We start from the raw sequence: 72,089 nt of genomic DNA on the forward strand, positions 1-72,089 counted from the left end.
TGAGAATTTTCCCACGCTGTCAGTGACGTGCATGAGGTGCGCCGAGTTCATTGGACATGACCTCGGCCCCATCTGGATGCCGTCACAGCCAGACACTGAGTAGCGCAAGCAAGCCTGCGCTTCTCAGTGTCTGCGGCATGGCAAGCTGGATGGTAGCGTTCTGCTGCGGTCCAGCCTGTCATCTCGATGTAGCAGAGCTGAAGCTGTCGTGGGAGTCATGGAAAGGTAAGGATGATGTTGCTTTATTATTTTACTTTTATTGCAGGAGATCATTGGCTTCAGCTGGAATGGGCGTGATGGTAAGTATGGTTTAATTTAGAACAATAAAGAATTGTGTGTTTATTTCAATTAAAGGACTTTTTTCTGGGTGTTGTGTTTTTTTTAAATACTTTACTAGAAATTCATGGTGGTCATGTCTAATATTGGCGTGACCCCATGAATTTCGGGCTTAGGCCTGCTGATAATGCCAAGCTGGTCTTAACCCCTTTATTACCCAGTGAGCCACCGCACCAGGGCCCTGGATGAGTTGGGTACAGCGCCAGAAGATGGCGCTTCTATGAACGCGCCATTTTCCGGGGCGGCTGCGGACTGCAATTTGCAGCGGGTGGGGCCCAGAAAGCTTGGGCCTCCCTGCGCTGCAGATTCCAGCCCCCAGCTGCCTAGTTGTACCTGGCTGGACACAAAAATAGGGCGAAGCCCCACGTACTTTTTTTTTTAAATTCATGAAATTCATGGAATAATTAAGAAAAAAAGGGCTTCTCTATATTGTTGTGTCCGGCCTGGTACAAATAGGCAGCTGGTGGTTGGGAGCAGCCCGTTCCTGCCTGCTGTACCTGACTGGACACAAATATAGGGCGAAGCCCCACATCAATTTTTTTTTCATTATTTCATGAATTTCCTGAAATAATTTAAAAAAAATTGACGTGGGGCTTCGCCCTATATTTCTGTCCAGTCAGGTACAGCAGGCAGGAACGGTCTGCCCCCAACCACCAGCTGCCTATTTGTACCTGGCCAGACACAACAATATAGGGAAGCCCTTTTTTAGAAAAATTATTTCATGAAATAATTTAAAAAAAATTGACGTGGGGCTTCGCACTATATTTGTGTCCAGCCAGGTACAGCAGGCAGGGACGGGCTGCCCCCAACCACCAGCTGCCTATTTGTACCTGGTTGGACACAACAATATAGGGAAGCCCTTTTTTTCTTAATTATTCCATGAATTTCATGAAATAATTTAAAAAAAAAATGCGTGGGGCTTCGCCCTATTTTTGTGCCCAGCCAGGTACAACTAGGCAGCTGGGAGCTGGAATCCGCAGCGCAGGGAGGCCCAAGCTTTCTGGGCCCCACCCGCTGCAAATTGCAGTCCGCAGCCGCCCCAGAAAATGGCCCGTTCATAGAAGCGCCATCTTCTGGCGCTGTACCCAACTCATCCAGGGCCCTGGAGCGGTGGCTCACTGGGTAATAAAGGGGTTAAGGCCAGCTTGGCATTATCAGCTGGCCCTAAGCCCGAAATTCATGGGGTCACGCCAATATTAGACATGACCACCATGAATTTCTAGTAAAGTATTTAAAAAAACACAGCACCTAGAATAAAGTCCTTTAATTGAAATAAACACACAATTCTTTATTGTTCTAAATTAAACCATACTTACCATCACGCCCATTCCAGCTGAAGCCAATGTCTTCTGCAATAAAAGTAAAATAATTAAGCAACCTCATCCTTACCTTTCCATGGTTCCCAGGACAGCTTCAGCTCTGCTACATCGAGATGACAGGCTGGACCGCAGCAGAAAGCTGCCATCCAGCCTGTCATCCCGCGGACACTGAGAAGCGCAGGCATGCTTGTGCTCCTCAGTGTCTCGCTGTGACGGCATAAAGATGAGACAAGTTCATGTCCAATGAACTCGGCTCACCTCATGCACGTCACTGACAGCGTGGGAGAATTCTCCTGCACTCAGCACTTCAGCGTGAGAATTCTACCACGCTGTCAGTGACGTACATGAAGTCAGCTGAGTTCATTGGACATGAATGAGCTCACCTCATGCACGTCACTGACAGCGTGGGAAAATTCTCCTGTACTCAGCGCTACAGCGTGAGAATTTTCCCACGCTGTCAGTGACGTGCATGAGGTGCGCCGAGTTCATTGGACATGACCTCGGCTCATCTGGATGCCGTCACAGCCAGACACTGCAGAGCGCAAGCATGCCTGCGCTTCTCAGTGTCTGCGGGATGACAGGCTGGATGGCAGCGTTCTGCTGCGGTCCAGCCTGTCATCTCGATGTAGCAGAGATGAAGCTGTCGTGGGAACCATGGAAAGGTAAGGATGAGGTTGCTTTATTATTTTTCTTTTATTGCAGGAGATCGTTGGCTTCAGCTGGAATGGGCGTCATGGTAAGTATGGTTTAATTTAGAACAATAAAGGAATGTGTCTTTATTTCAATTAAAGGACTTTATTCTGGGTGTTTGTGTTTTCTTTTAACTTTGACTATGGGGTTAGTAATGGGGGTGTCTTATAGACGCCTCTCCATTACTAACCTGGGCTTGATGTCAGCTGGCATTATAAGCTGACATCAACCCCAACCCTATTACCCCCTGCCACCGCTACAGGGCAGTGGGAAGAGCGAGGCTAAGTGCCAGAGTTGGCACATCCTATGGATGCGCCATTTCTGGGGCGGCTGACGGCTGGTGTTTCTAGCCTGGGAGGGGGACAATATTCATGGAACCCTTCCTGGGCTATTAATATCAGCCCCCAGCTGTCTGCCTAGCCTTTGCTAGCTATTAAAATAGGGGGGACCCCACGTCATTTTTTGGGGGGGTCCCCTATTTTAATAGCTAGTAAAGGCTAGGTATTCCGCTGGGGGCTGATATTAGTAGCCTGGGAAGCTCCGTGGGTATTACCCCCTTCCCAGGCTTCAAACATCTGCCCCAGCCGTCTGCTTAACCTCCGCTAGAGCCTAAAATTATGGGGATCCCCACGCCAATTTTTTTTTAAATAAATCCTTTATTTTAACACTAAATGACAAGTACAGTAATCAACACTGTCACTGTATTTCATATATATGTGACTGACATGTTTCTATCTATCTAATCTACGTGTGATTCTCTATTCCTTCTATTCTAAATTGTCGGGTACAGATGCTGAATTGCCGGCCGGCTTTTTTAAAGAGACGGTGCATGAAAACACTATTATTTTTTTAAATAAATCCTTTACACTAAATGACAAGTACAGTAAGCAACACTGTCACTGTACTTATTATATATGTGACTGACATGTTTCTATCTATCTAATCTATGTGTGATTCTCTATTCCTTCTATTCTAAATTGTCGGGTACAGATGCTGAATTGCCGGCCGGCTTTTTTAAAGAGACAGTGCATGAAAACACTATTATTTTTTTTAATAAATCCTTTATACTAAATGATAAGTACAGTAAGCAACACTGTCACTGTACTTCATATATATGTGACTGACATGTTTCTATCTACCTAATCTATGTGTGATTCTCTATTCCTTCTATTCTAAATTGTTGGGTACAGATGCTGAATTGCCGGCCGGCTTTTTTAAAGAGACAGTGCATGAAAACACTATTATTTTTTTTAATAAATCCTTTACACTAAATGACAAGTACAGTAATCAACACTGTCACTGTACTTCATATATATGTGACTGACATGTTTCTATCTATCTAATCTATGTGTGAAGCTCTATTCTGTCTGTTATAAATTGTCGGGTACAGATGCTGAATTGCCGGCCGGCTTTTTTAAAGAGACGGTGCATGAAAACACTATTATTTTTTTTGATAAATCCTTTACACTAAATGACAAGTACAGTAAGCAACACTGTCACTGTGCTTCTTATATGTGTGACTGACATGTTTCTATCTACCTAATCTATGTGTGAAGCTCTATTCTTTCGGTTCTAAATTGTCGGGTACCGGTGTATGGCGCTGATGAATTGCCGGCTTTTCATGTTTCACTGTTGGCACTGTTCCCATCGATTTGGGCAATCACTGTAATGCCACAACCACCATGGCTGTGGCATTACAGTGAGTGGCAGACAATCCCTGCATGATTGGTGCTCTAAATAGCACCAGACATGCAGGACACTCTTTTGGTGCACGAACAGTTATCGAACATAACCTCGAACAGCCGAATTTTTTGCAAATCGTTCGGGTTCGTCGAACAACTCGAACACCGCCCAAAACAGCTCGAATTTGAGATTGGCGAACAGTTCTAGTCGAACACCGCTCATCTCTAATTAAGAGACAGAAGGATCGGCACAAGCCTCATACACAGAAGATCTATGGCTGGTTCTCCAAGATGTTTGGAACAACCTCCCTGCAGAGTTACTTCCAAAACCGTGTGTACAAGTGACCGAGAATAAGTGCTGAGGCAGCTATGCCCAGATGCTACCAAGGTTCTTCTTAAGGATGCTTTAACATAAATGTAAATGTTAGGTTATGTTCACATCGCATTTGAGCCTATGGTCAGTGGATCCATCAGGGCTTTATGTCTGAATAAGGAGACTCGGGCGTATGCACTGATGGTGCCATTGACTATAATGATGCAGACAGAGTCACAGTGTTGGACATAATTTTTGGATGTATGCGCCTGTCTGAAAAAGGCTCCAAGACTCAGTAGACCACATCTTGGAGTTGGCCTTCAATAGGTATATATGACCACAAATTATGTCAAGCAGAGCGCACAGTGACTCCGTCTGCATCATTACAGTCATTGGCCTCATGAGTGTATTCGCCCAAATCCCATTTTCTAGAGCTTCAAACATAACGTCACACAAAGCCACTGACAGTAGGCTTGATGTGAACATAACCTTACCTGTCATTATACATGTGGTGGCCTGGTGATCGACAACCAACATGAACCGATAGGACAGTTGAAACCGCAGAAGAAGGGATAACTCTAGAGGCCATGTACAACATATTATTATGGGCCGCATATGGTCATGTTATAGGTACATCCATTACCCTTTTACATAAGCTTTACATTTAGGAGATTCACGGGCTGCAAGCCTATGCACTTAGGTTCATGTCTGGCTAATTTAAGATGGAGGCTCAAAGCAGAATACTTATCCGATTCTGTGCCAGCCAAAAAGGAGGGAAATGAGCAGTTCTAAAGGAGAATACTTTGGGCCTTATATACCAAAGTATCTTCTAGTAACCAATCAGAGCACAATTTGTATTCCCTAAATTGCTCTTGCAAAATAAAAGCTGGCATCTGATTGGTTTCTTTAGGTGACAAGGGCTATTTTACTGTTCGTTTTCATTAATAAGACCTCATGTCTTGTCAGTGTTTGCGTGTACCCCACATTTCTACTATAATAAGACACATTACTAGAATATATTCTAGATTGCTTTAATACATTAGGCAGAAACATTACAAGTAAAAAGTAATGCAATAATAAGAGAACATTTACAGTAGAAAAGATTTTTAAGACTCAAATAAATTATTCTATTCAGCTAAATATTACAATCCCTCTAATAGTGAATCAGAAACATTTTACTGAATTTCAAGGAATCTGTAAATCTCCACGATGGCCACGACACAGAAGTGCTCCAGTGTTGGTAATCTGGTGCCGCGTGCCAAATGCCATTCAGATTTGCCAATCCGCAGGCGTTAAACCACCAGCCTGCACCATATTGGTCACTGCAGCTCCTATACTTTATGTCACTGCTACCACATAATGGGTGACACTTGTCATGGTAATTATCCCAAGTGCTGAAATAGCTGCCATGCTGGTTGCTCCCGGGAATGTCTGGAAATCCAAGGAAAGCATCACCTACAATGGAAAATAGAGAAAATGTTCTACGTCTTTCTTTAACAATTTTTTTTATGGTTTTGCACTTTTTATGGATTTGTTCTGAATCCGCTCACCTGCTGTACCCGAATAATTTGCTGCTGACAAATTTATAGAATTTGTTAGCCTCTCCTATGCTAAAGGATCTGTATTCTGCGTAGGCTTCATTCCCATCAAAGTCCCCCAGACTGATGTGCAGTTTGCAGCGTCTTTGTGTCTGGTGGGTCAGGGCATACATGTTCTTGAGTCCAAGCCAATGTTCACCTTTAAGAAGAAAAAAAGTCAATTACATGGAGGAAAGAAATTGTAAACAGTAGTGATACAATAAGTAACTGGCAGCAGCAGAAAATCTCCACTAAAGGGCTGTTTCTAGTAAAAGATCAACTTTTTCCACTTATAAAAAAATAAATTTTATTCCCATAAATAATCCTAAATACAAAATTGATGAAACCCTTTTGTCTCTGCATGAAAACCCTTTAAGTGATTCCCATATAGTTGTTAACGTTTTCCTCCATTCTGATGCCCACTTTACCTTGAAGTCTTCCGAATCCGTTCTCATACTCTATCCATGTTGCATAAAAGTCTAAATGATCTTCTCCATTGTGGTTTTGGATAAGAGTCCAGCCGCCACTTCCAGACATTTCACAGTAAACCTAAACGGGGAGAATAAAGATCATAAATGTAAATCTTAGAATAATGAATCAAAAATGACATTTCAAATTATTTCTACCTTAACGATACATAGAAAATTGTACGTTTACTGAAGATTTCTAAGTTTGTGGCCAATTGACGGTCACCATTTTACCATACTCCAAGGTGGGGTCTAACTCTAGGATGGAAAATTTCCAAATTTGTCCCCCAACCATGTTCTTAGACTAAGAGCCGGAGGAGCATGCACTCCACTCCATAGAAAACCAGGCCATTATGCTGAATGAGTACAAGAAGCTGTTTACAGAGGATCTGTCACCAGGTCAAAAGGGCCAAATTTTTCTCCTATTTTATTCCAATTTTACGCCGAGTATTCAGCTTTTTGTTTAAAAAAAAATCTGCCAAACATATCCAGAGATTTGGTCTTTTTATTTAGTGGTAATTTTTAGGGTCTTTACCAAGGGGACAAAGCTTCATAAATAGACGCCCCAGGGGATCCATGCCCACACCTGCTCGCTGCTTACAATCTACAAGGAAATAGTGGGACACAATAGGTGAGAAGTGCTTGTTATTTCAGGTCCAGCCATTATAATGAATAGGGATGTTCATATAAAGCTGCATGATCCGGTCATCAGCCCGTATGTTCAAGTGCAATAATCAAGTGCAGTTATCATGTGCATGGAGGGTGTGGAGACAGATGAATAGGAGGGAGCAGATTCTGAATAATATTTAGAAGGAGGGAAGGGGGGAGAGTTGGGTTACAGAGTTCAGGTGATAGATTTGTCTAAAGAGATGGGTTTTTAAAGCACGCTTAAAAACGTGGGGGCTAGGAATCAGTCAGATCATCTGGGGTAGTGCATTCCAGAGAACTGGTGCAGCATGAGACAAGTCTTGGAGATGGAGGTGCACTAAAGAAATTTGCTCTTATCTCTTGATCAATAATGTGGATTAAATCTAAAAAAAATCATGAATAGTATGGGGGCAGAGGGATTAAAAAAAGAACAAAAGCACAAAAGATGCCTACTTTTGACATGGTGACAGATCCTCTTAAAAATGCTCTATTTCATCTCTATGTAGAAAGACGATGAAAACTACTCCTGTCGTCCAGACCAAAATGGTCATTTTGGACACCTTTGCTCATAGCAATTGGGGCGGGATCCAAAGGTCTGTAGTAGATTGTAAATGAAAATAATGTCATTTTGGGCTCATCCCTTAAAAAAAAAATTTTTAGAAAAAATTTAAATTAAAATAATAATGAAAATAAAAATATCATTGGATATAGGCGCTGAAATTTTAAGAGTAAAAGTCCTTCTCATTTTAACCTTGAAAAAACAGCCAGGATTATTTTTACCGTCTCACCTGAAAACCAAATTGGGCATTTCTCGGTTTGATCATGTATATTCCACTGGTAGCGGTATGATTCCTTTCCCATATATTAGAGCAGTCATATCCTACCGAAAGTAAGAAATGAAATACAATGTGTTAAAAAAGAGACAAATTATCAACTTATGAAAATACAATAACTGATGTCAATTCATTATATTCTATATACTGTATATATATATTTTTACAATCTCTACACTTGAAAACTAAATTTAAAAAATTTGTAGATTTTGACTATCTTACCTTGAGCCACTGGAGACTGAGGCTGAAAGCAAAAAAAACATTATTATTATTTAAAACATTTTAGAAGCATCACTTACTGTATATAAAAAATATAATTAAAAAATGTATGTTTTTGAATTCACCCAACAGGATAAGACTTGGTTTTAGTGGATTCCCGCAAATCTTTTTGAGGTGATTGCGTTCTTTTAGTCTATTTGCACTACTCTAGTGCCCTAACATTTCACCTATTACAGGACATTTGATACCACCATGAATCATCAGCATCCAATGAAAGTGAGAAGAGCAACAGTGCTCATGATTGACTATTGCTGCCCAATAATACGGGGCTCTTCAGCGACCCAGTTCTCAGGATCATAACGGCCATGTCGGTCGGAGCCCAACGATTGAAGAGCTGTTCCCTATCCTATGAAAATACCTCTTTAAGCATTGCCTCTTCATATATACATGTATATTCATACTACTGATGTATTTTCCTTTGTCCCATTTATAAACCAGTTTTTTAACTAATTTGCTATAATAAAACTTTTCAATTAAAGAGTTATAGCATTTTTATTTACTAAATCTAAAGGATTTAATTTTCTTAAATTCTATATTTCTTAAAAATTACAATTCATTAAATCTTTAAAAAAAAATTAAAATAAAATTGCTTTCAATTTCCTATGATATTTAAAAAAAATCAAGGTACTCACCTGTGATACAGTTAGGAGGCAATAATTGCTTACTAAAAAGAGACACATGAATATGTTTATGGCCGCCATGGTTCTATTCCTAAAAAAGGTAAAAATGCAAGTTAATTTGAATAATGATAAAAATTCTCAAAATATAAGGCACATCAGATTTTTTAGAAATTAGACAATTTGTAAAAAGTGTAACATGCATTACTTAATAGAGAGTTTAGTAAGAAAGACAATTCTACTTGCAATTCTAACTCAAAGAAGCCAAAGTCCAGATCACCTACAACTGAGCCGAGTACAATGAACTTCTCATCACTTCCGTCCCTTTTTATAGCCCAAAGTAGAAGGTGGAGTCAAAAACTTGCCAATCCGGTGGCAGAAACTTCATTATCGCTCTTATTTATCACACAATTAGGACATTAACATTTTAGTTTCTCACTTCTGTAGGCTTTGATATCTCAGTGAATTTAAGGTTTCATTTTGTTTCTAAATGTTATTTTATTTTTATTATATCTAAAAAAAAACTAATCTAAAAAGAGTTTGATAATTACAAATTAAAATATACAATGTATATAATATAGGTTTAACCCCTTCTGGATGTGGCCAGTTTTAGTTTTTTCCTCCCCATCTTCCCAGACCCATAACTTTTTTATTTTCCCGTCCACATAGCCATATGACGGCTTGTCTTTTGCAGGACGAGTTGTAATTTTGAATAACACATTGATTTTACCACATAATGTACTGGAAAACGGGAAAAAAATGTAAGTGCTGTGAAATTGTGAAAAAAACACAATTCTGACATAGTTTTCAGGAAATAGTTTTAACGACGTACATTGTCTGTTAAAAATGATCAATATATATGATTCTACTCATAGGTACAATTACAGTGATACCAAACATGCCCAGGTTTTTCAATATTTTAGTGGTAAAAAAAAAAAAAAGAAGTATGCAGAAAAAAATATGGGGGGGGGGGGGGTTGGGGTGTTGTGTCGTCATTTTCCGAGACCCATAAAGTTTTTATTTCTCAGTCAATGGAGCAATGTGATGGCTTATTTTTTTGCAGGGTGAGATTAAGTTTTTATTGATACCATTTTGGGATAGATTTGACATTTTGATCGCCTGTTACAGCATTTTTTCGAATATTGCAGCTTCATAAAAAACTTAATTTTGGCGTTCTTTAATTTTTTCTGTTTACAGTGTTTACCAATCGGGTTAATTATTTTTATATTTTGATAGATCGGACTTTTTTGGATGTGGCGATACCACATACAGTACAGACCAAAAGTTTGGACACACCTTCTTATTTAAAGATTTTTCTGTATTTTCATAACTATGAAAATCGTACATTCACACTGAAGGCATCAAAACTATGAATTAACACATCTGGAATTATATACTTAATAAAAAAGTGTGAAACAACTGAAAATATGTCTTATATCCTAGGTTCTTCAAAGTAGCCACCTTTTGCTTTGATGACTGCTTTGCACATTCTTGCCATTCTCTTGATGAGCTTCAAGAGGTAGTCACTGGAAATGGTTTTCCAACAATCTTGAAGGAGTTCCCAGAGATGCTTAGCACTTGTTGGCCCTTTTGCCTTCACTGTGCGGTCCAGCTCACCCCAAACCATCTCGATTGGGTTCAGGTCTGGTGACTGTGGAGGCCCGGTCATCTGGCGTAGCACCCCATCACTCTCCTACTTGGTCAAATAGCCCTTACACAGCCTGGAGGTGTGTTTGGGGTCATTGTCCTGTTGAAAAATAAATGATGGTCCAACTAAACGCAAACCGGATGGAATAGCATGCCGCTGCAAGATGCTGTGGTAGCCATACTGGTTCAGTATGCCTTCAGTCTTGAATAAATCCCCAACAGTGTCACCAGCAAAGCACCCCCACACCATCACACCTCCTCCTCCATGCTTCACGGTGGGAACCAGGCATGTAGAGTCCATCCGTTCACCTTTTCTGCGTCGCACAAAGACACGGTGGTTGGAACCAAAGATCTCAAATTTGGACTCATCAGACCAAAGCACAGATTTCTACTGGTCTAATGTCCATTCCTTGTGTTCTTTAGCCCAAACAAGTCTCTTCTGCTTGTTGCCTGTCCTTAGCAGTGGTTTCCTAGCAGCTATTTTACCATAAAGGCCTGCTGCACAAAGTCTCCTCTTAACAGTTGTTGTAGAGATGTGTCTGCTGCTAGAACTCTGTGTGGCATTGACCTGGTCTCTAATCTGAGCTGCTGTTAACCTGTGATTTCTGAGGCTGGTGACTCGGATAAACTTATCCTCAGAAGCAGAGGTGACTCTTGGTCTTCCTTTCCTGGGGCGGTCCTCATGTGAGCCAGTTTCTTTGTAGCGCTTGATGGTTTTTGCAACTGCACTTGGGGACACTTTCAAAGTTTGCCCAATTTTTCGGACTGACTGACCTTCATTTCTTAAAGTAATGATGGCCACTCGTTTTTCTTTACTTAGCTGCTTTTTTATTGCCATAATACAAATTCTAACAGTCTATTCAGTAGGACTATCAGCTGTGTATCCACCAGACTTCTGCACAACACAACTGATGGTCCCAACCCCATTTATAAAACAAGAAATCCCATTTATTAAACCTGACAGGGCACACCTGTGAAGTGAAAACCTTTTCCGGTGACTACCTCTTGAAGCTCATCAAGATAATGCCGAGAGTGTGCAATGCAGTCATGAAAGCAAAAGGTGGCTACTTTGAAGAACCTAGAATATAAGACATATTTTAAGTTGTTTCACAACTTTTTTGTTACGTATATAATTCCACATGTGTTTATTCATAGTTTTGATGCCTTCAGTGTGAATGTACAATTTTCATAGTCAAGAAAATACAGAAAAATCTTTAAATGAGAAGGTGTGTCCAAACTTTTGGTCTGTACTGTATGTTTATTTCTTTTTTAAATGTTTTATTATCTTTATTTTATTGGGTAAAAGTTGTTGATTTGAACTTTTTTTTTTAGATTTTTTAAAATGTATTTTTTTACTTTTCACTGTACTTGTTAGAGCCCTTAAGGGGACTTACACCTGCGATTGTCGGATCGCTTGTGCCATTTACAGCGATACCTCAGGTTGGGTTTCAAGGGCGTTCTGTAATGACAAGCACGGTGGTCTTCAACAGACCCTCAGCTGCCTTTTTCTTTCCAACTTTTTGTCAGCCCTCTACTGTTCAGTAAAATGGTGACCGCAACTGGACAACATTTTGCTGAATTCACATGTAGATAATTGCAAAATATCTGTATTCTCCGGCATGCATATTTTCACAAAATTTGAGTACAATTAAATTTTACAAGAATAAATTCTCTCACCTCTTGTGACATGTTTGAAATTTATTCAACAAATAATTTAATAACAAAAAAATTGAGGACACTTGCCAAATTGACTCATTGTGAAGCAGCTCAAGTTGCATTTCGAGGATTATACTTTTTCTGCATCCAGGAGGGTGCCGGCATAGCAGGTGTAACCATGAGATCAGGAGTGAGGAAACAGCTCCAACCTGGTGCACAACTTGAATAGGTGCAGGGGTTGCAATTGCACCCAGGCCCTGGAACCTAGAGGGTATAAAAATGTCCCTTCGGGCCACATGAAAAGACCATTACTATTAAAGGCTTGCAATAGCTGGAGGCCCCGTTGGTGTTTTTCCATTGGGGCACATGACTTTCAGGTTACGCCACTGGCTCCAACAATGGAGACCATTGCAGAAGAAACTCTGATCTGCAAGGATCAGGACTCATACCTTTTATACGCAGAAAGTGCAGTGTCCATTTCTGACTCCAGTGCTTTTTGGCCATATTTGAGTGAGCCCCTACTGCCATTAAAAAAGCAATTTATTATGCGCTGAGGTCTCCTGTTGCCAAAGCATAATGAGCCAATGTGTCAGGAAGTCAATAAAAACAACAAAAAAATCATACTGAACTAGCCCTTCACCAGTCCCTATCGGCACAGCTCAGTGCCAGCCCCCAGCTACCTTCTTAAGGCACCCACTCTGGAAGTTTTGTCTTCACACTACCCAAGTGCTTTCGGCAGCGGCTTAGCCTTGATGTATGATATGTCAGAACGTGCGCTGAAGTCAAGCTGCCACCAGAAGCGCAGGAAAAAAGGAAAGCAGAGACTGTTGTTAAAATGGTTTTTAACTCCCATCTAATTTATTTAGCATTTTTTTACATTGTCTTTAGTTCTCCAAAAGTTCAATGTTGAGTGTCTAAAACTCCCAAGAACATCTAAATGAAAACATTTTTCTTGTGGATAATAACAGCCCGTCTAGTCTTGTTTTGTGTCCGAAAAAATAAACTTGAAAGTTGAATGAAAGACAATGAGCCTTTCATAATGGGATGAAACTAAAGCAAACACAACACACAATGCAGACTGGAAAAACAACTGTGTGGAATATTCACTGCACATTCTCAACTTTCACCTGGAAAATCTTGATTTAAAAAGTTGTGCATTTAACAAGAGAACATCATACATTACTTATCAAACTATACAATCCATATACCCATTTTGGTTTTTGGTAGAACAAGTTTTTTTTTTTGTTTTGTTTTAAGTCAAATATAAATAAAAATGGTATAACTGAAAACGTCATCTTGTCCCGCAAAAAAAAAAGCTGCCATACAGCTCCATCAGTAGAAAAATAAAAAACACATACATCTCAGAATTAAGCGATCCAATAATAATTCTACTTTCTATAAAATTTTATTGTGTAAAAGTGAAAAAACATTAAAAAAATATATATGAATGTGGTATCGCTGTAATCATACTGACACAAAGAATAAAGCCACATGGCAAATTTCTGTTTTTTAAAAATGTCAACTCGTCCCACAAAAAATAAGCCCTCATATGACTCTGTCGGCAGAAATATGGAAAAATGATAGCTCTCAAAATATAGTGATGCGAAAATTTTTTTTTTTGCAAAAAAGGTGTCTTTTAGTGTGTGACAGCAGCCAAACAGAAAAACCCGATATAAATCTGGTATCACTGTAATCGCACCGACCCGAGGAATAAAGTCGTCTAATCACTTATAACGCACGAGGAACGACGTAAAAAATAAACTCTAGGTTTAGGGTTGTGCTAGGGTTAGGGTTCTGCTAGTGTTAGGGTTGGGTTAGGGTTGTGTTAGAGTTGTGTTAGGGTAAGGGTTGTGCTAGGGTTTGGATTGTGCTAGGGTTAGGGTTGTGCTAGGGTTAGGGATGTGATAGGGTTAGGGTTGTGCTAGGGTTAGGGTTGTGCTAGGGCTATGTTTGTATTACAGTTGGGGTTAGGATTGTGCTAGAGTGGGTTGTATTAGGGTTGGGGTTAGGGTTGTGTTGATGTTGGGATTTTTTCAAAGGAAAAAAAAAATTGTCAGCAAATGACGACAATATGGCAACTAGTGTTGAGCGCAAGTGCTCGCTACTTGAGTTTGCATCGGGTGCTCGGTTATGCACCGAGTATCAGGGGTGCTCGAGTGACATGCTCGAGTCTCCGCCCCATATGCTTTGTGGCTGTTATACAGCCAAAAAGCATGCGGGGATTGCCTGCCATGCACGGGCAATCCGCGCATGTTATTTTGGGTGTCTACCAACTGTGAAACATGCAGGGCGGGGACTCGAGCATGTCACTCGATCACCTGCGATACTTGGTGAATACCCGAGTACCCGCCGCAAACTCAAGTAGCGAGCACTTGCGCTCAAAACTAATGATAACTTATTCAAAATGACGACCTATTGCAAATTCTGTGTCGTACCTCTGGGTTCAAAATGTTCACCATACCCTTTGATAAAATCCTTGAGGGGTCTAGTTTCCAAAATGGGGTCACTTGGGGGGGGGGGTTCCACTGTTTCGGTGCATCAGGGGCTCTCCAAACACAACATGGCGTCGGCTCTCGATTCCAACCAATTTTGCATTCAAAAAGTCGCACAGTGCTCCTTCCATTCTGAACATCGCCATGCGCCCAAACTGTGTTTTTTCCCCACATATGGGGTTTTGGCATACTCAGGAGAAATTGCACAACAAACTGCATTGTGCAATTTCTCTTGTTACTGTGACGCCCGTGGCAGCAGCAGATGGTACTACGCCCCACAGGCAGAGCAGGGCCTCAGGGCAGAGGAGACAGGAGGATGGGAATTGTAGTGGGAGCTGTGGTGCGGTGTCGTGCGGTGCCGCATTGCAATAAGAAACCGGAGGCCATAGGGCTATTCTTCCAAGCTTTACTCACGGTAGAATGTACAGCTGCAAGGCTTCTCCCTGCTGCTCACGGCACGCTGCGGCCACCAGGATCGGGGGTCGACAACCTCCGAGTAGTTCAGGTGCTTTGGTCAGGACCCCGCACCAGAGTGTTCCTAGACTTTTCCCACTAGGTCCTCTCCTGTCCGTGTGTGGTACGTGTACTAAGGCCAGGTCTCCCTCTGGACTATGCACAGAACAAGGGTACAGGTGGCAACTCCGCTCCGTCCGTTACCCGGTGGGATCCACTGAGCCTCCGGGCTTCTCCGACTAAGACTTAAAGTGACAGAGTCAGATAACGGTGGCCGGTACCCCTTTTGCAGCAGGAGTCCCTCTGGCTAGGCCAGAATAGTGAGGACAGGTGGTGTATACCGCTCCGTCTGCATCCCCCTGGGATCCTTTTGCCTGCGGAGCTTTACTTCTCCGCTCCGCTCCAGGCCTTCTTGGGTAGGGACCTTGACTGGGTAGAGACAGCCGTTAACTCTAGCCCGCTCATCGCCTCAAGGCCAGAGCACTAGGACCGTGTCCCCATCAACAGCAGGTTCACACAGAAAGCCACGTTCAGTGATGAAGATCACAATTAAAGACCATAAGCCCAAGATGGCTGTTTATTAAATATGAATTTTTGTTGTGTAACCTAAATGTGCGTCCTCCACCCTCACCTACTACCAGGTCCCCCTATCTTTTGGTTCCCCCCAGCTCCTCTTATCCCGGCTGGGGCAGTACCCTGGTGCCTATAAGCCCCCCTCAGGTGGGAGAGGTGTAGTGTTGGATGCAGAGGTGGGGTCCTGACCGTTACACCATCCTTACCTTGAAGAAGAGATACCACACCTCATTAAAGAGATGCAGTACCCCTGTGGCGATCGAACCCTCAGGGGCGCCACATTCCCCCCTGGAGAAACACAGCACGTCCGCGGGCTGCAATGAGAGCAAAACCTGGTACAGACTTTTTATATTTTTGGCGTAACAATTCAACAATCTTCCCATTATGCGAGGCACTTTTTCTTAAACGATGCAAACTTTAAATAGTACAAAAATATACACAAGTATAAAAACATCACAGAGACATAATGCATATAGACAGACTAATTAAAGTGCAGTATGAAAGAGTCAGTTTCAGAAGCAAGAGGTTCCTGTCCCAAACCCTCAACGTAGGCCCTGGGGTGGCTGCAGGGCATGAAGATCCCGAGTTGGACATCCAGGAGAGCCACGCCAGACAGGTTTTTCTTCTGAGGTCTGAGGTAGAAGTAAAGCGGTTTCGTATAAAACCAATAGGGAGCACCTAAATAGATGCAAACTATTTACAAGAAGTAAAAGAGTCTGTCTACTGCCAGTCCGCAGGGACAATTGTCCCTTTAAACCGGGAGAAAAACATTATCAAAATATAAACAGTTTAACTGAAAAGGTTACAGCCGCCGGGGCCCTTACTCCATAGGTCCCCACCGGGGAAAAGGTTCATTCCTCCCAATGGAGGCTGACCGGTCCTCCACTGTCGAGCGCAAGGTGGCGTCACTCCTGGACACTTTGTGCACATCCAGGGCGTACCACCCCCGCACCCCGTGGTGGCGGGTGTACGAAACAAAGTCACCTGGGAAGAAATTCCCGCCAGGGTGTCCCTTCTTTAGTCGCGGCTCGACGTCCCGCCGGCTGACAAAGACGTCGTGCTCAAACTGGGAACTCCTAATGTAGCCCCATCCCGCCTCCTGGTGGAAGCGGACAATCTACCCTTCCTCCGGGGGGCTTGGACAGGCTGCCTCCTCCTGGCGGGCCTTGGATTTTGCGGCCTTGGTGCGCACTTAATGGCGCTCTCAGCGAACCTTCCTCTGCCGTTGCTCCCGGTCAAGCTGGAGGATTTGCTGCCTACACAGTTCGCTCCTCCTCCGTGCTTCAGCCCGTGTCTCCCGGGGGAAGCCCATCAGGTCCCCCCCCTGGTTGTCCCAGGTCAACTCCTCAGCCGCCGGCAAGGTGACTGGAGGTGCGGGTAGCGGTGACAGCAGGGGTTGCTGCAGGTCCTCGGGGAGTGCGGACCAGTCCGGGTTGGGGTCGGTGGATTCCATAGCAGGCACAGGTTCCTCCAAGACGGGAGACGGGAGGCAATGCAGACCTCCGGCGATGGCGGAGGCTTCCAGCTCTGGGGCAAAGACTTGCTCCCAAGTTACCACGCCAGGTAGCAGGTACTCCGTCATCAGATCCAGGAGGGGCACGGTGGGCTCAGCAGCCGGGACGGGGGTATCACTCTTACCTGATCCTGGGCTGCACGCATCTTCCGTTGCTTCTTCCGCCTGAGTTGCTGCTCCTTGGCGGCGGGCCCGGATCCTCTGCAGCATCTCTCTCCGCCACGCGGCAGACGCCGCATGCTGGGCCTCAGCTACCCATCGGGCAAGCTCCGGGGTTTCCCTACGAAGGAATTCTGCTTCCCCCGGGGTCAGGATCATGCCTCCCTCCTCTCCGACGGGAGTAGGACCTGGGCCGGGTTCGGAAGGCTCCGGTAGACTTACCTCAGCAGCGTCAATGACTGCTCCTGAGTATGGTGAGTCTTGGACTGTTATGGCCGCACCTAGTGGTTTTCCTCGTTCTCTCCTCTTTTCGGGGTGGCTCCAGGGCGGTAGGCTGACAGGCCCCCCTCCGGACATTTAAGTGGAAAACGACAGTCTGAGGTATAAAGGCGCGCAGTACCCGGTAGCAATGGGCAATCCTCTTCCGTTGCTGCGGGCACGCAATCCTGCCGACTACGCCAAGTTGTGTGACGCCCGGGTGGAGGAGAGAGAGAGATGGATGATAATAATGCATCCGAGTCGGTGGGACTAGGGGACGCCTCTCCTTCCCCTCCCCCACTCGCTAGCCCACCCTGAGAGTTGGGGTACTCGGAAGCCGGGCCACTGTGCAGGGTGGATGTAGTCGCGGGCTAGGCCCGGTCCTTGCCCAGGGTTGTCACATTAAAAAGTTAAGGGCTAGGAGGGACGGTGACAGTGATTCGAGTGGTGTTAAAGACTACGCCATCTGTGGTTTCTGGTGATCCTCCACCAATGCTGCGTTCAGTCCTCTGAGGCGGGATGTAGTAGAAGCAGCAGATGGTACTACTCCCCACAGGCGGAACAGGGCCTCAGGGCAGAGGAGACAGGAAGATGGGAATTGTAGTGGGAGCTGTGGTGCGGTGTCGTGCGGTGCCGCGTTGCAATAAGAAACCGGAGGCCATAGGGCTATTCTTCCAAGCTTTACTCACGGTAGAATGTACAGCCGCAAGGCTTCTCCCTGCTCCTCACGGCGCGCTGCGGCCACCAGGACCAGGGGTCGACAACCTCCGAGTAGTTCAGGTGCTTTGGTCAGGACCCCGCACCAGAGTGTTCCTAGACTTTTCCCACTAGGTCCTCTCCTGTTCGTGTGTGGTACGTGTACAAAGGCTGGGTCTCCCTCTGGACTATGCACAGAACAAGGGTACAGGTGGCAACTCCGCTCCGTCCGTTACCCTGTGGGATCCACTGAGCCTCCGGGCTTCTCCGACTAAGACTTAAAGTGACAGAGTCAGATATCGGTGGCCGGTACCCCTTTTGCAGCAGGAGTCCCTCTGGCTAGGCCAGAATAGTGAGAACAGGTGGCGTATACTGCTCCGTCTGCATCCCCCTGGGATCCTTTTGCCTGCGGAGCTTTACTCCTCCGCTCCACTCCAGGCCATCTTGGGTAGGGACCTTGACCGGGTAGAGACAGCCATTAACTATAGCCCGCTACTCGCCTCAAAGCCAGAGCACGAGGACCGTGTCCCCAACAACTGCAGGTTCACACAGAAAGCCACGTTCAGTGATGAAGATCACAATCAAAGACCATAATCCCAAGATGGCTGTTTATTAAATATGAATTTTTGTTATGTAACCTAAATGTGCATCCTCCACCCTCACCTACTACCAGGTTCCCCGTATCTTTTGGTTCCCCCCCATCTCCTCTTATCCCGGCTGGGGCAGCACCCTGGTGCCTATAAGCCCCCCTCAGGTGGGAGAGGTGTAGTGTTGATTGCAGAGGTGGGGTCCTGACAGTTACACCATCCTTACCTCGAAGGAGAGATACCACACCTCATTAAAGAGATGCAGTACCCCTGTGGCGATCGAACCCTCAGGGGCGCCACATTGCCATTATGAAAATGCAAAAACATTTTTTGGGGAAAAATATGAAAATTTTATTTTTACTGCTGAATGTTATAAACTTCTGTGAAGCACCTGGGGTTCAAGGTGCTCACTATACATCTAGATAATTTCCCTGAGGGGTCTAGTTTCCAATACAGTGTCACTGTTCAGGCACATCAGAGGCTCCCCAAACGCAACATGGCATCCGCTAATTATTCAAGCAAATTTTACATTCAAAAAGTCAAATGGCGCTCCTTCCCTTGCGAACCCTGCCGTGCCCCCAAACAGTGGTTTTCTCCCACATATGGGGTATCGGCTTACTCAGGAGAAATTGCACAACAAATTTGGCGTCCATTTTTTCCTGTTACCATTGCAAAAATAAAAAAAATTTGGTCTAAAATAATATTTTTGTGAAAAAAAATAAATGTTCATTTTTTTCTTCCACATTCCAAAAATTCCTGTGAAGCACCTGAATGGTTAATAAACTTCTTGAATGTGGTTTTGAGCACCTTGAGGGATGCAGTTTTTAGAATAGTGTCACATTTGGGTATTTTCTATCATGAAGGTCCCTCAAAGTCACTTCAAATGCGATGTGGTCCCTAAAAAATGGTTCTGTAAATTTTGTTGGAAAAATGAGAAATTGCTGGTCAACTTTTAAGCCTTATAACTTCCTAAGCAAAAAAATTTGGTTCCAAAATTGTGCTGTTGTAAAGTAGACATGTGGGAAATGTTATGTATTAACTATTTTTGTGACATATCTCTCTGATTTAAGGGCATAAAAATTAAAATTTTGAAAACTGCTAAATTTTTTTGCCAAATTTCTGATTTTTTCACAAATAAACGCAAGTCATAGCGAACATTTTTTACCACTATCATGAAGTACAATATGTCACGAAAAAAATCTCAGAATCAATGGGATCCTTTGAAGCGTTCCAGAGTTATTACCTCATAAAGTGACAGTGGTCAGAATTGTAAAAATTGGCCCTGTCATTAACGTGCAAACCAACTTCGGGGGTAAAGGGATTAAAAAGCAAAAATATCTGCTAGAGACACGTTATTAAACAAGCAGTTTGGATACCCATTGCCATGTTTTTTGAGCACACTTACTTTGACATTACTAAGGCTGCATTTGTTGTGGGGACAGCAGCTGCAGCAGTGACTGCAAGGCCAACCCCCTGATGACATCTCGTTTGACATTCCCCAGTGCATGATGGGAGAATCAAACAAAACATCATCAGATGGGAAAAAGAAAAAAAAACATAGTAGAAACTTTTTAACTGAAGCTTTTCAGAAAAGCAAATTTTTTATATTAATTAGATTATCATATTAAATTCCGTTAGGTTTTGGACAACCTCATTAATTTATTTTCAATGTAACATTTTTATAATGTTTTTCACAGTTGAAAGTTATATTTTTTATTATGCAATTTTTTATTCACTAAGATAATGTCACTAGTTTCTCCAATGTTCCTCTCAGCTTAGTATTCTTCCATGCCTAAAACTACCCAAAACTATAAAATCTGAAAGTTTCTGTTTTGGACAATGGCATCCCGTTTTGTTTTGTCTCTGACACCACAAACTGGAAAAGCTGAACCTTTGAAAGCAACACAAAACTAAAACCAACACAATATACCAAACAAACTGGAAAAGCCATTATGCAGAATATTCAGGGCACATCTTAAACCTCATTTCCTATGGAAAATCTTGATTTCCTAATTTGGTTATTTAACAGGAGACTTTTGCCCACAACAGTGACCATAACGTAAATCACCAAAACACCCATATTGTTTTTGGCAGAATTTTTGTTTTACCCTCAGAATATTGAAATGGTTAAATCTATATTTATGACAGTTGAAATTATTACAATGATATGAAAAAAAAGTAATTGCTCCCTTCCCAGATGTCACCTGTTAGTGCTTAAGGGTTCCCGTACACATTAGAAAAATTTCACTCAAAAATTCTTGGTATTTGCCATTCTTCAAGATGGGCAGACAATTCATTAGTATGCATACACTTGCCATTTGAGATACCATCACCACCAATACTGTTCACAAAGTTTATGGTGGAAGTAGTGGTGTCTTTGAAACTTCCGGTTAATGCAATCATTCCTTATCGAGATTTACTTTTGTTCTAACAGCAAATTTTTCCATTTCCCTAAAAAAAAAGATATTAGAAGGACTGAATCATTTCCTCAAAATATAAGATTGATCCTAAACTTAAAAATATCTGCTTCCTTCCTACAGAAAAGAGAGAAACGAATCTCTAGTAGGGAGAAAAGATGTTCGTTCCACCAGAAAATCCATGTTCATCCTCCTACATTCTGTATTCCATCAGTAACTTGGTATCCTTTCTACTTGAATTCTTTAAAACTCAAGTTCATCAACCTGGAACAAATTATTATTCCATATCTAGTGAACGAATCCTTAAATTGCTGAATAAAACCAATTAACCTAAGCAGAGGTGTTTTTGGAATCCTGATCCAGAAGTGCTGTTGACCCTGGACGTAAGTGCCTGTGGATGGGGAGAAAAGTTTTTGGACATTCTTCTTCAAGGTCAATGTCCATTATCTGCAAGAACTCACTCTTCAAGTTATAATGAAAAAAAACAACCAGTGAAGTACTCAAAAAACTATAAGTTCATCTAAAATGTCAAATCAGCAACAGTAGCATGTCTAAGCACCAAGTAGGAGATCAAACCATAGGAAGACACAGCTATAGGACCTGCCAGGCCAAATGTTTTATTTGGCTGAACATCCTATTCTGTGTCTATCAGTGAATCACTTGAAGGGAAGAGGAAATAGAGAAACTCATTGTCAAAGATCAACATATTTTCTAGACAAAATCCAAAGAAGGGCAACCACAAGTCTTCAATCTGAAAACTGGTAGACCTTCCAACTCTTAGACAATCCCTGATATTTTAGAGTCAGCAGACAACATCACTCAAGGTAGCAATTTCTGTTCCACTATCTTACCATAGCGCAACCATTGTTACGTTGATGGACTATGTTTTGATTCCTGATCTGTTCCTGGCCCCTTGGCCTAATTACTTGGGATGACCACTCTTATGTTCCTTGCCACTTCTTTCTTTCTGAAACTATCAAGGGGATGTGCAACCTTGAAAAAATTGTTACTCAAACCACCTTAAAAATTAGTATTGTTTCCTAAGCCTCCAATTTTGCCAGCACCAATGATTTAAAGACATTTTTCAAATCTTCCACTTGCATATCTGCATTCTACTAAATTTCACTCAGACTTCTGCATGTTCAGCTTGTTTTTACTTGACTTGTAGTGTTTCTAGAAATGTAAGCTCTGTCTGATCTGATTTTCCAATGACTGCTACACCAAAATGTTTACTTATCATATGTTGCAGAATTGATAAAAAAACAGTCAAGTTTATCACACTAGCACCATCAATTTTTTCTCCTAAAGTCTTCATCACTCAGGTCACTCACATGCCCTCACAATCACATTTTGAAGAAACGTTGGAGGAAATTTCAGAAACTATGTGAAAAAGATGCTACAATTTTTATACGCCACCAATTATTGGTTGCAATATCAGACGCATTCAACACACAACTTTAAAAGTGTATTTTAATTTCATGAATTCATGGCATATTCACAGGATAGTCCATACATTTATGAAGGTCCTGAATGTATTTATCATCTCCATTCATTAGTAAAAATACTCTGAAAATGTTTGAGCGCGCAATTATTGCTCTGCAAAAGTGTCAAAATTCTAACTGGGCAGTTCGCTTCAATTTGGCCAGGAAAATTGATTTCCATAGAATTCATGCAATGTGAATCAAATGTGCAAAAGTCCTTGAAGTGATAATATGTCCTCCACTGAGCCCTATTCTCAAGATAATCAAGTCTGCTTGGGATCACATTAAGAGACAGAAGGATCTGCACAAGCCTCATACACAGAAGATTTATGGCTGGTTCTCCATGATGTTTGGAACAACCTCCGTGCAGAGTTACTTCCAAAACCGTGTGTACAAGTGACCGAGAATAAGTGCTGAGGCAGCTATGCCCAGATGCTACCAAGGTTCTTCTTAAGGATGCTTTAACATAAATGTAAATGTTAGGTTATGTTCATATCGCATTTCAGCCTAGGGTCAGTGGATCCATCAGGGCTTTATGTCTGAATAAGGAGACTCGGGCATGTGCACTGATGGTGCCATTGACTATAATGATGCAGACAGAGTCACAGTGTTGGACATAATTTTTGGATGTATGCGCCTGTCTGAAAAAGGCTCCAAGACTCAGTTGACCACATCTTGGAGGTGGCCTTCAATAGGTATATATGACCACAAATTATGTCAAGCAGAGCGCACAGTGACTCTGTCTGCATCATTACAGTCAATGGCCTCATGAGTGTATTCGCCCAAATCCCATTTTCTATAACTTCAAACATAACGTCACACAAAGCCACTGACAGTAGGCTTGATGTAAACATAACCTTACCTGTCATTATACATGTGGTGTCCTGGTGATCGACAACCAACATGAACCGATAGGACAGTTGAAACCGCAGAAGAAGGGAGAACTCTAGAGGCCATGTACAACATATTATTATGTGCCGCATATGGTCATGTTATAGGTACATCCATTACCCTTTTACATAAGCTTTACATTTAGGAGATTCACGGGCTGCAAGCCTATGCACTTAGTTTCATGTCTGGCTAATTTAAGATGGAGGCTCAAAGCAGAATACTTATCCGATTCTGTGCCAGCCAAAAAGGAGGGAAATGAACAGTTCTAAAGGAGAATACTTTGGGCCTTATATACCAAAGTATCTTCTAGTAACCAATCAGAGCACAATTTGTATTCCCTAAATTGCTCTTGCAAAATAAAAGCTGGCATCTGATTGGTTGCTTTAGGTAACAAGGGCTATTTTACTGTTAGTTTTCATTAATAAGACCTCATGGCTTGTCAGTGTTTGCGTGTACCCCACATTTCTACTATAATAAGACACATTACTAGAATATATTCTAGATAGCTTTAATACATTAGGCAGAAATATTACAAGTAAAAAGTAATGCAATAATACGAGAACATTTACAGTAGAAATGATTTTAAGGACTCAAATAAATTATTCTATTCAGCTAAATATTACAATTCCTCTAATAGTGAATCAGAAACATTTTACTGAATTTCAAGGAATCTGTAAATCTCCACGATGGCCACGACACAGAAGTGCTCCAGTGTTGGTAATCTGGTGCCGCGTGCCAAACGCCGTTCAGATTTGCCAATCCGCAGGTGTTAAACCACCAGCCTGCACCATATTGGTCACTGCAGCTCCTATACTTTATGTCACTGCTACCACATAATGGGTGACACTTGTCATGGTAATTATCCCAAGTGCTGAAATAGCTGCCATGCTGGTTGCTCCCGGGAATGTCTGGAAATCCAAGGAAAGCATCTCCTACAATGGAAAATAGAGAAAATGTTCTACGTCTTTCTTTAACAATTTTTTTATGGTTTTGACACTTTTTATGGATTTGTTCTGGATCCGCTCACCTGCTGTACCCGAATAATTTGCTGCTGACAATTCATAGAATTTGTTAGCCTCTCCTATGCTAAAGGATCTGTATTCTGCGTAGGCTTCATTCCCATCAAAGTCCCCCAGGCTGATGTGCAGTTTGCAGCGTCTTTGTGTCTGGTGGGTCAGGGCATACATGTTCTTGAGTCCAAGCCAATGTTCACCTTTAAGAAGAAAAATAGTCAATTACATAGAGGAAAGAAATTGTAAACAGTAGTGATACAATAAGTAACCGGCAACAGCAGAAAATCTCCACTAAAGGGCTGTTTCTAGTAAAAGATCAACTTTTTCCACTTATAAAAAAATAAATTTTATTCCCATAAATAATCCTAAATACAAAATTCATGAAACCCTTTTGTCTCTGCATGAAAACCCTTTAAGTGATTCCCATATAGTTGTTAACGTTTTCCTCCATTCTGATGCCCACTTTACCTTGAAGTCTTCCGAATCCGTTCTCATACTCTATCCATGTTGCATAAAAGTCTAAATGATCTTCTCCATTGTGGTTTTGGATAAGAGTCCAGCCGCCACTTCCAGACATTTCACAGTAAACCTAAACGGGGAGAATAAAGATCATAAATGTAAATCTTAGAATAATGAATCAAAAATGACATTTCAAATTATTTCTACCTTAACGATACATAGAAAATTGTACGTTTACTGAAGATTTCTAAGTTTGTGGCCCATTGACGGTCACCATTTTACCATACTCCAAGGTGGGGTCTAACTCTAGGATGGAAAATTTCCAAATTTGTCCCCCAACCATGTTCTTAGACTAAGAGCCGGAGGAGCATGCACTCCACTCCATAGAAAACCAGGCCATTATGCTGAATGAGTACAAGAAGCTGTTTACAGAGGATCTGTCACCAGGTCAAAAGGGCCAAATTTTTCTCCTATTTTATTCCAATTTTACGCCGAGTATTCAGCTTTTTGTTTAAAAAAAAATCTGCCAAACATATCCAGAGATTTGGTCTTTTTATTTAGTGGTAATTTTTAGGGTCTTTACCAAGGGGACAAAGCTTCATAAATAGACGCCCCAGGGGATCCATGCCCACACCTGCTCGCTGCTTACAATCTACAAGGAAATAGTGGGACACAATAGGTGAGAAGTGCTTGTTATTTCAGGTCCAGCCATTATAATGAATAGGGATGTTCATATAAAGCTGCATGATCCGGTCATCAGCCCGTATGTTCAAGTGCAATAATCAAGTGCAGTTATCATGTGCATGGAGGGTGTGGAGACAGATGAATAGGAGGGAGCAGATTCTGAATAATATTTAGAAGGAGGGAAGGGGGGAGAGTTGGGTTACAGAGTTCAGGTGATAGATTTGTCTAAAGAGATGGGTTTTTAAAGCACGCTTAAAAACGTGGGGGCTAGGAATCAGTCAGATCATCTGGGGTAGTGCATTCCAGAGAACTGGTGCAGCATGAGACAAGTCTTGGAGATGGAGGTGCACTAAAGAAATTTGCTCTTATCTCTTGATCAATAATGTGGATTAAATATAAAAAAAATCATGAATAGTATGGGGGCAGAGGGATTAAAAAAAGAACAAAAGCACAAAAGCTGCCTACTTTTGACATGGTGACAGATCCTCTTAAAAATGCTCTATTTCATCTCTATGTAGAAAGACGATGAAAACTACTCCTGTCGTCCAGACCAAAATGGTCATTTTGGACACCTTTGCTCATAGCAATTGGGGCGGGATCCAAAGGTCTGTAGTAGATTTTAAATGAAAATAATGTCATTTTGGGCTCATCCCTTAAAAAAAAAATTTTTAGAAAAAATTTAAATTAAAATAATAATGAAAATAAAAATATCATTGGATATAGGCGCTGAAATTTTAAGAGTAAAAGTCCTTCTCATTTTAACCTTGAAAAAACAGCCAGGATTATTTTTACCGTCTCACCTGAAAACCAAATTGGGCATTTCTCGGTTTGATCATGTATATTCCACTGGTAGCGGTATGATTCCTTTCCCATATATTAGAGCAGTCATATCCTACCGAAAGTAAGAAATGAAATACAATGTGTTAAAAAAGAGACAAATTATCAACTTATGAAAATACAATAACTGATGTCAATTCATTATATTCTATATACTCTATATATATTTTTACAATCTCTACACTTGAAAACTAAATTTAAAAAATTTGTAGATTTTGACTATCTTACCTTGAGCCACTGGAGACTGAGCCTGATAGCAAAAAAAACATTATTATTATTTAAAACATTTTAGAAGCATCACTTACTGTATATAAAAAATATAATTAAAAAATGTATGTTTTTGAATTCACCCAACAGGATAAGACTTGGTTTTAGTGGATTCCCGCCAATCTTTTTGAGGTGATTGCGTTCTTTTAGTCTATTTGCACTACTCTAGTGCCCTAACATTTCACCTATTACAGGACATTTGATACCACCATGAATCATCAGCATCCAATGAAAGTGAGAAGAGCAACAGTGCTCATGATTGACTATTGCTGCCCAATAATACGGGGCTCTTCAGCGACCCAGTTCTCAGGATCATAACGGCCATGTCGGTCGGAGCCCAACGATTGAAGAGCTGTTCCCTATCCTATGAAAATACCTCTTTAAGCATTGCCTCTTCATATATACATGTATATTCATACTACTGATGTATTTTCCTTTGTCCCATTTATAAACCAGTTTTTTACCTAATTTGCTATAATAAAACTTTTCAATTAAAGAGTTATAGCATTTTTATTTACTAAATCTAAAGGATTTAATTTTCTTAAATTCTATATTTCTTAAAAATTACAATTCATTAAATCTTTAAAAAAAAATTAAAATAAAATTGCTTTCAATTTCCTATGATATTTCAAAAAAATCAAGGTACTCACCTGTGATACAGTTAGGAGGCAATAATTGCTTACTAAAAAGAGACACATGAATATGTTTATGGCCGCCATGGTTCTATTCCTAAAAAAGGTAAAAATGCAAGTTAATTTGAATAATGATAAAAATTCTCAAAATATAAGGCACATCAGATTTTTTAGAAATTAGACAATTTGTAAAAAGTGTAACATGCATTACTTAATAGAGAGTTTAGTAAGAAAGACAATTCTTCTTGCAATTCTAACTCAAAGAAGCCAAAGTCCAGATCACCTACAACTGAGCCGAGTACAATGAACTTCTCATCACTTCCGTCCCTTTTTATAGCCCAAAGTAGAAGGTGGAGTCAAAAACTTGCAAATCCGGTGGCAGAAACTTCATTATCGCTCTTATTTATCACACAATTAGGACATTAACATTTTAGTTTCTCACTTCTGTAGGCTTTGATATCTCAGTGAATTTAAGGTTTCATTTTGTTTCTAAATGTTATTTTATTTTTATTATATCTAAAAAATAACTAATCTAAAAAGAGTTTGATAATTACAAATTAAAATATACAATGTATATAATATAGGTTTAACCCCTTCTGGATGTGGCCAGTTTTAGTTTTTTCCTCCCCATCTTCCCAGACCCATAACTTTTTTATTTTCCCGTCCACATAGCCATATGACGGCTTGTCTTTTGCAGGACGAGTTGTAATTTTGAATAACACATTGATTTTACCACATAATGTACTGGAAAACGGGAAAAAAATGTAAGTGCTGTGAAATTGTGAAAAAAACACAATTCTGACATAGTTTTCAGGAAATAGTTTTAACGACGTACATTGTCTGTTAAAAATGATCAAGATATATGATTCTACTCATAGGTACAATTACAGTGATACCAAACATGCCCAGGTTTTTCAATATTTTAGTGGTAAAAAAAAAAAAAAGAAGTATGCAGAAAAAAATATGAGGGGGGGGGGGTTGGGGTGTTGTGTCGTCATTTTCCGAGACCCATAAAGTTTTTATTTCTCAGTCAATGGAGCAATGTGATGGCTTATTTTTTTGCAGGGTGAGATTAAGTTTTTATTGATACCATTTTGGGATAGATTTGACATTTTGATCGCCTGTTACAGCATTTTTTTCGAATATTGCAGCTTCATAAAAAACTGAATTTTGGCGTTCTTTAATTTTTTCTGTTTACAGTGTTTACCAATCGGGTTAATTATTTTTATATTTTGATAGATCGGACTTTTTTGGATGTGGCGATACCACATACAGTACAGACCAAAAGTTTGGACACACCTTCTCATTTAAAGATTTTTCTGTATTTTCATAACTATGAAAATTGTACATTCACACTGAAGGCATCAAAACTATGAATTAACACATGTAGAATTATATACTTAATAAAAAAGTGTGAAACAACTGAAAATATGTCTTATTTCCTAGGTTCTTCAAAGTAGCCACCTTTTGCTTTGATGACTCCTTTGCACATTCTTGGCATTCTCTTGATGAGCTTCAAGAGGTAGTCACTGGAAATGGTCTTCCAACAATCTTGAAGGAGTTCCCAGAGATTCTTAGCACTTGTTGGCCCTTTTGCCTTCACTGTGCGGTCCAGCTCACCACAAACCATCTCGATTGGGTTCAGGTCTGGTGACTGTGGAGGCCCGGTCATCTGGCGTAGCACCCCATCACTCTCCTACTTGGTCAAATAGCCCTTACACAGCCTGGAGGTGTGTTTGGGGTCATTGTCCTGTTGAAAAATAAATGATGGTCCAACTAAACGCAAACCGGATGGAATAGCATGCCGCTGCAAGATGCTGTGGTAGCCACACTGGTTCAGTATGCCTTCAGTCTTGAATAAATCCCCAACAGTGTCACCAGCAAAGCACCCCCACACCATCACACCTCCTCCTCCATGATTCACGGTGGGAACCAGGCATGTAGAGTCCATCCGTTCACCTTTTCTGCGTCGCACAAAGACACGGTGGTTGGAACCAAAGATCTCAAATTTGGACTCATCAGACCAAAGCACAGATTTCTACTGGTCTAATGTCCATTCCTTGTGTTCTTTAGCCCAAACAAGTCTCTTCTGCTTGTTGCCTGTCCTTAGCAGTGGTTTCCTAGCAGCTATTTTACCATAAAGGCCTGCTGCACAAAGTCTCCTCTTAACAGTTGTTGTAGAGATGTGTCTGCTGCTAGAACTCTGTGTGGCATTGACCTGGTCTCTAATCTGAGCTGCTGTTAACCTGTGATTTCTGAGGCTGGTGACTCGGATAAACTTATCCTCAGAAGCAGAGGTGACTCTTGGTCTTCCTTTCCTGGGGCGGTCCTCATGTGAGCCAGTTTCTTTGTAGCGCTTGATGGTTTTTGCAACTGCACTTGGGGACACTTTCAAAGTTTGCCCAATTTTTCGGACTGACTGACCTTCATTTCTTAAAGTAATGATGGCCACTCGTTTTTCTTTACTTAGCTGCTTTTTTCTTGCAATAATACAAATTCTAACAGTCTATTCAGTAGGACTATCAGCTGTGTATCCACCTGACTTCTGCACAACACAACTGATGGTCCCAACCCCATTTATAAAACAAGAAATCCCACTTATTAAACCTGACAGGGCACACCTGTGAAGTGAAAACCTTTTCCGGTGACTACCTCTTGAAGCTCATCAAGATAATGCCAAGAGTGTGCAATGCAGTCATCAAAGCAAAAGGTGGCTACTTTGAAGAACCTAGAATATAAGACATATTTTCAGGTGTTTCACACTTTTTTGTTACGTATATAATTCCACATGTGTCTATTCATAGTTTTGATGCCTTCAGTGTGAATGTACAATTTTCATAGTCAAGAACATACAGAAAAATCTTTAAATGAGAAGGTGTGTCCAAACTTTTGGTCTGTACTGTATGTGTATTTCTTTTTTAAATGTTTTATTATCTTTATTTTATTGGGTAAAAGTTGTTGATTTGAACTTTTTTTTTTAGATTTTTTAAAATGTATTTTTTTACTTTTCACTGTACTTGTTAGAGCCCTTAAGGGGACTTACACCTGTGATTGTCGGATCGCTTGTGCCATTTACAGCGATACCACAGGTTGGGTTTCAAGGGCGTTCTGTAATGACAAGCACGGTGGTCTTCAACAGACCCTCAGCTGCCTTTTTCTTTCCAACTTTTTGTCAGCCCTCTACTGTTCAGTAAAATGGTGACCGCAACTGGACAACATTTTGCTGAATTCACATGTAGATAATTGCAAAAAATCTGTATTCTCCGGCATGCATATTTTCACAAAATTTGAGTACAATTAAATTTTACAAGAATAAATTCTCTCACCTCTTGTGACATGTTTGAAATTTATTCAACAAATAATTTAATAACAAAAAAATTGAGGACACTTGCCAAATTGACTCATTGTGAAGCAGCTCAAGTTGCATTTCGAGGATTATACTTTTTCTGCAGGCAGGAGGGTGCCGGCATAGCAGGTGTAACCATGAGATCAGGAGTGAGGAAACAGCTCCAACCTGGTGCACAACTAGAATAGGTGCAGGGGTTGCAATTGCACCCAGGCCCTGGAACCTAGAGGGTCTAAAAATGTCCCTTCGGGCCACATGAAAAGACCATTACTATTAAAGGCTTGCAATAGCTGGAGGCCCCGTTGGTGTTTTTCCATTGGGGCACATGACTTTCAGGTTACGCCACTGGCTCCAACAATGGAGACCATTGCAGAAGAAACTCTGATCTGCAAGGATCAGGACTCATACCTTTTATACGCAGAAAGTGCAGTGTCCATTTCTGACTCCAGTGCTTTTTGGCCATATTTGAGTGAGCCCCTACTGCCATTAAAAAAGCAATTTATTATGCGCTGAGGTCTCCTGTTGCCAAAGCATAATGAGCCAATGTGTCAGGAAGTCAATAAAAACAACAAAAAAATCATACTGAACTAGCCCTTCACCAGTCCCTATCGGCACAGCTCAGTGCCAGCCCCCAGCTACCTTCTTAAGGCACCCACTCTGGAAGTTTTGTCTTCACACTACCCAAGTGCTTTCGGCGGCGGCTTAGCCTTGATGTATGATATGTCAGAACGTGCGCCAAAGTCAAGCTGCCACCAGAAGCGCAGGAAAAAAGGAAAGCAGAGACTGTTGTTAAAATGGTTTTTAACTCCCATCTAATTTATTGAGCATTTTTTTACATTGTCTTTAGTTCTCCAAAAGTTCAATGCTGAGTGTCTAAAACTCCCAAGAACATCTAAATGAAAACATTTTTCTTGTGGATAATAACAGCCCGTCTAGTCTTGTTTTGTGTCCGAAAAAATAAACTTGAAAGTTGAATGAAAGACAATGAGCCTTTCATAATGGGATGAAACTTAAGCAAACACAACACACAATGCAGACTGGAAAAACGACTGTGTGGAATATTCACTGCACATTCTCAACTTTCACCTGGAAAATCTTGATTTAAAAAGTTGTGCATTTAACAAGAGAACATCATACATTACCCATTTTGGTTTTTGGTAGAACAAGTTTTTTTTTTTTTTTTTGTTTTAAGTCAAATATAAATAAAAATGGTATAACTGAAAACGTCATCTTGTCCCGTAAAAAAAAAAAGCTGCCATACAGCTCCATCAGTAGAAAAATAAAAAACGTATACATCTCAGAATTAATCGATCCAAAAATAATTCTACTTTCTATAAAATTTTATTGTGCAAAAGTGACAAAACATTAAAAAAAATATATGAATGTGGTATCGCTGTAATCATACTGACACAAAGAATAAAGCTGCCTTATCACCTTTACCACATGGTAAATTTCTGTTTTTTAAAAATGTCAACTCGTCCCACAAAAAATAAGCCCTCATATGACTCTGTCGGCAGAAATATGGAAAAATGATAGCTCTCAAAATATAGTGCTGCGAAAAAATTTTTTTTTGCAAAAAAGGTGTCTTTTAGTGTGTGACAGCAGCCAAACAGAAAAACCCGATATAAATCTGGTATCACTGTAATCGCACCGACCCGAGGAATAAAGTCGTCTAATCACTTATAACGCACGAGGAACGACGTAAAAAATAAACTCTAGGTTTAGGGTTGTGCTAGGGTTAGGGTTCTGCTAGTGTTAGGGTTGGGTTAGGGTTGTGTTAGAGTTGTGTTAGGGTAAGGGTTGTGCTAGGGTTTGGATTGTGCTAGGGTTAGGGTTGTGCTAGGGTTAGGGATGTGATAGGGTTAGGGTTGTGCTAGGGTTAGGGTTGTGCTAGGGTTAGGGTTGTGCTAGGGCTATGTTTGTATTACAGTTGGGGTTAGGATTGTGCTAGAGTGGGTTGTATTAGGGTTGGGGTTAGGGTTGTGTTGATGTTGGGATTTTTTCAAAGGAAAAAAAAAATTGTCAGCAAATGACGACAATATGGCAATTAGTGTTGAGCGCAAGTGCTCGCTACTTGAGTTTGCATCGGGTGCTCGGTTATGCACCGAGTATCAGGGGTGCTCGAGTGACATGCTCGAGTCTCCGCCCCATATGCTTTGTGGCTGTTATACAGCCAGAAAGCATGCGGGGATTGCCTGCCATGCACGGGCAATCCGTGCATGTTATTTTGGGTTTCTACCAACTGTGAAACATGCAGGGCGGGGACTCGAGCATGTCACTCGATCACCTGCGATACTTGGTGAATACCCGAGTACCCGCCGCAAACTCAAGTAGCGAGCACTTGCGCTCAAAACTAATGATAACTTATTCAAAATGACGACCTATTGTTATCAAATTCTGTGTCGTACCTCTGGGTTCAAAATGTTCACATTCCCTTTGATAAAATCGTTGAGGGGTCTAGTTTCCAAAATGGGGTCACTTGGGGGGGGGGGTTCCACTGTTTCGGTGCATCAGGGGCTCTCCAAACACAACATGGCGTCGGCTCTCGATTCCAACCAATTTTGCATTCAAAAAGTCGCACAGTGCTCCTTCCATTCTGAACATTGCCGTGCGCCCAAACTGTGTTTTTTCCCCACATATGGGGTTTTGGCATACTCAGGAGAAATTGCACAACAAACTGCATTGTGCAATTTCTCTTGTTACTGTGACGCCCGTGGCAGCAGCAGATGGTACTACTCCCCACAGGCAGAGCAGGGCCTCAGGGCAGAGGAGACAGGAGGATGGGAATTGTAGTGGGAGCTGTGGTGCGGTGTCGTGCGGTGCCGCGTTGCAATAAGAAACCGGAGGCCATAGGGCTATTCTTCCAAGCTTTACTCACGGTAGAATGTACAGCCGCAAGGCTTCTCCCTGCTGCTCACGGCACGCTGCGGCCACCAGGATCGGGGGTCGACAACCTCCGAGTAGTTCAGGTGCTTTGGTCAGGACCCCGCACCAGAGTGTTCCTAGACTTTTCCCACTAGGTCCTCTCCTGTCCGTGTGTGGTATGTGTACTAAGGCCGGGTCTCCCTCTGGACTATGCACAGAACAAGGGTACAGGTGGCAACTCCGCTCCGTCCGTTACCCGGTGGGATCCACTGAGCCTCCGGGCTTCTCCGACTAAGACTTAAAGTGACAGAGTCAGATAACGGTGGCCGGTACCCCTTTTGCAGCAGGAGTCCCTCTGGCTAGGCCAGAATAGTGAGAACAGGTGGTGTATACTGCTCCGTCTGCATCCCCCTGGGATCCTTTTCCCTGCGGAGCTTTACTTCTCCGCTCCGCTCCAGGCCTTCTTGGGTAGGGACCTTGACTGGGTAGAGACAGCCGTTAACTCTAGCCCGCTCATCGCCTCAAGGCCAGAGCACTAGGACCGTGTCCCCATCAACAGCAGGCTCACACAGAAAGCCACGTTCAGTGATGAAGATCACAATTAAAGACCATAAGCCCAAGATGGCTGTTTATTAAATATGAATTTTTGTTGTGTAACCTAAATGTGCGTCCTCCACCCTCACCTACTACCAGGTCCCCCTATCTTTTGGTTCCCCCCATCTCCTCTTATCCCGGCTGGGGCAGTACCCTGGTGCCTATAAGCCCCCCTCAGGTGGGAGAGGTGTAGTGTTGGATGCAGAGGTGGGGTCCTGACCATTACACCATCCTTACCTTGAAGAAGAGATACCACACCTCATTAAAGAGATGCAGTACCCCTGTGGCGATCGAACACTCAGGGGCGCCACATTCCCCCCTGGAGAAACACAGCACGTCAGCGGGCTGCAATGAGAGCAAAACCTGGTACAGACTTTTTATATTTTTGGCATAACAATTCAACAATCTTCCCATTATGCGAGGCACTTTTTGTTAAACGATGCAAACTTTAAATAGTACAAAAATATACACAAGTATAAAAACATCACAGAGACATAATGCATATAGACAGACTAATTAAAGTGCAGTATGAAAGAGTCAGTTTCAGAAGCAAGAGGGACCTGTCCCAAACCCTCAACGTAGGCCCTGGGGTGGCTGCATTGCATGAAGATCCCGAGTTGGACATCCAGGAGAGCCACGCCAGACAGGTTTTTCTTCTGAGGTCTGAGGTAGAAGTAAAGCGGTTTCGTATAAAACCAATAGGGAGCACCTAAATAGATGCAAACTATTTACAAGAAGTAAAAGAGTCTGTCTACTGCTAGTCCGCAGGGACAATTGTCCCTTTAAACCGGGAGAAAAACATTATCAAAACATAAACAGTTTAACTGAAAAGGTTACAGCCGCCGGGGCCCTTACTCCATAGATCCCCACCGGGGAAAAGGTTCATTCCTCCCAATGGAGGCTGACCGGTCCTCCACTGTCGAGCGCAAGGGGGCGTCACTCCTGGACACTTTGTGCACATCCAGGGCGTACCACCCCCGCACCCCGTGGTGGCGGGTGTACGAAACAAAGTCACCTGGGAAGAAATTCCCGCCAGGGTGTCCCTTCCTTAGTCGCGGCTCGACGTCCCGCCGGCTGACAAAGACGTCGTGCTCAAACTGGGAACTCCTAATGAAGCCCGATCCCGCCTCCTGGTGGAAGCGGACAATCTACCCTTCCTCCCGGGGGCTTGGACAGGCTGCCTCCTAATGGCGGGCCTTGGATTTTGCGGCCTTGGTGCGCACTTAATGGCGCTCTCAGCGAACTTTCCTCTGCCGTTGCTCCCGGTCAAGCTGGAGGATTTGCTGCCTACACAGTTCGCTCCTCCTCCGCGCTTCAGCCCGTGTCTCCCGGGGGAAGCCCATCAGGTCCCCCCCCTGGTTGTCCCAGGTCAACTCCTCAGCCGCCGGCAAGGTGACTGGAGGTGCGGGTAGCGGTGACAGCAGGGGTTGCTGCAGGTCCTCGGGGAGTGCGGACCAGTCCGGGTTGGGGTCGGTGGATTCCATAGCAGGCACAGGTTCCTCCAAGACGGGAGATGGGAGGCAATGCAGACCTCCGGCGATGGTGGAGGCTTCCAGCTCCGGGGCAAAGACTTGCTCCCAAGTTACCACGCCAGGTAGCAGGTACTCCGTCATCAGATCCAGGAGGGGCACGGTGGGCTCAGCAGCCGGGACGGGGGTATCACTCTTACCTGATCCTGGGCTGCACGCAACTTCCGTTGCTTCTTCCGCCTGAGTTGCTGGTTGCTGCTCCTTGGCGGCGGGCCCGGATCCTCTGCAGCATCTCTCTCCGCCACGCGGCGGACGCCGCATGCTGGGCCTCAGCTACCCATCGGGCAAGCTCCGGGGTTTCCCTACGAAGGAATTCTGCTTCCCCCGGGGTCAGGATCATGCCTCCCTCCTCTCCGACGGGAGTAGGACCTGGGCCGGGTTCGGAAGGCTCCGGTAGACTTACCTCAGCAGCGTCAATGACTGCTCCTGAGTATGGTGAGTCTTGGACTGTTATGGCCGCACCTAGTGGTTTTCCTCGTTCCCTCCTCTTTTCGGGGTGGCTCCAGGGCAGTAGGCTGACAGGCCCCCCTCCGGACATTTAAGTGGAAAACGACAGTCTGAGGTATAAAGGCGCGCAGTACCCGGTAGCAATGGGCAATCCTCTTCCGTTGCTGCGGCCACGCAATCCTGCCGACTACGCCAAGTTGTGTGACGCCCGGGTGGAGGAGAGAGAGAGATGGATGATAATAATGCGTCCGAGTCGGTGGGACTAGGGGACGCCTCTCCTTCCCCTCCCCCACTCTCTAGCCCACCCTGAGAGTTGGGGTACTCGGAAGCCGGGCCACTGTGCAGGGTGGATGTAGTCGCGGGCTAGGCCCGGTCCTTGCCCAGGGTTGTCACATTAAAAAGTTAAGGGCTAGGAGGGATGGTGACAGTGATTCGAGTGGTGTTAAAGACTACGCCATCTGTGGTTTCTGGTGATCCTCCACCAATGCTGCGTTCAGTCCTCTGAGGCGGGATGTAGTAGCAGCAGCAGATGGTACTACTCCCCACAGGCGGAACAGGGCCTCAGGGCAGAGGAGACAGGAAGATGGGAATTGTAGTGGGAGCTGTGGTGCGGTGTCGTGCGGTGCCGCGTTGCAATAAGAAACCGGAGGCCATAGGGCTATTCTTCCAAGCTTTACTCACGGTAGAATGTACAGCCGCAAGGCTTCTCCCTGCTCCTCACGGAGCGCTGCGGCCACCAGGACCAGGGGTCGACAACCTCCGAGTAGTTCAGGTGCTTTGGTCAGGACGCCGCACCAGAGTGTTCCTAGACTTTTCCCACTAGGTCCTCTCCTGTCCGTGTGTGGTACGTGTACTAAGGCTGGGTCTCCCTCTGGACTATGCACAGAACAAGGGTACAGGTGGCAACTCCGCTCCGTCCGTTACCCGGTGGGATCCACTGAGCCTCCGGGCTTCTCCGACTAACACTTAAAGTGACAGAGTCAGATATCGGTGGCCGGTACCCCTTTTGCAGCAGGAGTCCCTCTGGCTAGGCCAGAATAGTGAGAACAGGTGGCGTATACCGCTCCGTCTGCATCCCCCTGGGATCCTTTTGCCTGCGGAGCTTTACTCCTCCGCTCCACTCCAGGCCATCTTGGGTAGGGACCTTGACCGGGTAGAGACAGCCATTAACTATAGCCCGCTACTCGCCTCAAAGCCAGAGCACGAGGACCGTGTCCCCAACAACTGCAGGTTCACACAGAAAGCCACGTTCAGTGATGAAGATCACAATCAAAGACCATAATCCCAAGATGGCTGTTTATTAAATATGAATTTTTGTTGTGTAACCTAAATGTGCATCCTCCACCCTCACCTACTACCAGGTTCCCCGTATCTTTTGGTTCCCCCCCATCTCCTCTTATCCCGGCTGGGGCAGCACCCTGGTGCCTATAAGCCCCCCTTAGGTGGGAGAGGTGTAGTGTTGGTTGCAGAGGTGGGGTCCTGACAGTTACACCATCCTTACCTCGAAGGAGAGATACCACACCTCATTAAAGAGATGCAGTACCCCTGTGGCGATCGAACCCTCAGGGGCGCCACATTGCCATTATGAAAATGCAAAAACATTTTTTGGGGAAAAATATGAAAATTTTATTTTTACTGCTGAATGTTATAAACTTCTGTGAAGCACCTGGGGTTCAAGGTGCTCACTATACATCTAGATAAGTTCCCTGAGGGGTCTAGTTTCCAATACAGTGTCACTGTTCAGGCACATCAGAGGCTCCCCAAACGCAACATGGCATCCGCTAATTATTCAAGCAAATTTTACATTCAAAAAGTCAAATGGCGCTCCTTCCCTTGCGAACCCTGCCGTGCCCCCAAACAGTGGTTTTCTCCCACATATGGGGTATCGGCTTACTCAGGAAAAATTGCACAACAAATTTTGGGGTCCATTTTTTCCTGTTACCATTGCAAAAATAAAAAAAATTTGGTCTAAAATAACATTTTTGTGAAAAAAAATAAATGTTCATTTTTTTCTTCCACATTCCAAAAATTCCTGTGAAGCACCTGAAGGGTTAATAAACTTCTTGAATGTGGTTTTGAGCACCTTGAGGGATGCAGTTTTAAGAATAGTGTCACATTTGGGTATTTTCTATCATGAAGGTCCCTCAAAGTCACTTCAAATGCAATGTGGTCCCTAAAAAATGGTTCTGTAAATTTTGTTGGAAAAATGAGAAATTGCTGGTCAACTTTTAAGCCTTATAACTTCCTAAGCAAAAAAATTTGGTTCCAAAATTGTGCTGTTGTAAAGTAGACATGTGGGAAATGTTATGTATTAACTATTTTTGTGACATATCTCTCTGATTTAAGGGCATAAAAATTAAAATTTTGAAAACTGCTAAATTTTTTTGCCAAATTTCTGATTTTTTCACAAATAAACGCAAGTCATATCGAACATTTTTTACCACTATCATGAAGTACAATATGTCACGAAAAAACAATCTCAGAATCAATGGGATCCTTTGAAGCGTTCCAGAGTTATTACCTCATAAAGTGACAGTGGTCAGAATTGTAAAAATTGGCCCTGTCATTAACGTGCAAACCAACTTCGGGGGTAAAGGGATTAAAAAGCAAAAATATCTGCTAGAGCCACGTTATTAAACAAGCAGTTTGGATACCCATTGCCATGTTTTTTGAGCACACTTACTTTGACATTACTAAGGCTGCATTTGTTGTGGGGACAGCAGCTGCAGCAGTGACTGCAAGGCCAACCCCCTGATGACATCTCGTTTGACATTCCCCAGTGCATGATGGGAGAATCAAACAAAACATCATCAGATGGGAAAAAGAAAAAAAAACATAGTAGAAACTTTTTAACTGAAGCTTTTCAGAAAAGCAAATTTTTTATATTAATTAGATTATCATATTAAATTCCTCACCTACTACCAGGTTCCCCGTATCTTTTGGTTCCCCCCCATCTCCTCTTATCCTGGCTGGGGCAGCACCCTGGTGCCTATAAGCCCCCCTCAGGTGGGAGAGGTGTAGTGTTGGTTGCAGAGGTGGGGTCCTGACAGTTACACCATCCTTACCTCGAAGGAGAGATACCACACCTCATTAAAGAGATGCAGTACCCCTGTGGCGATCGAACCCTCAGGGGCGCCACATTGCCATTATGAAAATGCAAAAACATTTTTTGGGGAAAAATATGAAAATTTTATTTTTACTGCTGAATGTTATAAACTTCTGTGAAGCACCTGGGGTTCAAGGTGCTCACTATACATCTAGATAAGTTTCCTGAGGGGTCTAGTTTCCAATACAGTGTCACTGTTCAGGCACATCAGAGGCTCCCCAAACACAACATGGCATCCGCTAATTATTCAAGCAAATTTTACATTCAAAAAGTCAAATGGCGCTCCTTCCCTTGCGAACCCTGCCGTGCCCCCAAACAGTGGTTTTCTCCCACATATGGGGTATCGGCTTACTCAGGAGAAATTGCACAACAAATTTTGGGGTCCATTTTTTCCTGTTACCATTGCAAAAATAAAAAAAAATTGGTCTAAAATAACATTTTTGTGAAAAAAAATAAATGTTCATTTTTTTCTTCCACATTCCAAAAATTCCTGTGAAGCACCTGAAGGGTTAATAAACTTCTTGAATGTGGTTTTGAGCACCTTGAGGGATGCAGTTTTTAGAATAGTGTCACATTTGGGTATTTTCTATCATGAAGGTCCCTCAAAGTCACTTCAAATGCGATGTGGTCCCTAAAAAATGGTTCTGTAAATTTTGTTGGAAAAATGAGAAATTGCTGGTCAACTTTTAAGCCTTATAACTTCCTAAGCAAAAAAATTTGGTTCCAAAATTGTGCTGTTGTAAAGTAGACATGTGGGAAATGTTATGTATTAACTATTTTTGTGACATATCTCTCTGATTTAAGGGCATAAAAATTAAAATTTTGAAAACTGCTAATTTTTTTTGCCAAATTTCTGATTTTTTCACAAATAAACGCAAGTCATATCGAACATTTTTTACCACTATCATGAAGTACAATATGTCACGAAAAAACAAACTCAGAATCAATGGGATCCTTTGAAGCGTTCCAGAGTTATTACCTCATAAAGTGACAGTGGTCAGAATTGTAAAAATTGGCCCGGTCATTAACGTGCAAACCAACTTCGGGGGTAAAGGCATTAAAAAGCAAAAATATCTGCTAGAGCCACGTTATTAAACAAGCAGTTTGGATACCCATTGCCATGTTTTTTGAGCACACTTACTTTGACATTACTAAGGCTGCATTTGTTGTGGGGACAGCAGCTGCAGCAGTGACTGCAAGGCCAACCCCCTGATGACATCTCGTTTGACATTCCCCAGTGCATGATGGGAGAATCAAACAAAACGTCATCAGATGGGAAAAAAAAAACATAGTAGAAACTTTTTAACTGAAGTTTTTCAGAAAAGTAAATTTTTTATATTAGATTATCATATTAAATTCCGTTAGGTTTTGGACAACCTCATTAATTTATTTTCAATATAACATTTTTATAATGTTTTTCACAGTTGAAAGTTATATTTTTTATTATGCAATTTTTTATTCACTAAGATAATGTCACTAGTTTCTCCAATGTTCCTCTCAGCTTAGTATTCTTCCATGCCTAAAACTACCCAAAACTATAAAATCTGAAAGTTTCTGTTTTGGACAATGGCATCCCGTTTTGTTTTGTCTCTGACACCACAAACTTGAAAAGCTGAACCTTTGAAAGCAACACAAAACTAAAACCAACACAATATACCAAACAAACTGGAAAAGCCATTATGCAGAATATTCAGGGCACATCTTAAACCTCATTTCCTATGGAAAATCTTGATTTCCTAATTTGGTTATTTAACAGGAGACTTTTGCCCACAACAGTGACCATAACGTAAATCACCAAAACACCCATATTGTTTTTGGCAGAATTTTTGTTTTACCCTCAGAATATTGAAATGGTTAAATCTGTATTTATGACAGTTGAAATTATTACAATGATATGAAAAAAAAGTAATTGCTCCCTTCCCAGATGTCACCTGTTAGTGCTTAAGGGTTCCCGTACACATTAGAAAAATTTCACTCAAAAATTCTTGGTATTTGCCATTCTTCAAGATGGGCAGACAATTCATTAGTATGCATACACTTGCCATTTGAGATACCATCACCACCAATACTGTTCACAAAGTTTATGGTGGAAGTAGTGGTGTTTTTGAAACTTCCGGTTAATGCAATCATTCCTTATCGAGATGTACTTTTGTTCTAACAGCAAATTGTTCCTTTTTCCTCAAAAAAAGATATTAGAAGGAGTGAATCGTTTCCTCAAAATATAAGATTGATCCTAAACTTAAAAATATCTGCTTCCTTCCCACAGAAAAGAGAGAAACGAATCTCTAGTAGGGAGAAAAGATGTTCGTTCCACCAGAAAATCCATGTTCATCCTCCTACATTCTGTATTCCATCAGTAACTTGGTATCCTTTCTACTTGAATCCTTTAAAACTCAAGTTCTTCAACCTGGAACAAATTATTATTCCATATCTAGTGAAATAATCCTTAAATTGCTGGATAAAACCAATTAACCTAAGCAGAGGTGTTTTTTGGAATCCTGATCCAGAAGTGCTGTTGACCCTGGACGTAAGTGCCTGTGGATGGGGAGAAAAGTTTTTGGACATTCTTCTTCAAGGTCAATGTCCATCATCTCCAAGAACTCACTCTTCAAGTTATAATGAAAAAAAAACAACCTGTGAAGTACTCAAAAAACTATAAGTTCATCTAAAATGTCAAATCATCAACAGTAGCAATACTAAAGCACCAAGTAGGAGATCAAACTATAGGAAGACACAGCTATAGGACCTGCCAGGCCAAATCTTTCATTTGGCTGAACATCCTATTCTGTGTCTATCAGTGAAACACTTGAAGGGAAGAGGAAAAAGAGAAACTCATTGTCAAAGGTCAACATATTTTCAAGACTAAATCCAAAGAAGGGCAACCACAAGTCTTCAATCTGAAAACTGGCAGACCGTCCAACTCTTAGACAATCCCTGATATTTTAGAGTCAGCAGACAACATCACTCAAGGTAGCAATTTCTGTTCCACTATCTTACCATAGCGTAACCATTGTTACGTTGATGGACTATGTTTTGATTCCTGATCTGATGCTGGCCCCTTGGCCTAATTACTTGGGATGACCACTCTTATGTTCCTTGCCACTTCTTTCTTTCCGAAACTATCAAGGGAAAGTGCAACCTTGAAAAAATTGTTACTCAAACCACCTTAAAAAATAGTATTGTTTCCTTAGCCCCAATTTTGCCAGCACCAATGATTTAAAGACATTTTTCAAATCTTCCACTTGCGTATCTGCATTCTACTAAATTTCACTCAGACTTCTGCATGTTCAGCTTGTTTTTACCTGACTTGTAGTGTTTCTAGAAATGTAAGCTCTGTCTGATCTGATTTTCCAATGACTGCTACACCAAAATGTTTACTTATCATATGTTACAGAATTGATAAAAAAACAGTCACGTTTATCACACTAGCACCATCAATTTTTTCTCCTAAACTCTTCATAACTCAGGTCACTCACATGCCCTCACAATCACATTTTGAAGAAACGTGGGAGGAAATTTCAGAAACTATGAGAAAAAAATGCTACAATTTTTATACGCCACCAATTATTGGTTGCAATATCAGACGCAGTCAACACACAACTTTAAAAGTGTATTCTAATTTGATGAATTCACGGCATATTCACAGGATAGTCCATACATTTATGAAGGTCCTGAAGATATTTATCATCTCCATTCATTAGTAAAAATACTCTGAAAATGTTTGAGCGCACAATTATTGCTCTGCAAATGTGTCGAAATTCTAACTGGGCAGTTCGCTTCAATTTGGCCAGGAAAATTGATTTCCATAGAATTCATGCAATGTGAATCAAATGTGCAAAAGTCCTTGAAGTGATAATATGCCCTCCACTGAGCCCTATTCTCAAGATAATCAAGTCTGCTTGGGATCACATTAAGAGTAGTGTTGAGCCACCCCCGTAGTGTTCGGGTTCGGTTCGGTTCGTCGAACACCGGGATGTTCGAGGAACTGTTCGTCGAACACCTTAGAACACCGTCGAACACCGTTAAAACCAATGGCAGGCAAACAAAAACACATAGGAACACATGGAAAACACCTTCAAAGGTGTCCAAAAGCTGACAAACTGCTCAGAAGACGCTTTCTTTAAAAAAGCCGGCCGGCAATTCAGCAGCGGCATACACCGGTACCCGACAATTTAGACATGAAGGAATAGAGCATCACACATAGATTAGATAGATAGAAACATGTCAGTCACATATATATGAAGTACAGTGACAGTGTTGCTTACTGTACTTGTCATTTAGTGTAAAGGATTTATTAAAAAATATAATAGTGTTTTCGTGCACCGTCTCTTTAAAAAAGCCGGCCGGCAATTCAGCAGCGGTACCCGACAATTTATAACAGACAGAATAGAGAATCACACATAGATTAGATAGATAGAAACATGTCAGTCACATATATATGAAGTACTGTGACAGTGTTGCTTACTGTACTTGTCATTTACTGCAAAGGATTTATTAAAAAAAATAATAGTGTTTTCATGCACCGTCTCTTTAAAAAAGCCGGCCGGCAATTCAGCATCTGTACCCGACAATTTATAACAGACAGAATAGAGCTTCACACATAGATTAGATAGATAGAAACATGTCAGTCACATATATTATAAGTACAGTGATATTGTTGGTTACTGTACTTGTCATTTAGTATTAAAATAAAGGATTTATTATTAAAAAAAATTGGCGTGGGGTTCCCCGTAATTTTAGTCTCTAGCGGAGGTTAAGCAGACGGCTGGGGCAGATGTTTGAAGCCTGGGAAGGGGGTAATACCCACGGAGCTTCCCAGGCTACTAATATCAGCCCCCAGCTGAATACCTAGCCTTTACTAGCTATTAAAATGGAGGACCCCCCCCAAAAAAATGACGTGGGGTCCCCCCTAATTCAATAGCTAGCAAAGGCTAGGCAGACAGCTGGAGGCTGATATTAATTGCCCAGGAAGGGAGCCATGAATATTGGCCCCCTCCCAGACTAGAAACACCAGCCGTCAGCCGCCCCAGAAATGGCGCATCCATAGGATGCGCCAATTCTGGCACTTAGCCTCGCTCTTCCATGCTGCCCTGGTGCGGTGGCAGGGGGTAATAGGGTTGGGGTTGATGTCAGCTTATAATGCCAGCTGACATCAAGCCCAGGTTAGTAATGGAGAGGCGTCTATAAGACACCCCCATTACTAACCCCATAGTCAAAGTTAAAAAAAAAACACAAACACCCAGAATAAAGTCCTTTAATTGAAATAAAGACACAATTCTTTATTGTTCTAAATTAAACCATACTTACCATCACGCCCATTCCAGCTGAAGCCAACGATCTCCTGCAATAAAAGAAAAATAATAAAGCAACCTCATCCTTTCCTTTCCATGGTTCCCAGGACAGCTTCAGCTCTGCTACATCGAGATGACAGGCTGGACCTGCAGAATGCTGCCATCCAGCCTGTCATCCCGCAGACACTGAGAAGCGCAGGCATGCTTGCGCTCCTCAGTATCTGACTGTGACGGCATCCAGATGAGCCGACAATGAACTCGGCTCACCTCATGTACGTCACTGACAGCGTGGGAAAATTCTCCTGCACTCAGCGCTTCAGCGTGAGAATTTTCCCACGCTGTCAGTGACGTGCATGAGGTGCGCCGAGTTCATTGGACATGACCTCGGCCCCATCTGGATGCCGTCACAGCCAGACACTGAGTAGCGCAAGCAAGCCTGCGCTTCTCAGTGTCTGCGGCATGGCAAGCTGGATGGTAGCGTTCTGCTGCGGTCCAGCCTGTCATCTCGATGTAGCAGAGCTGAAGCTGTCGTGGGAGCCATGGAAAGGTAAGGATGATGTTGCTTTATTATTTTACTTTTATTGCAGGAGATCATTGGCTTCAGCTGGAATGGGCGTGATGGTAAGTATGGTTTAATTTAGAACAATAAAGAATTGTGTGTTTATTTCAATTAAAGGACTTTTTTCTGGGTGTTGTGTTTTTTTTAAATACTTTACTAGAAATTCATGGTGGTCATGTCTAATATTGGCGTGACCCCATGAATTTCGGGCTTAGGCCTGCTGATAATGCCAAGCTGGTCTTAACCCCTTTATTACCCAGTGAGCCACCGCACCAGGGCCCTGGATGAGTTGGGTACAGCGCCAGAAGATGGCGCTTCTATGAACGCGCCATTTTTCGGGGCGGCTGCGGACTGCAATTTGCAGCGGGTGGGGCCCAGAAAGCTTGGGCCTCCCTGCGCTGCAGATTCCAGCCCCCAGCTGCCTAGTTGTACCTGGCTGGGCACAAAAACAGGGCGAAGCTCCACGTATTTTTTTTTTAAATTCATGAAATTCATGGAATAATTAAGAAAAAAAGGGCTTCTCTATATTGTTGTGTCCGGCCTGGTACAAATAGGCAGCTGGTGGTTGGGAGCAGCCCGTTCCTGCCTGCTGTACCTGACTGGACACAAATATAGGGCGAAGCCCCACATCAATTTTTTTTTCATTATTTCATGAATTTCCTGAAATAATTTAAAAAAAATTGACGTGGGGCTTCGCCCTATATTTCTGTCCAGTCAGGTACAGCAGGCAGGAACGGTCTGCCCCCAACCACCAGCTGCCTATTTGTACCTGGCCAGACACAACAATATAGGGAAGCCCTTTTTTAGAAAAATTATTTCATGAAATAATTTAAAAAAAATTGACGTGGGGCTTCGCACTATATTTGTGTCCAGCCAGGTACAGCAGGCAGGGACGGGCTGCCCCCAACCACCAGCTGCCTATTTGTACCTGGTTGGACACAACAATATAGGGAAGCCCTTTTTTTCTTAATTATTCCATGAATTTCATGAAATAATTTAAAAAAAAAATGCGTGGGGCTTCGCCCTATTTTTGTGCCCAGCCAGGTACAACTAGGCAGCTGGGAGCTGGAATCCGCAGCGCAGGGAGGCCCAAGCTTTCTGGGCCCCACCCGCTGCAAATTGCAGTCCGCAGCCGCCCCAGAAAATGGCCCGTTCATAGAAGCGCCATCTTCTGGCGCTGTACCCAACTCATCCAGGGCCCTGGAGCGGTGGCTCACTGGGTAATAAAGGGGTTAAGGCCAGCTTGGCATTATCAGCTGGCCCTAAGCCCGAAATTCATGGGGTCACGCCAATATTAGACATGACCACCATGAATTTCTAGTAAAGTATTTAAAAAAACACAGCACCTAGAATAAAGTCCTTTAATTGAAATAAACACACAATTCTTTATTGTTCTAAATTAAACCATACTTACCATCACGCCCATTCCAGCTGAAGCCAATGTCTTCTGCAATAAAAGTAAAATAATTAAGCAACCTCATCCTTACCTTTCCATGGTTCCCAGGACAGCTTCAGCTCTGCTACATCGAGATGACAGGCTGGACCGCAGCAGAAAGCTGCCATCCAGCCTGTCATCCCGCGGACACTGAGAAGCGCAGGCATGCTTGTGCTCCTCAGTGTCTCGCTGTGACGGCATAAAGATGAGACAAGTTCATGTCCAATGAACTCGGCTCACCTCATGCACGTCACTGACAGCGTGGGAGAATTCTCCTGCACTCAGCACTTCAGCGTGAGAATTCTACCACGCTGTCAGTGACGTACATGAAGTCAGCTGAGTTCATTGGACATGAATGAGCTCACCTCATGCACGTCACTGACAGCGTGGGAAAATTCTCCTGTACTCAGCGCTACAGCGTGAGAATTTTCCCACGCTGTCAGTGACGTGCATGAGGTGCGCCGAGTTCATTGGACATGACCTCGGCTCATCTGGATGCCGTCACAGCCAGACACTGCAGAGCGCAAGCATGCCTGCGCTTCTCAGTGTCTGCGGGATGACAGGCTGGATGGCAGCGTTCTGCTGCGGTCCAGCCTGTCATCTCGATGTAGCAGAGCTGAAGCTGTCGTGGGAACCATGGAAAGGTAAGGATGAGGTTGCTTTATTATTTTTCTTTTATTGCAGGAGATCGTTGGCTTCAGCTGGAATGGGCGTGATGGTAAGTATGGTTTAATTTAGAACAATAAAGGAATGTGTCTTTATTTCAATTAAAGGACTTTATTCTGGGTGTTTGTGTTTTCTTTTAACTTTGACTATGGGGTTAGTAATGGGGGTGTCTTATAGACGCCTCTCCATTACTAACCTGGGCTTGATGTCAGCTGGCATTATAAGCTGACATCAACCCCAACCCTATTACCCCCTGCCACCGCTACAGGGCAGTGGGAAGAGCGAGGCTAAGTGCCAGAGTTGGCACATCCTATGGATGCGCCATTTCTGGGGCGGCTGACGGCTGGTGTTTCTAGCCTGGGAGGGGGCCAATATTCATGGAACCCTTCCTGGGCTATTAATATCAGCCCCCAGCTGTCTGCCTAGCCTTTGCTAGCTATTAAAATAGGGGGGACCCCACGTCATTTTTTGGGGGGGTCCCCTATTTTAATAGCTAGTAAAGGCTAGGTATTCCGCTGGGGGCTGATATTAGTAGCCTGGGAAGCTCCGTGGGTATTACCCCCTTCCCAGGCTTCAAACATCTGCCCCAGCCGTCTGCTTAACCTCCGCTAGAGCCTAAAATTATGGGGATCCCCACGCCAATTTTTTTTAAAATAAATCCTTTATTTTAACACTAAATGACAAGTACAGTAATCAACACTGTCACTGTATTTCATATATATGTGACTGACATGTTTCTATCTATCTAATCTATGTGTGATTCTCTATTCCTTCTATTCTAAATTGTCGGGTACAGATGCTGAATTGCCGGCCGGCTTTTTTAAAGAGACGGTGCATGAAAACACTATTATTTTTTTAAATAAATCCTTTACACTAAATGACAAGTACAGTAAGCAACACTGTCACTGTACTTATTATATATGTGACTGACATGTTTCTATCTATCTAATCTATGTGTGATTCTCTATTCCTTCTATTCTAAATTGTCGGGTACAGATGCTGAATTGCCGGCCGGCTTTTTTAAAGAGACAGTGCATGAAAACACTATTATTTTTTTTAATAAATCCTTTATACTAAATGATAAGTACAGTAAGCAACACTGTCACTGTACTTCATATATATGTGACTGACATGTTTCTATCTACCTAATCTATGTGTGATTCTCTATTCCTTCTATTCTAAATTGTTGGGTACAGATGCTGAATTGCCTGCCGGCTTTTTTAAAGAGACAGTGCATGAAAACACTATTATTTTTTTTAATAAATCCTTTACACTAAATGACAAGTACAGTAATCAACACTGTCACTGTACTTCATATATATGTGACTGACATGTTTCTATCTATCTAATCTATGTGTGAAGCTCTATTCTGTCTGTTATAAATTGTCGGGTACAGATGCTGAATTGCCGGCCGGCTTTTTTAAAGAGACGGTGCATGAAAACACTATTATTTTTTTTGATAAATCCTTTACACTAAATGACAAGTACAGTAAGCAACACTGTCACTGTGCTTCTTATATGTGTGACTGACATGTTTCTATCTACCTAATCTATGTGTGAAGCTCTATTCTTTCGGTTCTAAATTGTCGGGTACCGGTGTATGGCGCTGATGAATTGCCGGCTTTTCATGTTTCACTGTTGGCACTGTTCCCATCGATTTGGGCAATCACTGTAATGCCACAACCACCATGGCTGTGGCATTACAGTGAGTGGCAAACAATCCCTGCATGATTGGTGCTCTAAATAGCACCAGACATGCAGGACACTCTTTTGGTGCACGAACAGTTATCGAACATAACCTCGAACAGCCGAATTTTTTGCAAATCGTTCGGGTTCGTCGAACAACTCGAACACCGCCCAAAACAGCTCGAATTTGAGATTGGCGAACAGTTCTAGTCGAACACCGCTCATCTCTAATTAAGAGACAGAAGGATCGGCACAAGCCTCATACACAGAAGATCTATGGCTGGTTCTCCAAGATGTTTGGAACAACCTCCCTGCAGAGTTACTTCCAAAACCGTGTGTACAAGTGACCGAGAATAAGTGCTGAGGCAGCTATGCCCAGATGCTACCAAGGTTCTTCTTAAGGATGCTTTAACATAAATGTAAATGTTAGGTTATGTTCACATCGCATTTGAGCCTATGGTCAGTGGATCCATCAGGGCTTTATGTCTGAATAAGGAGACTCGGGCGTATGCACTGATGGTGCCATTGACTATAATGATGCAGACAGAGTCACAGTGTTGGACATAATTTTTGGATGTATGCGCCTGTCTGAAAAAGGCTCCAAGACTCAGTAGACCACATCTTGGAGTTGGCCTTCAATAGGTATATATGACCACAAATTATGTCAAGCAGAGCGCACAGTGACTCCGTCTGCATCATTACAGTCATTGGCCTCATGAGTGTATTCGCCCAAATCCCATTTTCTAGAGCTTCAAACATAACGTCACACAAAGCCACTGACAGTAGGCTTGATGTGAACATAACCTTACCTGTCATTATACATGTGGTGGCCTGGTGATCGACAACCAACATGAACCGATAGGACAGTTGAAACCGCAGAAGAAGGGATAACTCTAGAGGCCATGTACAACATATTATTATGGGCCGCATATGGTCATGTTATAGGTACATCCATTACCCTTTTACATAAGCTTTACATTTAGGAGATTCACGGGCTGCAAGCCTATGCACTTAGGTTCATGTCTGGCTAATTTAAGATGGAGGCTCAAAGCAGAATACTTATCCGATTCTGTGCCAGCCAAAAAGGAGGGAAATGAACAGTTCTAAAGGAGAATACTTTGGGCCTTATATACCAAAGTATCTTCTAGTAACCAATCAGAGCACAATTTGTATTCCCTAAATTGCTCTTGCAAAATAAAAGCTGGCATCTGATTGGTTTCTTTAGGTGACAAGGGCTATTTTACTGTTCGTTTTCATTAATAAGACCTCATGTCTTGTCAGTGTTTGCGTGTACCCCACATTTCTACTATAATAAGACACATTACTAGAATATATTCTAGATTGCTTTAATACATTAGGCAGAAACATTACAAGTAAAAAGTAATGCAATAATAAGAGAACATTTACAGTAGAAAAGATTTTAAGGACTCAAATAAATTATTCTATTCAGCTAAATATTACAATCCCTCTAATAGTGAATCAGAAACATTTTACTGAATTTCAAGGAATCTGTAAATCTCCACGATGGCCACGACACAGAAGTGCTCCAGTGTTGGTAATCTGGTGCCGCGTGCCAAATGCCATTCAGATTTGCCAATCCGCAGGCGTTAAACCACCAGCCTGCACCATATTGGTCACTGCAGCTCCTATACTTTATGTCACTGCTACCACATAATGGGTGACACTTGTCATGGTAATTATCCCAAGTGCTGAAATAGCTGCCATGCTGGTTGCTCCCGGGAATGTCTGGAAATCCAAGGAAAGCATCACCTACAATGGAAAATAGAGAAAATGTTCTACGTCTTTCTTTAACAATTTTTTTTATGGTTTTGCACTTTTTATGGATTTGTTCTGAATCCGCTCACCTGCTGTACCCGAATAATTTGCTGCTGACAATTTATAGAATTTGTTAGCCTCTCCTATGCTAAAGGATCTGTATTCTGCGTAGGCTTCATTCCCATCAAAGTCCCCCAGACTGATGTGCAGTTTGCAGCGTCTTTGTGTCTGGTGGGTCAGGGCATACATGTTCTTGAGTCCAAGCCAATGTTCACCTTTAAGAAGAAAAAAAGTCAATTACATGGAGGAAAGAAATTGTAAACAGTAGTGATACAATAAGTAACTGGCAGCAGCAGAAAATCTCCACTAAAGGGCTGTTTCTAGTAAAAGATCAACTTTTTCCACTTATAAAAAAATAAATTTTATTCCCATAAATAATCCTAAATACAAAATTGATGAAACCCTTTTGTCTCTGCATGAAAACCCTTTAAGTGATTCCCATATAGTTGTTAACGTTTTCCTCCATTCTGATGCCCACTTTACCTTGAAGTCTTCCGAATCCGTTCTCATACTCTATCCATGTTGCATAAAAGTCTAAATGATCTTCTCCATTGTGGTTTTGGATAAGAGTCCAGCCGCCACTTCCAGACATTTCACAGTAAACCTAAACGGGGAGAATAAAGATCATAAATGTAAATCTTAGAATAATGAATCAAAAATGACATTTCAAATTATTTCTACCTTAACGATACATAGAAAATTGTACGTTTACTGAAGATTTCTAAGTTTGTGGCCCATTGACGGTCACCATTTTACCATACTCCAAGGTGGGGTCTAACTCTAGGATGGAAAATTTCCAAATTTGTCCCCCAACCATGTTCTTAGACTAAGAGCCGGAGGAGCATGCACTCCACTCCATAGAAAACCAGGCCATTATGCTGAATGAGTACAAGAAGCTGTTTACAGAGGATCTGTCACCAGGTCAAAAGGGCCAAATTTTTCTCCTATTTTATTCCAATTTTACGCCGAGTATTCAGCTTTTTGTTTAAAAAAAAATCTGCCAAACATATCCAGAGATTTGGTCTTTTTATTTAGTGGTAATTTTTAGGGTCTTTACCAAGGGGACAAAGCTTCATAAATAGACGCCCCAGGGGATCCATGCCCACACCTGCTCGCTGCTTACAATCTACAAGGAAATAGTGGGACACAATAGGTGAGAAGTGCTTGTTATTTCAGGTCCAGCCATTATAATGAATAGGGATGTTCATATAAAGCTGCATGATCCGGTCATCAGCCCGTATGTTCAAGTGCAATAATCAAGTGCAGTTATCATGTGCATGGAGGGTGTGGAGACAGATGAATAGGAGGGAGCAGATTCTGAATAATATTTAGAAGGAGGGAAGGGGGGAGAGTTGGGTTACAGAGTTCAGGTGATAGATTTGTCTAAAGAGATGGGTTTTTAAAGCACGCTTAAAAACGTGGGGGTTAGGAATCAGTCAGATCATCTGGGGTAGTGCATTCCAGAGAACTGGTGCAGCATGAGACAAGTCTTGGAGATGGAGGTGCACTAAAGAAATTTGCTCTTATCTCTTGATCAATAATGTGGATTAAATCTAAAAAAAATCATGAATAGTATGGGGGCAGAGGGATTAAAAAAAGAACAAAAGCACAAAAGATGCCTACTTTTGACATGGTGACAGATCCTCTTAAAAATGCTCTATTTCATCTCTATGTAGAAAGACGATGAAAACTACTCCTGTCGTCCAGACCAAAATGGTCATTTTGGACACCTTTGCTCATAGCAATTGGGGCGGGATCCAAAGGTCTGTAGTAGATTGTAAATGAAAATAATGTCATTTTGGGCTCATCCCTTAAAAAAAAAATTTTTAGAAAAAATTTAAATTAAAATAATAATGAAAATAAAAATATCATTGGATATAGGCGCTGAAATTTTAAGAGTAAAAGTCCTTCTCATTTTAACCTTGAAAAAACAGCCAGGATTATTTTTACCGTCTCACCTGAAAACCAAATTGGGCATTTCTCGGTTTGATCATGTATATTCCACTGGTAGCGGTATGATTCCTTTCCCATATATTAGAGCAGTCATATCCTACCGAAAGTAAGAAATGAAATACAATGTGTTAAAAAAGAGACAAATTATCAACTTATGAAAATACAATAACTGATGTCAATTCATTATATTCTATATACTGTATATATATATTTTTACAATCTCTACACTTGAAAACTAAATTTAAAAAATTTGTAGATTTTGACTATCTTACCTTGAGCCACTGGAGACTGAGCCTGAAAGCAAAAAAAACATTATTATTATTTAAAACATTTTAGAAGCATCACTTACTGTATATAAAAAATATAATTAAAAAATGTATGTTTTTGAATTCACCCAACAGGATAAGACTTGGTTTTAGTGGATTCCCGCAAATCTTTTTGAGGTGATTGCGTTCTTTTAGTCTATTTGCACTACTCTAGTGCCCTAACATTTCACCTATTACAGGACATTTGATACCACCATGAATCATCAGCATCCAATGAAAGTGAGAAGAGCAACAGTGCTCATGATTGACTATTGCTGCCCAATAATACGGGGCTCTTCAGCGACCCAGTTCTCAGGATCATAACGGCCATGTCGGTCGGAGCCCAACGATTGAAGAGCTGTTCCCTATCCTATGAAAATACCTCTTTAAGCATTGCCTCTTCATATATACATGTATATTCATACTACTGATGTATTTTCCTTTGTCCCATTTATAAACCAGTTTTTTAACTAATTTGCTATAATAAAACTTTTCAATTAAAGAGTTATAGCATTTTTATTTACTAAATCTAAAGGATTTAATTTTCTTAAATTCTATATTTCTTAAAAATTACAATTCATTAAATCTTTAAAAAAAAATTAAAATAAAATTGCTTTCAATTTCCTATGATATTTCAAAAAAATCAAGGTACTCACCTGTGATACAGTTAGGAGGCAATAATTGCTTACTAAAAAGAGACACATGAATATGTTTATGGCCGCCATGGTTCTATTCCTAAAAAAGGTAAAAATGCAAGTTAATTTGAATAATGATAAAAATTCTCAAAATATAAGGCACATCAGATTTTTTAGAAATTAGACAATTTGTAAAAAGTGTAACATGCATTACTTAATAGAGAGTTTAGTAAGAAAGACAATTCTTCTTGCAATTCTAACTCAAAGAAGCCAAAGTCCAGATCACCTACAACTGAGCCGAGTACAATGAACTTCTCATCACTTCCGTCCCTTTTTATAGCCCAAAGTAGAAGGTGGAGTCAAAAACTTGCAAATCCGGTGGCAGAAACTTCATTATCGCTCTTATTTATCACACAATTAGGACATTAACATTTTAGTTTCTCACTTCTGTAGGCTTTGATATCTCAGTGAATTTAAGGTTTCATTTTGTTTCTAAATGTTATTTTATTTTTATTATATCTAAAAAATAACTAATCTAAAAAGAGTTTGATAATTACAAATTAAAATATACAATGTATATAATATAGGTTTAACCCCTTCTGGATGTGGCCAGTTTTAGTTTTTTCCTCCCCATCTTCCCAGACCCATAACTTTTTTATTTTCCCGTCCACATAGCCATATGACGGCTTGTCTTTTGCAGGACGAGTTGTAATTTTGAATAACACATTGATTTTACCACATAATGTACTGGAAAACGGGAAAAAAATGTAAGTGCTGTGAAATTGTGAAAAAAACACAATTCTGACATAGTTTTCAGGAAATAGTTTTAACGACGTACATTGTCTGTTAAAAATGATCAAGATATATGATTCTACTCATAGGTACAATTACAGTGATACCAAACATGCCCAGGTTTTTCAATATTTTAGTGGTAAAAAGAAGTATGCAGAAAAAAATATGGGGGGGGGGTTGGGGTGTTGTGTCGTCATTTTCCGAGACCCATAAAGTTTTTATTTCTCAGTCAATGGAGCAATGTGATGGCTTATTTTTTTGCAGGGTGAGATTAAGTTTTTATTGATACCATTTTGGGATAGATTTGACATTTTGATCGCCTGTTACAGCATTTTTTCGAATATTGCAGCTTCATAAAAAACTTAATTTTGGCGTTCTTTAATTTTTTCTGTTTACAGTGTTTACCAATCGGGTTAATTATTTTTATATTTTGATAGATCGGACTTTTTTGGATGTGGCGATACCACATACAGTACAGACCAAAAGTTTGGACACACCTTCTCATTTAAAGATTTTTCTGTATTTTCATAACTATGAAAATCGTACATTCACACTGAAGGCATCAAAACTATGAATTAACACATCTGGAATTATATACTTAATAAAAAAGTGTGAAACAACTGAAAATATGTCTTATATCCTAGGTTCTTCAAAGTAGCCACCTTTTGCTTTGATGACTGCTTTGCACATTCTTGCCATTCTCTTGATGAGCTTCAAGAGGTAGTCACTGGAAATGGTTTTCCAACAATCTTGAAGGAGTTCCCAGAGATGCTTAGCACTTGTTGGCCCTTTTGCCTTCACTGTGCGGTCCAGCTCACCCCAAACCATCTCGATTGGGTTCAGGTCTGGTGACTGTGGAGGCCCGGTCATCTAGCGTAGCACCCCATCACTCTCCTACTTGGTCAAATAGCCCTTACACAGCCTGGAGGTGTGTTTGGGGTCATTGTCCTGTTGAAAAATAAATGATGGTCCAACTAAACGCAAACCGGATGGAATAGCATGCCGCTGCAAGATGCTGTGGTAGCCATACTGGTTCAGTATGCCTTCAGTCTTGAATAAATCCCCAACAGTGTCACCAGCAAAGCACCCCCACACCATCACACCTCCTCCTCCATGATTAACGGTGGGAACCAGGCATGTAGAGTCCATCCGTTCACCTTTTCTGCGTCGCACAAAGACACGGTGGTTGGAACCAAAGATCTCAAATTTGGACTCATCAGACCAAAGCACAGATTTCTACTGGTCTAATGTCCATTCCTTGTGTTCTTTAGCCCAAACAAGTCTCTTCTGCTTGTTGCCTGTCCTTAGCAGTGGTTTCCTAGCAGCTATTTTACCATAAAGGCCTGCTGCACAAAGTCTCCTCTTAACAGTTGTTGTAGAGATGTGTCTGCTGCTAGAACTCTGTGTGGCATTGACCTGGTCTCTAATCTGAGCTGCTGTTAACCTGTGATTTCTGAGGCTGGTGACTCGGATAAACTTATCCTCAGAAGCAGAGGTGACTCTTGGTCTTCCTTTCCTGGGGCGGTCCTCATGTGGGCCAGTTTCTTTGTAGCGCTTGATGGTTTTTGCAACTGCACTTGGGGACACTTTCAAAGTTTGCCCAATTTTGGGCAAATTTCGGACTGACTGACCTTCATTTCTTAAAGTAATGATGGCCACTCGTTTTTCTTTACTTAGCTGCTTTTTTCTTGCCATAATACAAATTCTAACAGTCTATTCAGTAGGACTATCAGCTGTGTATCCACCAGACTTCTGCACAACACAACTGATGGTCCCAACCCCATTTATAAAACAAGAAATCCCACTTATTAAACCTGACAGGGCACACCTGTGAAGTGAAAACCTTTTCCGGTGACTACCTCTTGAAGCTCATCAAGATAATGCCGAGAGTGTGCAATGCAGTCATCAAAGCAAAAGGTGGCTACTTTGAAGAACCTAGAATATAAGACATATTTTCAGTTGTTTCACACTTTTTTGTTACGTATATAATTCCACATGTGTTTATTCATAGTTTTGATGCCTTCAGTGTGAATGTACAATTTTCATAGTCAAGAAAATACAGAAAAATCTTTAAATGAGAAGGTGTGTCCAAACTTTTGGTCTGTACTGTATGTGTATTTCTTTTTTAAATGTTTTATTATCTTTATTTTATTGGGTAAAAGTTGTTGATTTGAACTTTTTTTTTTAGATTTTTTAAAATGTATTTTTTTACTTTTCACTGTACTTGTTAGAGCCCTTAAGGGGACTTACACCTGCGATTGTCGGATCGCTTGTGCCATTTACAGCGATACCTCAGGTTGGGTTTCAAGGGCGTTCTGTAATGACAAGCACGGAGGTCTTCAACAGACCCTCAGCTGCCTTTTTCTTTCCAACTTTTTGTCAGCCCTCTACTGTTCAGTAAAATGGTGACCGCAACTGGACAACATTTTGCTGAATTCACATGTAGATAATTGCAAAATATCTGTATTCTCCGGCATGCATATTTTCACAAAATTTGAGTACAATTAAATTTTACAAGAATAAATTCTCTCACCTCTTGTGACATGTTTGAAATTTATTCAACAAATAATTTAATAACAAAAATATTGAGGACACTTGCCAAATTGACTCATTGTGAAGCAGCTCAAGTTGCATTTCGAGGATTATACTTTTTCTGCAGGCAGGAGGGTGCCGGCATAGCAGGTGTAACCATGAGATCAGGAGTGAGGAAACAGCTCCAACCTGGTGCACAACTAGAATAGGTGCAGGGGTTGCAATTGCACCCAGGCCCTGGAACCTAGAGGGTCTAAAAATGTCCCTTCGGGCCACATGAAAAGACCATTACTATTAAAGGCTTGCAATAGCTGGAGGCCCCGTTGGTGTTTTTCCATTGGGGCACATGACTTTCAGGTTACGCCACTGGCTCCAACAATGGAGACCATTGCAGAAGAAACTCTGATCTGCAAGGATCAGGACTCATACCTTTTATACGCAGAAAGTGCAGTGTCCATTTCTGACTCCAGTGCTTTTTGGCCATATTTGAGTGAGCCCCTACTGCCATTAAAAAAGCAATTTATTATGCGCTGAGGTCTCCTGTTGCCAAAGCATAATGAGCCAATGTGTCAGGAAGTCAATAAAAACAACAAAAAAATCATACTGAACTAGCCCTTCACCAGTCCCTATCGGCACAGCTCAGTGCCAGCCCCCAGCTACCTTCTTAAGGCACCCACTCTGGAAGTTTTGTCTTCACACTACCCAAGTGCTTTCGGCAGCGGCTTAGCCTTGATGTATGATATGTCAGAACGTGCGCCGAAGTCAAGCTGCCACCAGAAGCGCAGGAAAAAAGGAAAGCAGAGACTGTTGTTAAAATGGTTTTTAACTCCCATCTAATTTATTTAGCATTTTTTTACATTGTCTTTAGTTCTCCAAAAGTTCAATGTTGAGTGTCTAAAACTCCCAAGAACATCTAAATGAAAACATTTTTCTTGTGGATAATAACAGCCCGTCTAGTCTTGTTTTGTGTCCGAAAAAATAAACTTGAAAGTTGAATGAAAGACAATGAGCCTTTCATAATGGGATGAAACTAAAGCAAACACAACACACAATGCAGACTGGAAAAACGAATTTGTGGAATATTCACTGCACATTCTCAACTTTCACCTGGAAAATCTTGATTTAAAAAGTTGTGCATTTAACAAGAGAACATCATACATTACTTATCAAACTATACAATCCATATACCCATTTTGGTTTTTGGTAGAACAAGTTTTTTTTTTTGTTTTGTTTTAAGTCAAATATAAATAAAAATGGTATAACTGAAAACGTCATCTTGTCCCGCAAAAAAAAAAGCTGCAATACAGCTCCATCAGTAGAAAAATAAAAAACGTATACATCTCAGAATTAAGCGATCCAAAAATAATTCTACTTTCTATAAAATTTTATTGTGTAAAAGTGACAAAACATTAAAAAAATATATATGAATGTGGTATCGCTGTAATCATACTGACACAAAGAATAAAGCCACATGGCAAATTTCTGTTTTTTAAAAATGTCAACTCGTCCCACAAAAAATAAGCCCTCATATGACTCTGTCGGCAGAAATATGGAAAAATGATAGCTCTCAAAATATAGTGATGCGAAAAATTTTTTTTTTGCAAAAAAGGTGTCTTTTAGTGTGTGACAGCAGCCAAACAGAAAAACCCGATATAAATCTGGTATCACTGTAATCGCACCGACCCGAGGAATAAAGTCGTCTAATCACTTATAACGCACGAGGAACGACGTAAAAAATAAACTCTAGGTTTAGGGTTGTGCTAGGGTTAGGGTTCTGCTAGTGTTAGGGTTGGGTTAGGGTTGTGTTAGAGTTGTGTTAGGGTAAGGGTTGTGCTAGGGTTTGGATTGTGCTAGGGTTAGGGTTGTGCTAGGGTTAGGGATGTGATAGGGTTAGGGTTGTGCTAGGGTTAGGGTTGTGCTAGGGCTATGTTTGTATTACAGTTGGGGTTAGGATTGTGCTAGAGTGGGTTGTATTAGGGTTGGGGTTAGGGTTGTGTTGATGTTGGGATTTTTTCAAAGGAAAAAAAAAATTGTCAGCAAATGACGACAATATGGCAACTAGTGTTGAGCGCAAGTGCTCGCTACTTGAGTTTGCATCGGGTGCTCGGTTATGCACCGAGTATCAGGGGTGCTCGAGTGACATGCTCGAGTCTCCGCCCCATATGCTTTGTGGCTGTTATACAGCCAAAAAGCATGCGGGGATTGCCTGCCATGTTATTTTGGGTGTCTACCAACTGTGAAACATGCAGGGCGGGGACTCGAGCATGTCACTCGATCACCTGCGATACTTGGTGAATACCCGAGTACCCGCCGCAAACTCAAGTAGCGAGCACTTGCGCTCAAAACTAATGATAACTTATTCAAAATGACGACCTATTGTTATCAAATTCTGTGTCGTACCTCTGGGTTCAAAATGTTCACCATACCCTTTGATAAAATCCTTGAGGGGTCTAGTTTCCAAAATGGGGTCACTTGGGGGGGGTGGGTTCCACTGTTTCGGTGCATCAGGGGCTCTCCAAACACAACATGGCGTCGGCTCTCGATTCCAACCAATTTTGCATTCAAAAAGTCGCACAGTGCTCCTTCCATTCTGAACATTGCCGTGCGCCCAAACTGTGTTTTTTCCCCACATATGGGGTTTTGGCATACTCAGGAGAAATTGCACAACAAACTGCATTGTGCAATTTCTCTTGTTACTGTGACGCCCGTGGCAGCAGCAGATGGTACTACTCCCCACAGGCAGAGCAGGGCCTCAGGGCAGAGGAGACAGGAGGATGGGAATTGTAGTGGGAGCTGTGATGCGGTGTCGTGCGGTGCCGCGTTGCAATAAGAAACCGGAGGCCATAGGGCTATTCTTCCAAGCTTTACTCACGGTAGAATGTACAGCCGCAAGGCTTCTCCCTGCTGCTCACGGCACGCTGCGGCCACCAGGATCGGGGTCGACAACCTCCGAGTAGTTCAGGTGCTTTGGTCAGGACCCCGCACCAGAGTGTTCCTAGACTTTTCCCACTAGGTCCTCTCCTGTCCGTTTGTGGTACGTGTACTAAGGCCGGGTCTCCCTCTGGACTATGCACAGAACAAGGGTACAGGTGGCAACTCCGCTCCGTCCGTTACCCGGTGGGATCCACTGAGCCTCCGGGCTTCTCCAACTAAGACTTAAAGTGACAGAGTCAGATAACGGTGGCCGGTACCCCTTTTGCAGCAGGAGTCCCTCTGGCTAGGCCAGAATAGTGAGGACAGGTGGTGTATACCGCTCCGTCTGCATCCCCCTGGGATTCTTTTGCCTGCGGAGCTTTACTTCTCCGCTCCGCTCCAGGCCTTCTTGGGTAGGGACCTTGACTGGGTAGAGACAGCCGTTAACTCTAGCCCGCTCATCGCCTCAAGGCCAGAGCACTAGGACCGTGTCCCCATCAACAGCAGGTTCACACAGAAAGCCACGTTCAGTGATGAAGATCACAATTAAAGACCATAAGCCCAAGATGGCTGTTTATTAAATATGAATTTTTGTTGTGTAACCTAAATGTGCGTCCTCCACCCTCACCTACTACCAGGTCCCCCTATCTTTTGGTTCCCCCCATCTCCTCTTATCCCGGCTGGGGCAGTACCCTGGTGCCTATAAGCCCCCCTCAGGTGGGAGAGGTGTAGTGTTGGATGCAGAGGTGGGGTCCTGACCGTTACACCATCCTTATCTTGAAGAAGAGATACCACACCTCATTAAAGAGATGCAGTACCCCTGTGGCGATCGAACCCTCAGGGGCGCCACATTCCCCCCTGGAGAAACACAGCACGTCCGCGGGCTGCAATGAGAGCAAAACCTGGTACAGACTTTTTATATTTTTGGCGTAACAATTCAACAATCTTCCCATTATGCGAGGCACTTTTTCTTAAACGATGCAAACTTTAAATAGTACAAAAATATACACAAGTATAAAAACATCACAGAGACATAATGCATATAGACAGACTAATTAAAGTGCAGTATGAAAGAGTCAGTTTCAGAAGCAAGAGGGACCTGTCCCAAACCCTCAACGTAGGCCCTGGGGTGGCTGCAGGGCATGAAGATCCCGAGTTGGACATCCAGGAGAGCCACGCCAGACAGGTTTTTCTTCTGAGGTCTGAGGTAGAAGTAATATCTACTAAGGTTCTGTCACTCGAATAATGATGGAGAGTCAATTGATGTGTTTCAAACAGGTGGATGCTTTATTAGATTCTCCAAGTTAGAGGTAGCTCAAACAGGTGCCCAACGTTTCAACCCCACCGGGGTTTTCATCAGGGGCTTCAAAGGAGCTTGAAATTGGAGCATAGACATAAATACATATATGAGTATTAGTAAAACAAAAAATACACATGAAAACATATCAAAAAGTAGTGTGTCCCTGTCGGGAAAAAAGGAAACAACGAAGGAACAAAAGGGAGAGAAATGTACCGTAATACCAGGTTGGACCCTACTTAATCAACAAAAGGAAAGAACTGGAGGGGAACCGGGACTAAGATAGTGATGGCAGTACCTATGTGGTAGAATCCACAGCGTTCCGTGGGATCCTGGAAAATAACGTGGTATAAACCGGCCTCTTAGGTGCAATTAGCTAGAACAGAAGGGGAATATTAGAATCCACTTCATACCCCAAGGACAGCCATAAGATGGAGACAATTGAAATAATGGGAGTAATAGCGGCTAACCTTACACCAATACGATATGGGAGAATTCCCGAGATTCGGAGAGATGGGGTTTATGTCCTAGCTTTATGTGATCCGTGTACCTGTGAAACATATACATGTACATATAGACATATACACACATGTAAAGAAATACATATATAAATATCCATACGTCCACACACATATGTACTAAAAAGTGGTACTGGAAATACATGGGTAAATAAGTTTTGGGGAGCTGTATGGACAGAGTCTAGGAGGAAGAGGAAAGTGGACTATCAAAGAGAGCGGCACATACCTGCGGACAAAAAAGGTATCCCTTCAGATAGGGGTACACAGTAAGGTGGTGTATACCTAATATGGTGCTTGGTCCTATTGAAGGAGGTAAGTATTAGTGTCAGGCTAAACATTCTAGTTGGTGCCCTACTAGAAGGGTGTTCCGACCTGGGGATGGCTGTATACCAGGGGACCAGTGGATAGTAGTCAGGGTAAAGGTAAGCGTACCTGTAAAGGGGAAAAAAAGAGACCAAAGGATAGGTCTTATGTGGGTAGTGGTAGCGGATGTAGAGACTAACCCAAAGGACATTGGTGAGTCAGTGTCCAGGGCACATACCTGGATAAGGTCTACTGGTCTTCTGGGTCCTGTAGCGGTGGTGGTGTAGTGTTGTGTGCAGTGATATCGCTTAAATAGCGATGTGACATAGTACACTTCCTGTTTCCGGTTATCGGGGGTACAACATCCGGTCCGTGGAACGCAACTTCCGGTTGCGTGGAACGCACCAACGCGCATGCGCATTGTGCGTTATGGTGTGTTGGAACGCAAAATGCGTTCCACCGCCGATAATAATGAATAGAGGGCAAATGTGGGGGTCAAAATGCCCGCAAGTAAAATCATTATTATGTAGATGTACATAGGGAGCAAAAAAAGGGGGGATATAATGGAAAAAGGAAGAAGGAGAAAGGGGGAAAAAGGGACAAAAAAGACAATACTAAAAGGAGGGGAAAAAAGGATAATACATACAGAAGAGGAAAAAAAGGAAGAAAGAAAGAAGAAAAGAGAGGACAAGTGAAATCCATATTGCGGATAATAAAAAGGGGGAAGAGGACTGTAAATAAGTGGCTCAAGAATGGAAGAAGGGAGAAGACAATATGGGTGAGAGAGTAAACTTGTATCAAATATATAATGGACATTTGTCACGAGGTCAAGAGACCTTGGATACATACAGACCATATAATAAATACAATAGGCTCAGTGGGAAGGATACATCAATCAGATGTGAAGAGTCTGAAACAAGATAATATCAACAAAGTGTAAGATATAGCACATTGAAAAGATCGACATAATATCCCACAGATCAGGGCACAGACAGTAATCATAGTATACAACACAATATTAGGCCTGAATCTCATATTCTCTATTCAACCCATGGGGTTCTAATGTTTTTAGGGTAAAGATCCAGTAGGCCTCTCTTTCTTTGAGTTTCTTGATCCTATCACCTCCCCTTCTGCCGGGTGGGACATGGTCAATGACCTGGAAGCGGAGTTGCGCAATAGAGTGTTGATGAGTAAGAAAATGATTGGGAACTGGTAACAGATTGTATTTACACCGAATCGTAGATTTATGTTTACTGATGCGGTCCCGGATATGCTGGGTGGTCTCTCCAACGTATCCCAGACCGCACGGGCACTTAATCAAGTACACCACAAAGGATGAGTCACATGTAAAATATCCTCTAATCGGGAACCTTCTGCCTGACAAGGGATGAGTGAATGAACTGCCTCTAGTAATGTTAGAACATTGTCTACATCCCAAGCATGGGAAATTGCCCAAGCGAGGCGTCGTCAATGTTGTTTGGCGCATTGTGGTTTGAAGGCTGCCAATGTCGGCCCGTACTAACCTGTCTCTTAAGTTGGGAGGTCGTTTGTTGCATATCATGACCGGCTGTTGGAAATCTGTTATGCCTGGGTATGATCTGCTCAATAGCGGCCAGTGGACCTTGAGGATATCCCGAATAAGGGTCTGGTACGGATGATAAGTGTTAACAAACACCATGCGGTTGGTTATAGGTGTGCGTGGTCGTGGATCAAGTAATGGGAAAGCTGTGGAAAATGGATATCCCCTATTAACAAATTTGTGTCCCATTTCTATGTGGCGCCTAGTCCGTAGTAGGGGATCAGACACTATACGCTTAACCCTGCATTGTTGTGAAATGGGAAGGGAGTTCTTAACATGTCGGGGATGGCAACTGGTGTAATGTAAGAGGCTATTGCGATCTGTGGGTTTGACGAAAAGATCAGTGGAGAAATGTCCACTGCTATCCAAAATGACAGTGACATCGAGGAAATGGATTCGATGTACATCGAAATGGGCATCTGATTTTTTGTCACATCTTCAACATCTGAGTGCCATTTCCCCTGGATGCATTCTGGTCACTTTAGATGTAAACAGTTTGTATACATCCATCGATCACGATCTCAGCCTTGAGGCACTGAAATGGTTCCTTGATAGATACAGTAACTATCCTGAATCACGTAGAGATCTCTGTGTAGATCTTTCACATACCATTTTACACAATAACTTTTTTCTTTTTGGAGACAAATTTTACTTACAGAAACGGGGAACGGCCATGGGGTCCAACATGGCCCCTCCATATGCCAACATCTTTATGGCCCATTTCGAGGAACAATATGTACCTTTGGACAAATTTCCAAAGATCATAACATGGAAACGTTACATAGACGACGTCTTTACAATCTGGAACGGTAATGACCATGAACTGGAAGAATTTGTTATTTATCTCAACAATTGCACACCCCAAATCTCGTTCACAATGAACCATGATGTACATCGAATCCATTTCCTCGATGTCACTGTCATTTTGGATAGCAGTGGACATTTCTCCACTGATCTTTTCGTCAAACCCACAGATCGCAATAGCCTCTTACATTACACCAGTTGCCATCCCCGACATGTTAAGAACTCCCTTCCCATTTCACAACAATGCAGGGTTAAGCGTATAGTGTCTGATCCCCTACTACGGACTAGGCGCCACATAGAAATGGGACACAAATTTGTTAATAGGGGATATCCATTTTCCACAGCTTTCCCATCACTTGATCCACGACCACGCACACCTATAACCAACCGCATGGTGTTTGTTAACACTTATCATCCGTACCAGACCCTTATTCGGGATATCCTCAAGGTCCACTGGCCGCTATTGAGCAGATCATACCCAGGCATAACAGATTTCCAACAGCCGGTCATGATATGCAACAAACGACCTCCCAACTTAAGAGACAGGTTAGTACGGGCCGACATTGGCAGCCTTCAAACCACAATGCGCCAAACAACATTGACGACGCCTCGCTTGGGCAATTTCCCATGCTTGGGATGTAGACAATGTTCTAACATTACTAGAGGCAGTTCATTCACTCATCCCTTGTCAGGCAGAAGGTTCCCGATTAGAGGATATTTTACATGTGACTCATCCTTTGTGGTGTACTTGATTAAGTGCCCGTGCGGTCTGGGATACGTTGGAGAGACCACCCAGCATATCCGGGACCGCATCAGTAAACATAAATCTACGATTCGGTGTAAATACAATCTGTTACCAGTTCCCAATCATTTTCTTACTCATCAACACTCTATTGCACAACTCCGCTTCCAGGTCATTGACCATGTCCCACCCGGCAGAAGGGGAGGTGATAGGATCAAGAAACTCAAAGAAAGAGAGGCCTACTGGATCTTTACCCTAAAAACATTAGAACCCCATGGGTTGAATAGAGAATATGAGATTCAGGCCTAATATTGTGTTGTATACTATGATTACTGTCTGTGCCCTGATCTGTGGGATATTATGTCGATCTTTTCAATGTGCTATATCTTACACTTTGTTAATATTATCTTGTTTCAGACTCTTCACATCTGATTGATGTATCCTTCCCACTGAGCCTATTGTATTTATTATATGGTCTGTATGTATCCAAGGTCTCTTGACCTCGTGACAAATGTCCATTATATATTTGATACAAGTTTACTCTCTCACCCATATTGTCTTCTCCCTTCTTCCATTCTTGAGCCACTTATTTACAGTCCTCTTCCCCCTTTTTATTATCCGCAATATGGATTTCACTTGTCCTCTCTTTTCTTCTTTCTTTCTTCCTTTTTTTCCTCTTCTGTATGTATTATCCTTTTTTCCCCTCCTTTTAGTATTGTCTTTTTTGTCCCTTTTTCCCCCTTTCTCCTTCTTCCTTTTTCCATTATATCCCCCCTTTTTTTGCTCCCTATGTACATCTACATAATAATGATTTTACTTGCGGGCATTTTGACCCCCACATTTGCCCTCTATTCATTATTATCGGCGGTGGAACGCATTTTGCGTTCCAACACACCATAACGCACAATGCGCATGCGCGTTGGTGCGTTCCACGCAACCGGAAGTTGCGTTCCACGGACCGGATGTTGTACCCCCGATAACCGGAAACAGGAAGTGTACTATGTCACATCGCTATTTAAGCGATATCACTGCACACAACACTACACCACCACCGCTACAGGACCCAGAAGACCAGTAGACCTTATCCAGGTATGTGCCCTGGACACTGACTCACCAATGTCCTTTGGGTTAGTCTCTACATCCGCTACCACTACCCACATAAGACCTATCCTTTGGTCTCTTTTTTTCCCCTTTACAGGTACGCTTACCTTTACCCTGACTACTATCCACTGGTCCCCTGGTATACAGCCATCCCCAGGTCGGTACACCCTTCTAGTAGGGCACCAACTAGAATGTTTAGCCTGACACTAATACTTACCTCCTTCAATAGGACCAAGCACCATATTAGGTATACACCACCTTACTGTGTACCCCTATCTGAAGGGATACCTTTTTCGTCCGCAGGTATGTGCCGCTCTCTTTGATAGTCCACTTTCCTCTTCCTCCTAGACTCTGTCCATACAGCTCCCCAAAACTTATTTACCCATGTATTTCCAGTACCACTTTTTAGTACATATGTGTGTGGACGAATGGATATTTATATATGTATTTCTTTACATGTGTGTATATGTCTATATGTACATGTATATGTTTCACAGGTACACGGATCACATAAAGCTAGGACATAAACCCCATCTCTCCGAATCTCGGGAATTCTCCCATATCGTATTGGTGTAAGGTTAGCCGCTATTACTCCCATTATTTCAATTGTCTCCATCTTATGGCTGTCCTTGGGGTATGAAGTGGATTCTAATATTCCCCTTCTGTTCTAGCTAATTGCACCTAAGAGGCCGGTTTATACCACGTTATTTTCCAGGATCCCACGGAACGCTGTGGATTCTACCACATAGGTACTGCCATCACTATCTTAGTCCCGGTTCCCCTCCAGTTCTTTCCTTTTGTTGATTAAGTAGGGTCCAACCTGGTATTACGGTACATTTCTCTCCCTTTTGTTCCTTCGTTGTTTCCTTTTTTCCCGACAGGGACACACTACTTTTTGATATGTTTTCATGTGTATTTTTTGTTTTACTAATACTCATATATGTATTTATGTCTATGCTCCAATTTCAAGCTCCTTTGAAGCCCCTGATGAAAACCCCGGTGGGGTTGAAACGTTGGGCACCTGTTTGAGCTACCTCTAACTTGGAGAATCTAATAAAGCATCCACCTGTTTGAAACACATCAATTGACTCTCCATCATTATTCGAGTGACAGAACCTTAGTAGATATTATTCAGTCTTGTTGAGTTCCTGTCACCTTCACTCCATTGGTTGAGCCTGGACTTTATATATTGTGCTGTGAGGTAGAAGTAAAGCGGTTTCGTATAAAACCAATAGGGAGCACCTAAATAGATGCAAACTATTTACAAGAAGTAAAAGAGTCTGTCTACTGCCAGTCCGCAGGGACAATTGTCCCTTTAAACCGGGAGAAAAACATTATCAAAACATAAACAGTTTAACTGAAAAGGTTACAGCCGCCGGGGCCCTTACTCCATACGTCCCCACCGGGGAAAAGGTTCATTCCTCCCAATGGAGGCTGACCGGTCCTCCACTGTCGAGCGCAAGGTGGCGTCACTCCTGGACACTTTGTGCACATCCAGGGCGTACCACCCCCGCACCCCGTGGTGGCGGGTGTACGAAACAAAGTCACCTGGGAAGAAATTCCCGCCAGGGTGTCCCTTCTTTAGTCGCGGCTCGACGTCCCGCCGGCTGACAAAGACGTCGTGCTCAAACTGGGAACTCCTAATGAAGCCCCATCCCGCCTCCTGGTGGAAGCGGACAATCTACCCTTCCTCCCGGGGGCTTGGACAGGCTGCCTCCTCCTGGCGGGCCTTGGATTTTGCGGCCTTGGTGCGCACTTAATGGCGCTCTCAGCGAACCTTCCTCTGCCGTTGCTCCCGGTCAAGCTGGAGGATTTGCTGCCTACACAGTTCGCTCCTCCTCCGCGCTTCAGCCCGTGTCTCCCGGGGGAAGCCCATCAGGTCCCCCCCCTGGTTGTCCCAGGTCAACTCCTCAGCCGCCGGCAAGGTGACTGGAGGTGCGGGTAGCGGTGACAGCAGGGGTTGCTGCAGGTCCTCGGGGAGTGCGGACCAGTCCGGGTTGGGGTCGGTGGATTCCATAGCAGGCACAGGTTCCTCCAAGACGGGAGACGGGAGGCAATGCAGACCTCCGGCGATGGCGGAGGCTTCCAGCTCCGGGGCAAAGACTTGCTCCCAAGTTACCACGCCAGGTAGCAGGTACTCCGTCATCAGATCCAGGAGGGGCACGGTGGGCTCAGCAGCCGGGACGGGGGTATCACTCTTACCTGATCCTGGGCTGCACGCAACTTCCGTTGCTTCTTCTGCCTGAGTTGCTGCTCCTTGGCGGCGGGCCCGGATCCTCTGCAGCATCTCTCTCCGCCACGCGGCGGACGCCGCATGCTGGGCCTCAGCTACCCATCGGGCAAGCTCCGGGGTTTCCCTACGAAGGAATTCTGCTTCCCCCGGGGTCAGGATCATGCCTCCCTCCTCTCCGACGGGAGTAGGACCTGGGCCGGGTTCGGAAGGCTCCGGTAGACTTACCTCAGCAGCGTCAATGACTGCTCCTGAGTATGGTGAGTCTTGGACTGTTATGGCCGCACCTAGTGGTTTTCCTCGTTCCCTCCTCTTTTCGGGGTGGCTTCAGGGCGGTAGGCTGACAGGCCCCCCTCCGGACATTTAAGTGGAAAACGACAGTCTGAGGTATAAAGGCGCGCAGTACCCGGTAGCAATGGGCAATCCTCTTCCGTTGCTGCGGGCACGCAATCCTGCCGACTACACCAACTTGTGTGATGCCCGGGTGGAGGAGAGAGAGAGATGGATGATAATAATGCGTCCGAGTCGGTGGGACTAGGGGACTCCTCTCCTTCCCCTCCCCCACTCGCTAGCCCACCCTGAGAGTTGGGGTACTCGGAAGCCGGGCCACTGTGCAGGGTGGATGTAGTCGCGGGCTAGGCCCGGTCCTTGCCCAGGGTTGTCACATTAAAAAGTTAAGTGCTAGGAGGGACGGTGACAGTGATTCGAGTGGTGTTAAAGACTACGCCTTCTGTGGTTTCTGGTGATCCTCCACCAATGCTGCGTTCAGTCCTCTGAGGCGGGATGTAGTAGCAGCAGCAGATGGTACTACTCCCCACAGGCGGAACAGGGCCTCAGGGCAGAGGAGACAGGAAGATGGGAATTGTAGTGGGAGCTGTGGTGCGGTGTCGTGCGGTGCCGCGTTGCAATAAGAAACCGGAGGCCATAGGTCTATTCTTCCTAGCTTTACTCACGGTAGAATGTACAGCCGCAAGGCTTCTCCCTGCTCCTCACGGCGCGCTGCGGCCACCAGGACCAGAGGTCGACAACCTCCGAGTAGTTCAGGTGCTTTGGTCAGGACCCCGCACCAGAGTGTTCCTAGACTTTTCCCACTAGGTCCTCTCCTGTCCGTGTGTGGTACGTGTACTAAGGCTGGGTCTCCCTCTGGACTATGCACAGAACAAGGGTACAGGTGGCAACTCCGCTCCGTCCGTTACCCGGTGGGATCCACTGAGCCTCCGGGCTTCTCCGACTAAGACTTAAAGTGACAGAGTCAGATATCGGTGGCCGGTACCCCTTTTGCAGCAGGAGTCCCTCTGGCTAGGCCAGAATAGTGAGAACAGGTGGCGTATACCGCTCCGTCTGCATCCCCCTGGGATCCTTTTGCCTGCGGAGCTTTACTCCTCCGCTCCACTCCAGGCCATCTTGGGTAGGGACCTTGACCGGGTAGAGACAGCCATTAACTATAGCCCGCTACTCGCCTCAAAGCCAGAGCACGAGGACCGTGTCCCCAACAACTGCAGGTTCACACAGAAAGCCACGTTCAGTGATGAAGATCACAATCAAAGACCATAATCCCAAGATGGCTGTTTATTAAATATGAATTTTTGTGGTGTAACCTAAATGTGCATCCTCCACCCTCACCTACTACCAGGTTCCCCGTATCTTTTGGTTCCCCCCCATCTCCTCTTATCCCGGCTGGGGCAGCACCCTGGTGCCTATAAGCCCCCCTCAGGTGGGAGAGGTGTAGTGTTGGTTGCAGAGGTGGGGTCCTGACAGTTACACCATCCTTACCTCGAAGGAGAGATACCACACCTCATTAAAGAGATGCAGTACCCCTGTGGCGATCGAACCCTCAGGGGCGCCACATTGCCATTAAGAAAATGCAAAAACATTTTTTGGGGAAAAATATGAAAATTTTATTTTTACTGCTGAATGTTATAAACTTCTGTGAAGCACCTGGGGTTCAAGGTGCTCACTATACATCTAGATAAGTTCCCTGAGGGGTCTAGTTTCCAATACAGTGTCACTGTTCAGGCACATCAGAGGCTCCCCAAACGCAACATGGCATCCGCTAATTATTCAAGCAAATTTTACATTCAAAAAGTCAAATGGCGCTCCTTCCCTTGCGAACCCTGCCGTGCCCCCAAACAGTGGTTTTCTCCCACATATGGGGTATCGGCTTACTCAGGAGAAATTGCACAACAAATTTTGGGGTCCATTTTTTCCTGTTACCATTGCAAAAATAAAAAAAATTTGGTCTAAAATAACATTTTTGTGAAAAAAAATAAATGTTCATTTTTTTCTTCCACATTCCAAAAATTCCTGTGAAGCACCTGAAGGGTTAATAAACTTCTTGAATGTGGTTTTGAGCACCTTGAGGGATGCAGTTTTTAGAATAGTGTCACATTTGGATATTTTCTATCATGAAGGTCCCTCAAAGTCACTTCAAATGCGATGTGGTCCCTAAAAAATGGTTCTGTAAATTTTGTTGGAAAAATGAGAAATTGCTGGTCAACTTTTAAGCCTTATAACTTCCTAAGCAAAAAAATTTGGTTCCAAAATTGTGCTGTTGTAAAGTAGACATGTGGGAAATGTTATGTATTAACTATTTTTGTGACATATCTCTCTGATTTAAGGGCATAAAAATTAAAATTTTGAAAACTGCTAAATTTTTTTGCCAAATTTCTGATTTTTTCACAAATAAACGCAAGTCATATCGAACATTTTTTACCACTATCATGAAGTACAATATGTCACGAAAAAACAATCTCAGAATCAATGGGATCCTTTGAAGCGTTCCAGAGTTATTACCTCGTAAAGTGACAGTGGTCAGAATTGTAAAAATTGGCCCTGTCATTAACGTGCAAACCAACTTCGGGGGTAAAGGGATTAAAAAGCAAAAATATCTGCTAGAGCCACGTTATTAAACAAGCAGTTTGGATACCCATTGCCATGTTTTTTGAGCACACTTACTTAGACATTACTAAGGCTGCATTTGTTGTGGGGACAGCATCTGCAGCAGTGACTGCAAGGACAACCCCCTGATGACATCTCGTTTGACATTCCCCAGTGCATGATGGGAGAATCAAACAAAACATCATCAGATGGGAAAAAGAAAAAAAAACATAGTAGAAACTTTTTAACTGAAGCTTTTCAGAAAAGCAATTTTTTTATATTAATTAGATTATCATATTAAATTCCTCACCTACTACCAGGTTCCCCGTATCTTTTGGTTCCCCCCCATCTCCTCTTATCCCGGCTGGGGCAGCACCCTGGTGCCTATAAGCCCCCCTCAGGTGGGAGAGGTGTAGTGTTGGTTGCAGAGGTGGGGTCCTGACAGTTACACCATCCTTACCTCGAAGGAGAGATACCACACCTCATTAAAGAGATGCAGTACCCCTGTGGCGATCGAACCCTCAGGGGCGCCACATTGCCATTATGAAAATGCAAAAACATTTTTTGAGGAAAAATATGAAAATTTTATTTTTACTGCTGAATGTTATAAACTTCTGTGAAGCACCTGGGGTTCAAGGTGCTCACTATACATCTAGATAAGTTCCCTGAGGG

General features: G+C 42.7%; 2 protein-coding genes and 1 pseudogene across 2 annotated transcripts; all 3 read right to left on the reverse strand.

Moving 5' to 3' along the window:
• Positions 1-5,493: 5,493 nt before the first annotated feature.
• LOC141155410 (fibrinogen-like protein 1) lies at positions 5,494-17,413 on the reverse strand (annotated as a pseudogene).
• A 6,801-nt stretch (positions 17,414-24,214) lies between these two features.
• LOC141155411 (fibrinogen-like protein 1) lies at positions 24,215-36,150 on the reverse strand. The gene is made up of 7 exons (XM_073642277.1): positions 35,951-36,150; positions 27,495-27,573; positions 26,806-26,827; positions 26,541-26,632; positions 25,066-25,186; positions 24,612-24,797; positions 24,215-24,516 (listed from the first exon to the last, which is right to left on the reverse strand). The coding sequence occupies exons 1-7, from the start codon at positions 36,148-36,150 to the stop codon at positions 24,215-24,217; spliced, it is 1,002 nt and encodes a 333-aa protein (XP_073498378.1).
• A 14,318-nt stretch (positions 36,151-50,468) lies between these two features.
• On the reverse strand, positions 50,469-63,852 carry LOC141155412 (fibrinogen-like protein 1). The gene is made up of 9 exons (XM_073642278.1): positions 63,608-63,852; positions 62,154-62,213; positions 61,739-61,813; positions 53,751-53,829; positions 53,062-53,083; positions 52,795-52,886; positions 51,320-51,440; positions 50,866-51,051; positions 50,469-50,770 (listed from the first exon to the last, which is right to left on the reverse strand). Exons 1-9 carry the CDS (start codon positions 63,850-63,852, stop codon positions 50,469-50,471), a joined length of 1,182 nt encoding a protein of 393 aa, XP_073498379.1.
• Positions 63,853-72,089: the final 8,237 nt, after the last annotated feature.

This window comes from Phyllobates terribilis, unplaced genomic scaffold (assembly GCF_046119375.1).
Source record: "Phyllobates terribilis strain yellow unplaced genomic scaffold, ASM4611937v1 Scaffold_7__3_contigs__length_470593459, whole genome shotgun sequence".
Taxonomy (NCBI): Eukaryota; Metazoa; Chordata; class Amphibia; order Anura; family Dendrobatidae; genus Phyllobates; species Phyllobates terribilis.

Coding starts and splice junctions, on each gene's coding strand:
- LOC141155412 (XM_073642278.1), bottom strand. CDS start 63,852: ATGGGACACAAATTTGTTAATAGGGGATATCCATTTTCCACAGCTTTC. Junction 62,214..63,607: donor CCTCCCAACTTAAGAGACAG/GTTAGTACGGGC, acceptor TCCCCTTTACAG/GTACGCTTACCTTTACCCTG. Junction 51,052..51,319: donor CGGATTCGGAAGACTTCAAG/GTAAAGTGGGCA, acceptor TTCTTCTTAAAG/GTGAACATTGGCTTGGACTC.
- LOC141155411 (XM_073642277.1), bottom strand. CDS start 36,150: ATGATCCTGACCCCGGGGGAAGCAGAATTCCTTCGTAGGGAAACCCCG. Junction 25,187..26,540: donor ATGCCCAATTTGGTTTTCAG/GTGAGACGGTAA, acceptor CTCCCCGTTTAG/GTTTACTGTGAAATGTCTGG. Junction 24,798..25,065: donor CGGATTCGGAAGACTTCAAG/GTAAAGTGGGCA, acceptor TTCTTCTTAAAG/GTGAACATTGGCTTGGACTC.